Source organism: Nicotiana tomentosiformis, chromosome 10, assembly GCF_000390325.3.
Source record: "Nicotiana tomentosiformis chromosome 10, ASM39032v3, whole genome shotgun sequence".
Taxonomy (NCBI): domain Eukaryota; kingdom Viridiplantae; phylum Streptophyta; class Magnoliopsida; order Solanales; family Solanaceae; genus Nicotiana; species Nicotiana tomentosiformis.
In genome coordinates this window covers 75,165,547-75,237,233 of record NC_090821.1, presented here as the reverse complement: position 1 = coordinate 75,237,233, position 71,687 = coordinate 75,165,547, and the positions used below count along the sequence as shown (strand labels likewise).

At 38.2% G+C, this 71,687-nt stretch overlaps 4 protein-coding genes across 8 annotated transcripts; 2 read left to right on the top strand and 2 right to left on the bottom strand.

The window, feature by feature from the left end:
• Nucleotides 1–11,181: 11,181 nt before the first annotated feature.
• LOC104096138 (LEAF RUST 10 DISEASE-RESISTANCE LOCUS RECEPTOR-LIKE PROTEIN KINASE-like 1.1) lies at nucleotides 11,182–15,289 on the top strand. 3 transcript variants are annotated; one of them, XM_009602462.4, is made up of 5 exons: nucleotides 11,182–12,140; nucleotides 12,513–12,548; nucleotides 12,689–12,940; nucleotides 13,212–13,994; nucleotides 14,934–15,289. In XM_009602462.4, exons 1-5 carry the CDS (start codon nucleotides 11,426–11,428, stop codon nucleotides 14,939–14,941), a joined length of 1,794 nt encoding a protein of 597 aa, XP_009600757.1. In that variant the 5' UTR covers nucleotides 11,182–11,425; the 3' UTR covers nucleotides 14,942–15,289. The 3 variants fall into 3 exon arrangements, with proteins under 3 accessions (XP_009600757.1, XP_009600756.1, XP_009600755.1); XM_009602461.4 differs by lacking the exon at nucleotides 14,934–15,289 and having other exon boundaries at nucleotides 12,516–12,548; nucleotides 13,212–14,287; XM_009602460.4 differs by lacking the exon at nucleotides 14,934–15,289 and having other exon boundaries at nucleotides 11,183–12,140; nucleotides 13,212–14,287.
• A 3,394-nt stretch (nucleotides 15,290–18,683) lies between these two features.
• LOC104096144 (LEAF RUST 10 DISEASE-RESISTANCE LOCUS RECEPTOR-LIKE PROTEIN KINASE-like 1.1) lies at nucleotides 18,684–22,443 on the top strand. 2 transcript variants are annotated; one of them, XM_070187343.1, is made up of 5 exons: nucleotides 18,684–18,893; nucleotides 19,655–20,305; nucleotides 20,401–20,430; nucleotides 20,757–21,014; nucleotides 21,312–22,443. In XM_070187343.1, exons 1-5 carry the CDS (start codon nucleotides 18,743–18,745, stop codon nucleotides 22,277–22,279), a joined length of 2,058 nt encoding a protein of 685 aa, XP_070043444.1. In that variant the 5' UTR covers nucleotides 18,684–18,742; the 3' UTR covers nucleotides 22,280–22,443. The 2 variants fall into 2 exon arrangements, with proteins under 2 accessions (XP_070043444.1, XP_018626309.2); XM_018770793.3 differs by lacking the exon at nucleotides 18,684–18,893 and having other exon boundaries at nucleotides 19,304–20,305.
• Nucleotides 22,444–24,043: 1,600 nt separating this feature from the next.
• On the bottom strand, nucleotides 24,044–30,302 carry LOC104096137 (nicotinamide adenine dinucleotide transporter 2, mitochondrial). 2 transcript variants are annotated; one of them, XM_009602458.3, is made up of 9 exons: nucleotides 29,982–30,302; nucleotides 28,849–28,944; nucleotides 27,033–27,139; nucleotides 26,190–26,238; nucleotides 25,903–26,021; nucleotides 25,130–25,224; nucleotides 24,842–24,930; nucleotides 24,655–24,749; nucleotides 24,044–24,569 (listed from the first exon to the last, which is right to left on the bottom strand). In XM_009602458.3, exons 1-9 carry the CDS (start codon nucleotides 30,049–30,051, stop codon nucleotides 24,189–24,191), a joined length of 1,101 nt encoding a protein of 366 aa, XP_009600753.1. In that variant the 5' UTR covers nucleotides 30,052–30,302; the 3' UTR covers nucleotides 24,044–24,188. The 2 variants fall into 2 exon arrangements, with proteins under 2 accessions (XP_009600753.1, XP_009600754.1); XM_009602459.4 differs by having other exon boundaries at nucleotides 25,903–26,015.
• Nucleotides 30,303–51,504: 21,202 nt separating this feature from the next.
• LOC104096136 (rust resistance kinase Lr10-like) lies at nucleotides 51,505–54,383 on the bottom strand. Its single transcript, XM_070187487.1, has 3 exons — nucleotides 53,612–54,383; nucleotides 53,486–53,521; nucleotides 51,505–52,693 (listed from the first exon to the last, which is right to left on the bottom strand). Exons 1-3 carry the CDS (start codon nucleotides 54,372–54,374, stop codon nucleotides 51,576–51,578), a joined length of 1,917 nt encoding a protein of 638 aa, XP_070043588.1. The 5' UTR covers nucleotides 54,375–54,383; the 3' UTR covers nucleotides 51,505–51,575.
• Nucleotides 54,384–71,687: the final 17,304 nt, after the last annotated feature.

Below are 71,687 nucleotides of genomic sequence, written 5' to 3'. Positions count from 1 at the left end.
TCGACCGGGAGCCAATCGAAAGTCCACTCAATTCGATTTGCGTTTAAAGAACCCAAATACGCGAACCATGCCTCAGTACCTTCTGGCAACTCATGACCGTTTACCCGGTTTTCATATTCTTCAATGCAATTGAGTCCGATCAGACCGTAGTTCATGTAACCTGGGCGATGACAAAGATGTTCTACTAACCACATTTATAAAAGCAAGTTGCAACCCTCAAAAAACTTTGTCCCGGTTCGACAAGCGGTTAAAGCTCGATAAATTTCTGCGAGAATCATCGGTATGATAGTGCCATTAGCCTTTTTGACCATAAAGTCGGCCACTCCTGCGAGCCCCAATTCTATATGTTTGTCACTCCTTGGGCATATCAGAGTGCCTAAAAATGCCACCACAAAGGCCAAACCCTTGCGTGCTTCCCATTTGTCTTTATTTTCCTGATGATTCAAACCAGTGTCCGGAGCCTCAAATCCGTGGGGGTCCCCATACCGGCTGTATAAGAAACGGAATGTGCAGAGTCCTCCGGCTAAGTTTTCATCCTTAACCTGCCGGCTGATACTCAAGAGGTCCAAAAACTTATGAGGGGTTACAGTTCTTGGTGCTACTGGATATTGATGCCTTAGCTTCCCTTCGAAACCAGCATAACCAGCTATCTCCTCTAGTGTAGGGGTCAACTCGAAATGAGAGAAGTGGAAAACATTGTGTGTCGGGTCCCAAAATGGTATCAAAGCTTTGATTATATCAACCCTTGGTTTAATTTCCAGAAGACCAGTGAGCCCACCTAAAGCCTTTGTCACAGAACGCTTGTCGACCTCCCCCAGGTCGTTCCACCACATGTGGAGTCCTAGTGGAATCTCGTCTACGACTCGAAAAGATATATTTTCAACAGTGCTCATCCTGCACATTTTTATTTAAGGCGACTAGTTAAAAACAAGTGATTTTTGACCCCAAAAGAAAGATTATTTTTGCAAAATAAAACTTAAACAACTCAAGGCCACCTTTGCAAATACAGCCCTTCAGAAATGAAGATTTTAAAACTGTGCTTGCTAAGTGGTCAAAATTAGGAAAAGAGCCATAGGTGGCTATTCTTGCAAAACAAGCCTTTCGGCGTCCCGTCGGGACGTTTCTGGCCATTTGGACAGAAAATGGCATCCCCTAAATTTATTTATGACAAAATGAAGCATTTTTTGGTTATTTTTGCAAAAAGGGGCCGGACCGGATGAGGGTTGCCTACGTATCTCACATCCGGTGAGAATCAAACCCACGTAGTTCAGTCAATTTTGATGCACAGACAAATATGATTTGTTTTGAAATGCTTTTCTCTCTTTATTCTTGAAATTTTGACAGAGTAACGGGTTTTTTTTTTAATATCGGGATTGTCAAAACCAGGCATTTTTCTATTCTACCTCACTCTTTGGTTTTTCTCTTCTTTTTTTTTTTCAATTTTTTTTTCTAACTCAAGAAGCCGGTCAACATACAAGCAAGCAAATTAATGCACAAGTAGCACGTGAAGAATGCATCAGGATGGTCCTTTAATTTTGGGTACACCTATCCTAGACGGACCCAACCCCTGTGTTGAGTCCTCTAAGTCAAATGCACGTGATGCAAGCAAACATACCCACTAGGGATCCGGTATAAGGTTGTGTTATTCTAAGTTTAAATCCTGGGTGTATTGTTCTAGACCTGGCTTACCCGAGCGGACAACTCGAGCCGGGGGGGGGGAGGGCAGCGAGGGGGGAGCGAACCGGGAATACAGAAGCTTCACCGGCTTTGCAACTTGTCCGAACCTCGTTCTAAAATTAGGATATGACTCTAACAGAAAAGAAGTCACGCGAAGCGCACACTCCCCAGAAGATTTAAAAGACTCAGAGAAAAGGAGAGTTTTGTAGCAGTTTATATACAATTCGCATAATAGCAAAGCGGTAAAAAGCGACATTTAGCACATTAGGTTCAAACACGTAAAAATCATATAATAGACAAAAATCAAGTATAACAGTTATTCTAAGCTCAAATTCTAAACCCTGAACCAGAGATTCTGGGTTATTTTCCCCAGCAGAGTCGCCAGAGCTGTCACACCTCCTTTTTCCTGCAGGGGATAGAGGAGTTTTTCCAAATTAAAGTGACATTAATCTAAATGGAATTATTTATTTATTTATTCAGAGTCACCACTTGGAATAATTTATGGTATCCCAAGTCACCGATTTATTTTTAAATCCCAAATCGAGGAAATTGACTCTTATTTTTACGGTCCGCGAATACAAAAGACCGGGTAAGGAATTCTGTTAACCCGAGAGAAGGTGTGAGGCACTCCCGAGTTCCGTGGTTTTAGCACGGTCGCTTAACAATTACTACTTGGCCTAATTATCCGATTTATTACATGTTTGAAACCTATTGTGCATTTTCACGTTTTAACCGCTTTTAATTATTTATGGAATTATTTCTGGAACTTAATTATTTATGGAATTATTTCTGGAACAAGTCACGATGTCGTACACTTGTCGTTTGGAAATACATTGCAAATCACACCACATGAAATGCACCCGCGATTTACGACATGTTTATTTTTATTATTATTTGAAGTTGTGGTCGAGTTGCATGAAATGCACACTCGAATTGGAATTTACGTCTCGTGACCATGCCACGGGAACCGTAACCATGGCCACGATAATTTATTTATCGCACCTAAAACGAACTACGATATTCAAAATTATTTATTGTCCTAAGATTTGAGGTTACATAAGGGGGTCTAGAATTATGAAATTACACCTACGGGAGTCAGCTAACTCTTTTAATCGAATTAGGGGAAGTAGCTGAATGAAGCAAATGAAATATAGACATAGAACGAAATAATCCAGATTGCAATCTACACCTGACTAAACTTGTACACATCGATGCCCACTGCTCAAGTGGTATTTTGATGACGAACTTGATTTCAAATTGCTACATGTGTATTTAGGAATAAGAGCATAACTTTTGGAAGATGTCACAAACTTAAACCAACAGTTGGAGTGTCAAATTAGTACACAATTCGCTTGATCAAATTGCCTTCAACAATCAGACATCAAATACATGTCACGCATTTACTTAGAGGGAAACAAATGGGGACTTTCAGAAGCTGTGGGCAATGGAAAGGCGACCAAATGCAACATCATACACTCGGTTCTTTCACAAACACTCGCAATGAACACAGAATGGTATGAAAAATCAGACACTAAATAAATCCAAACTAGAACAGGGAGGTTAATTAGACAGGTTCCATATTCATATGTAAAATTCCAAGCAACCCAATACCAATGTTCGAACTTGATTAGGTAGACAAAATCAATTTCATGAAATCGAAAACTATGAATCTGCCATCTCGAACCTCAACATACATAAAACACAACTTATTAAATGTTTTTCACAAAAGTGTGGATCGATCTGTACATCAACAAACATACAATCAATAGGGACTCAAGAGCACTTTTCATATCAAGCAAACAGAAAAAATCTCCAGATATTCCAAGAAAATCACAAATAATGACATGGATATTTCGTATCTAAAATGACTACAAAGATCAACCGAACTGATTTAAGCACAACGAGACATGCTTTAAAATATTGGAATGACTAAACTGATTCAACAAGCTCCCAAAGAACATCCGGTGAGAGTCTAACAACTTAAAGCTAACAACAACATACCGAAACACTTATGAAAATTGCAAGCAAGTCGTCACTGATTTCATGATCCTTCCAATAACTATATGACCATGCCGAACTCGAATCGATTATATCAAACAAAAGCGTTTAGATCTGAAGTGATATATTAAAACACATAAACAAAGTTATGAATGGCATAGAAAAGCAATCGGATCCAACCTTAGTTAATCCCTACACTCAAGATTCAAACACTCCCCAACCCAAAATCTGTTAGACCTATGGCCCTGACCATATTGAGATTAACGCCACAATCAAGATAAGGAAAAAAGTCAAAAAATGAACCTGAAATCGAGCTTTCAGTTAAACTTCGGTCGTGAATATACAATGAGAAACCCGGCAACAAAACTGAAATCGAACTGAAAAGGCAACAGCGGACGAAAATTGACACCTCGAGCAACGACGAACTCAACGACTTCTCAATAGAACTCTATTTTTCAACCAAAATCCAGATTGAAAAGAAGAGAAGGAATATATATATTTTAGAATTTTTAGACAGTAATCGAAATAAAATAGAACGAAAGAACACTGAACATATTTCTCTTTTTTTGTATTTTTCTTGTTCTGAAACTAAACCAAAAAATCAAAATGAAAATCAACAATTGAGAAGAAGAAGAACGTTTTTTTAGAACCCTAGCTTTCCTTTCCGATTTTTCTCTCTAAAATTTTTGTTCTCCCAAAAGAAATCTATCCGAAATTCTCCAGAAAATCCCCCTCTGAAACAAAAACGACCTCCAATATATAGAAGCTCTGCCCTCCTTCCAAATCCGAAAATCCTCGACTCTTTGTGTGGAAGATTTTTGGGACAAATAGAGTGCATAGATTGATTGTCAATCAATCTATGACTCCCATTAATCTAAAAATCGCCTCAAAGAGAATCTAGACGCGCAAAATTCGGAAGGAATAATTCCGTTGTCAGAGTTAGTTACGCTATGTGGTAAGAGGATAGAAGAGGGAGCACGTGAGGTGAGTGAGTTGATTTTTCCGGTGGGTTTGGAGGTCGTTTGGCAGAAGGTGGAGGAGGGGAGGGGGCGTCGTTTAGTTAGGATAGAGATAGGGTTAGGTTTTCTAATATTAGGTTTATATATTTAGGTTGGGTGAATAATAACTATTGGATGAGATGGGGGTGAAGGGTTGAGATTGAATGGGGAGATAGGGGCGGGTCGGTCCGATTTGGGGTAATGTTTTTGGGCCATTGAAATTGTGTTTTGGCCCAGACCCTAAAAATAAACTTAATTCCTTTTTTTTTTAATTTCTTTTTTCCTGTTTTAAATATCATACTCACATTAATCAAAAACCTAAGTTAAGTTCTAAAACCATCTAATTTGTAGAATTGAATTAATTATCTATTTCTAACATTAAAATAATTAATTAACCTAAAATTAATGAAAGGAAAATACTAATTTTAAAACTAAAAGCTAAATATGGAAAAATGACCATTTTTTTGTGATTTTTGTTTAATAATACAATTAACTCATGTAATTATATCCTAATATGTAATTAAATCTAAGATGCTATGCAATGAATATTTTATATATTTTGGTATTTTTCATAATTTTAAATATTAAATATGCAACTAAATGCAAACAAAATTAACCAGAAAATCCTAAAATTTTATAAAACGAAAATAATTTAGAAAGATCTATTTTTGAACTTTGTAGGAGCAATTTTAGTCGGGCAAAAATCACATGCTCACAGTTAGTTTGTATTACTATTATTTATATTTGTGTTTATATCATTGATTAGTCATAAATATCTAAAGACTATTTTTTTTGAAGCCATCTTCCTCGCCTGTCACGGACAGACCTGAGACTGATGATTATATTCAGGAGGCCGCTGAGACCATGATAAGACATTTTAATTTTTTTTTAGCTAACACGTACATTACTAATATATATTTCATATACTAAAATATCTCATTATTTTGTAGGTTACTGCTAGATCGACGACCCCTTCTACCGAGCCTGCCAGCTTTATTGACGATCATAATGCAGCGCATCCTCCGATAAAGAGGCGACGTGATGAGGATGATCCTGATAGTGTAGCCGGGTGGGATGGGATGCGCCTCAGGCTAGTGGCTGCTTTAAAGCATAAAGGTTGTAGGACACATTGATTTTTTTTTAATTTTATTTACATATGACAATTGGTAAATAATAGCAACTTTATCTATGGTTTAGCAATATATGTGCCTTATGTTATTATTTCTCGGTTTCTTTGTTATTTTAATACTAAAACTGGGCAAAACAAATATAGCAACTAAACATAATTTAAATTCAATACAACTAATAAAAATACATGATATGGAAAACATAAAGATAAAATACCACACTCAACACATACATGTGTTTGTTTAGTCACTGCCGCCTATTACCCTCTGCTCCAACCACTTAAATTTTTCTTCCATTTTTTTTTCTTCTTCCGCCTCTTTTAGTTTCTCCTGTAGTGCCGTAATTTTTTGTTGCATTTCAGATATCTGGCGTTGGTAATCAGCGTTCATATTCCATACATACTGCAAAATTGATTTGTAGTATTCCTGGTTAATGGGTTCATCATACCATTCCTCAAACATACAATGATTTCTGTCATTGCCTCCAAACCTGTATAGACACATCCAGTATCTGCGCCCAACATTACCATCGGACCAACATGCCTTCATAATCGCACGTTTGCTACAATAGCACCTTGGTTGGTCATTGCATCCAGACATTTGTTAATGCAAGAAAAATAAAAAATTTATGGAAAGTTTTGCTATTTGTTTTGGTTAAGCGCAGATAATAACTAAAATGTGCTAGTCATTTATAGGCAAGAAAAAATACATAACGTGGTATGTAACCGCGCTATGCTTCGCGTACTAATGATTCTTTACGGTACAATAATGCTTTTCCAGAAGACAGCTTTTCCAGAACGACAACTTTATCAGGTTGACAAGACAATACACATAACGTGGTATGTAACCGTGCTATGCTTCGCATGCTAATGATTCTTTACGGTACAATAAGAAAGCTTCTTAAATTGAACCAAGTCATATGTATTTGAAAGACCTTTTGAATAAACATTAAAACATCCATTAAAAAAATGCCACTACGTGTATTAATGTTAAATATAAAAAAGATTGTTTTGAAGGTTTTTTTTTTAAAATGGGTTTATGTTAGATTGTTGTATTGAAGTATTAATGTTAAATATCAAAAATATTTAACAACAATGGAAACATAATTTTATTTCATACATTCTGTAATATAAACAAGTACATACACTTATTACAACCACATAACGAAATAAAAACACTACGTGTATCCTTGATTATTGGCTACATTAGATGAACTTCCACCAGGAGCAGGATTACCACCGACACCCAAACCAGCTGAAAGACATTTACGACGGTCGTGTCCTGTTTGCGAGCATATGCCACATTTACGCGAATAAACGGTATCACCAACATCCATTTGGTTCCGTATACACGTTCTTTTTTGCACTTGTAGCTTACGCAAATACTCCTTGTTACACACCATTTTAAATGATTCTGGCGGCCAATAATGCTCAGCACCCACTGGCTGCAACTGCCCACTATAGGTATTTAGGTATGCAGTAACACTATATTGCTTATCAACGTACCGGGTTACCGCGAAACCTGTATGTTGAAAGCACTTCATGGCATGTGAGCACGACATGTGGTAGATGGACCATTTCCCACAAGAACACAACCTGCTGGCTTCATTTATGGTGTGTGTATTATTCTCCCGATTTTGATGGATAGCGGTGCGAACTTCAAAAATATTTCGCTCGTTGGAATACTATAAAAATGAATGCCATTGTGCTCGCCTCCTGTATTCTCAAATCTTTTCATTGGTATTGGCATAAATTTAACACCCCTCTCCATCAATTTTGATGCACCTCTATGCCTTTCAACAAACCTCTCCGCTATCTGTTTGAATGGCATCCGCACCATGCCAGTGACAGGCAATCTACGTGTAGACTTCAATAACCCATTGAAAGACTCTGAAACATTTGTAGTCAGGGTTCTCCATCATCTGCCACCATCTGCATGCAATGTCCACTTGTCAAGCTCATGTCGCATCAACCAATGATAAGCTCTTTCGTCTTCCTGCCTGATAGATTCCATGCGCCTCCTGAATTTGCACTCCTAGTGATCAGTTGCAGCCATTCACATTAAATCATGCAAGTCCTTGTTGGGATGTGCCTTCTGGAAATTGGCCTTCATGTGCCTCTCACAGTAATGGTGGTATGCATACGGTTCCTGCCATTCAGGCAAATACTGTACAGAACTTAAAATACCGCCATGCCGATCAGATATTAGACAAATACCTGAACGTTGTTTGACAACATGCTCCTTCAAGTGGTTCAAAAATAGCGTCCATGTCTCTTCGCTTTCATTAGCACAAATAGCAAAAGCTAGGGGAAATATTTGTCCATTAGCATTTACTGCAACGGCGATCAACAACTTAATATCATACTTTCCATAGACATGAGTGCCGTCTATGGATATTACCGGCTGGCAATGTACAAAACCATCAATTGCTAGTTTGAAGGCCCAGAACACGTATCTGAATATATATTCTCGTATTCCCGGAATCTGCTCAAACTTCCATTCAACAATAGTCCCGAGGTTAAAGTGTTGCAATGTGGCCATGTACCTGGATAGAGATGCAAATGACTTATTCCAGTCACCGTAAACAATTTCAAACGCACGTTTGTGCTCGAGAAATGCCTTTTTTTGGTAATGGTACACCCATATTCCTGGTGGACAGATGTAATACACTTTTTGATCTTGTACCTTATGGAGGCTTCAATGTGTGGAATCAAGATAAGAGAAATCAAGTCAACATCCAAGTTAAAGTGATTTCCGTTGAATGTGTCCATTTCACAATTGTGGGTGCCAATGTATTTACCCACAACCCACATATTTGTTTTCTTCTTCCTCGCACGCAACATCTAATTACAACCCATAAACCATCTATGGCAAACAGCCTTGTATACATTCGGAGATTAATCCCATGCCATCATCTCACGGCACTCTTTTACGCTGTACATTTTTACCGCCCTGATTAGGCGCGCCTTATCAGGAAATAAATATGCCCTTTGACAGCACCGTTGGTCTAGATTCATCCCACATTGCTGACCGAATTTCGTCAATATCCCTTGTGAGGGCATCCACATCTGGCATATTTGGCAAATGATCAAGGTAGGGAATATGTCTCGAATGAAACGGCACGTGGGACTCGTATACTTTTGGTCTAACGGGAGGTGGAGCATGCTCCCTCGTCAAATCAGGTTCGGCATTCTCTTCCTCCTCAACATCACCCTCGCCAGGGAAGGGTATGTCATCTCCAGACTCATCGGCATTGTTGTCATAATCACTAGTCTCTTCCTGACTCTGCGCATCTACCAGATCCCGATTAAATACACCGTCTTTGGGCAATTGATTAAGGACAGGACCATCAAGTTGCTCGTTTTCACTGCACAACCAAAGAAATAATGAGTTACTCAAATTGGTCCAAACAATACATATAACTTTATATATTCACTTACAAATCATAATGTGTTGATATCCCATGATGCACATTATTTTGTTAATGCTGACTCCCGGATGGACCACTATGAACCAACACACCAAAACTCGGTATATTCCAACTGACCGTTGGTTCATAACTTATAAAATTCATATATGGTCGGTACCCCCTGTGGAATATATGAGTGTTAATACAAATATAATATATAAAAATATACATCGTAATACAGTAGAAAAATTAAAGTTTACCACTCTGTTTGTGGATTATGTATACTAGGGGAGAAATAATTTTCTCGCTCCTCATTTGCCCGTGGAGATAAGTTTAGATCCGGCCAAACTCTTTCAGCCAGAATCTGTTCGGCTAAAACTGTTCCAAAATAACCACCCGATGATTGAGGGATTTCCCAACTTTGCGCAACCACATTATTGCGAACGTCTTCAGCCTTGACGTACATTTCCAACATTTTTATCACAATAAATTCTCGGTATTCATCCGGAATCCTCAAAAAATCTCTCAGAGTTTCATCGTCTTCGATGTTAAACTCGGCATAACAAGCAACCCCTTGCGGAGTCACAGAATACGGATATCTTCCGGTTATTTTAAGATTCACCGAACGTTTGCTCACACTCATTTTTTTACATAACAACGATACCAATGTATCGTACTCCATTATAAGTGGCAACTTAACATAGGACTGTGGAGATAAACTATAGCAAACTGAGTTATTCACCACCACAACCTAACCCCCCAATATAATGAAACCCTAATTCTTCGCTCTTCAGACATTATGACAAAATGCAAAATAACTAAACAAACAAAAATTTCACAACACTTAGAGTAATTCTGAATGGATTTTTACAAAATCCTTAACGTCCTTATATAAGGCAAAAACTATTCTGGGGGTGAATTATTTGAGGTATAGCATCTTAGCTTAAGACACTATACCCAGTTGAATTATTGTTATGTCAGTAAAGCCCAGAAGAATTATTTGTGGGCCCACAATAATACATATAGCGTCTTTTAAAAAAACGCTATATATATAGCGTCTTTCTAAAGGACGCTATACTTAACTAGCCAAATGGCCGTTAAAGTATAGCGTCTTTTAAAACGACGCTATATATATTTTGGTCACTAAGTATTTTTTTCACATATTTTTGTTCTTTGAGTCCAAAAATGCATCATTTTGGTTTCGGACTCGAAGAAGAAGTAGGGCAGGGGTAAAATAGGATAGGTGCGATGAAGTGGCATACCACGTGGCATCCACATCAGCGATATGACACACCACGCCACATTGGATAATGGTGCCATGGTGGAGGGTCCTAACAGCATAGGAGTATGCTTGCACCAATTCTATGACGTCGGGGCTATAATAGACCAATAGAATAACGAAAGATATAAATGAATATTTGTGAATAGTAATGGAGTATTTTTAAACCTTTTTCGTTTAAATTATCGTGAAATTGGAGTTTCGTTAAGGTCAAGGGCCAAAAAGACTTTTTTCTAACTGCAGGGTAATATTAGACCAAAAGTTTAACAGAGGACAAAATTGTTGGATCACAGTGCAAGGGCAAATTTGACCATTAACCTTAATTCTATTTCACATTGTGGCTCTAGCCAATGGTTGACCTGCCAAAAGCAAGACCACAAAAAAAAAAAAAAAAGGAATATTCCACCTCTATAATCAAGTTTCATTGAACAAAGATTTTATATGTTTACTCCCTTTTATTTAATGGCTTATTCTGATGAGATCACATTCAAACAATTTTAGTCTCAAAGTAAATACAGCTTTATATTCGTAAGGAAATTGCAATATAATATATTTAGCTGTCACCACTTGTTCTCAGAAAAATACAATGGAGTAGAAACCCAGGCATAGACTCATTCAAAAGTACATTCTGGAATTTGATATAAATGATTATTTTGGAGAGTCAAATGATTGTAAGTCTTTATATTCGGCTAGCTACAGTTGATTTCTTATTTAAATTTGCAGCCTTAAATGTCCCCACTGGTTTTGGCTTTTATTTTATTGCTAAATTTATATTTTTTTTAATGCCTGTTTCTTGAATTATTGGTACAAGATAAGAAAGTCCAAAGTCAAGTATAAGAGGGATTCAGAGTGAACATAAGAACATTTTTGATACTCATATTTTGTCTATAGTTTTTCTATATCTGTATGTAACTTGTTGAAGTTTAGAGTTAAACTAATGGCTGCAATATTATTTTGTGCTATGGTTTTGGTGTTTCATTTGCTTATCATCAACTTGGTTAGAGGTGAGAGTAAATCTTGTCCAAAAGAGTTCAATTGTGGAAAACTTGGCAATATGAGTTATCCATTTTCAGAATTCAAGAAACCTCATTGTGGATTATGCAAGATTGATTGTAATAACACTCTTCAAAATCCTAAAGTTGAGATTGAGGGAGAGTTATACAATGCTTATAAGAAGTGGTTTTTGGTTAACAGTATCGATCTCTCGGATCCAATTCTTGAAGTTTATTTAGCTAACAGAAGTTGCAAATCCTTTGAAAGGAATCTATCTTTTCCTAACTCTCCTTCTGTCTCATTTGGAGTATTCAACAATATCACTTTGTTCAAATGTATGAATAGAAGTATGGAGATAGATGGTTATTTTCGGAGTTATCAGAACTACTCTAATTGTAATGGCTTTAGCTTATACTATCATAATCCAAGAACAAATCAAAGCCATAGTATTCCAACTGGTGTTCTTCCTGCAAATTGTGCAGTTATTCGATTGCCTTTGACGTTTCTTTCACCTTCAGAACCAATTCCTACTGATTTGTTTGGTCTATTAACTTCTAAGTTCAAGTTAGATTGGGAAGTATCAAGAGATTGTTCGGATTGTATCTATAGAGAAGGGCAATGCCAAAGTGACAGCAAAAACCTCTTCTTTTGCTCCAAAGGTATTATTGCATAGATAATGCTTGTCAGTTGTAGAAGGGGAGCCTTGGCGTAACTGGTAAAGTTGCCACCAAGTGATTAGGAGGTCACGGCTTCGAGTCGTGAAAACAGCCTCTTGCAGAAATGCAGGGTAAGGCTGCGTACAATAGACTTTTGTGGTCCGGCCCTTCCCTAGACCCTGCGCATAGCGAGAGCTTAGTGCACCGGGCTGCCCTTTTAATGCTTGTCAGTTGCTTGTTTGGATCTTATTTCAATTTTGGAAAGGATTTTAAATGTCTGTTATTTGGCACCTTCCAATATGTTTAATATGTCAATGTGTGCATTGCTTTAAGTCTTATTGTGACTAATTAATCTATCATTTATGTTTTCTGCAGTAGCAAAAAGAAATTTGGGACTGGTTGTAGGCACAGGTACATGTCTATAATCAATAAATGTCCTATTGTTCTGCTCAAACTTAGAATTCTTTTATATGTTGAAGGGCAACTATGTATCCATTTTCAATACCACAATTGTGAAATGTAACTTGTGTAATATCCCATGTGCTCTGCAGTGCTTTGTGGTTTCTTGATCATAGCAATCAGCATTGTGATACTTATAATCTGCTGTTGCAAGAAGGGCAACAGAAGTTTTGCGAATATTCTTCCGAGAAACACTCCTTCTGAGCCTTCAACACGAAGCTACGAGTTAGACAGCGGGTTCTTTGGCGTTCCTGTCTTCTCTTATGCTGAACTTCAACAAGCTACCATGAATTTTGATTCCTCTAGAGAACTTGGAGATGGAGGATATGGAACAGTATATTATGGTAAGACTTTTTAGAAGCAACCCTCAATTCAATAATGCAGGTATCTAGCTATCAGTAGCGGAGCCAGTATTTTCAATAAGAGATGTCAAAATTTAAAGAAATACACGAATAAGATAAGGGATTCAATACACAAAATATATGCATACAAGATATTTTTTACCAATCTAAACAGTGTAATTTCCAGGGGTGTCAACTAGCTATATTGCTCCGCCACTGCTAGCCATCATTTTTTTCATTTTCTTGATGCTAATTGTTGTATGCTACAAACTAGGGAAACTTCAGGATGGAAGAGAAGTTGCAGTAAAACGCCTGTACGACCACAATGCTAGGAGAAAGGAGCAGTTTATAACTGAGATTGAAATTCTAACAAGGCTAAGGCACAAAAATCTTGTTTCTCTTTATGGTTGCACATCCAGACTCAGCGATCAACTCTTACTTGTTTACGAGTATGTCCCTAATGGAACGATTGCTGATCACTTGCACGGTCATAAGGCAAAGTATGGCTCGCTCACATGGCCTATCCGCATGAAAATTGCTATTGAAGCTGCTAGTGCTCTGGCTTATCTGCATGCTTCTGATATAATCCACCGCGATGTGAAGAGTAACAACATACTACTTGATCAGAACTTCAGTGTCAAAGTCGGAGATTTTGGGCTTTCAAGACTTCATCCGAATGACATTTCTCATATATCAACTGCACCTCAGGGTACCCCTGGTTACGTCGATCCAAAGTACCACGAATGTTACCAGCTGACCGATAAAAGTGATGTCTATAGCTTCGGAGTAGTCCTCGTTGAGCTGATATCATCAATGCCTGCAGTAGATTTCAGTAGACGTAACGAAGAGATTAACTTGTCTAACTATGCAATAAACAGGATTTTAAGGTGTGCATTCGACGACTTGATAGACCAATCTCTTGGTTTTCATTCAGATGCAGAAGTTAAGAGGATGACTACCTTAGTGGCCGAGCTATCTTTTCGATGCTTGCAACTCGACAAGGACATGAGACCTAGTATGGTTGAAGTACTAGAAATATTGCAAGAGATTCAACAAGGTGAGTTCAAACATGACAAGAAAATGGAGGGTAATGTTAACACTAAAGAGAGTGTAGAAGTCCCTCTTTCACCTGAATCAGAAGACCATGTATTATTGAAGAAAAACAAGTTTTTAACTTCACCAAATTCTGTAAATAAAGTGTGGACTAGTGACTCTAGTACAAGTACTACCACTAGTAGATGAGATTCATATGGTTTTTTCTTTTGTTTTTTTTTTGTTTCCTAGTTCATGTTGATAAGCAGAAATACACAGAAAATTGAGCCAAGTCATAACACTAACTGAATTTTAGTAGCTACTTGTTTCATGCTCATTGAAGGGGAGCCTTGGTGTAACCGGTAAAATTACTGCCATGTGACCAGGAGGTCACAAGTTTGAGCAGTGAAAACAGCCTTTTGCAGAAATGCAGGGTAAGACTTCATACACTAGACCTTTGAGGTCCGGCCCTTCCTCGGACCCCCGTGCATAGCGGGAGCTTAATGCACCGGGCTGCTTTTTTCTTTTTTACTTGTTTCATGCTCATTGTTATATTGCCTGTCAAAATGTTTCCTATTCTGAATTAACTCATTCAAAATTGGAACTGAAGCATATCTGAAATGATATTTAAGCATATATAATTACATCAATCCTCTTCTCTTTTCCTAGCCACTCAAAAATAATTTTAACAATTTGCATTTTCATCATAGTCATCATTATATTTCACAATCATCAAATAGGACTATTGCTGCTAATTTCTGTCTTTGGATGTTGACTTCAAGGTACATGAAACATATCAAAACTTACCCCCAAAAAAAAAGAAAATATCAAAAAAAAAAATTATAAATAAATTTTGGATCATAGGGTTATTTCAGTTGTCACAGCGAGAAAAGAAGAACCGGGAAATTTTTAATATGATGGAATCATGACACTTGCCTTATAAGCCCATTATTTCTGAATGCAGGTTGTTGATGGTTCGACTGGGGAACCCAGTCATCAGCCATATATATAGAGAGCAGAACCGGGTGGCAGACCTCCTAGCTAAAGAGGGAGCAAAGAACAAGTTTTTGACAAACCAAAGATATTTTGGTAGTTCCTGCGGTGTTTGCTATATTTTTGGATACAATGCTGGCCACCTGGACAACTCTATAAACATGATTATAATGTAATTATTAGTTACTTATGATTATCTAGTTCACCAAAAAAATATGAGAAAAGAAGAAAGCGAAATAAAAAAATTAATTTAAAACCTCTTCTATACGCCACCCCATTGGTGGATCCACCCTTGTAATTGACACTCCTTCGCCGAAAAATTACAGATAGGTAATTTTTATTTACTAGTTTTCGAACACCACGTGTATTCCATGTTAATTAGTATAAATTAACAAAAAACTAATAAGTTTTGGAATCTTCAATCATGTTTGTGCAATATTAACAATTATTATGTATATTGGATCTCTCAACCTTTTGAGGGGGAAAGGAACTCCATCCAGAGAATAGAAATGAACTGCTTAGTATTTTTTTCTTGTAAATAATAGTGACTCCATACTTGACATCATAGAATCCATGTAAGTTTTTGTTATCATAGAATCTCTGTAAGTTTTTGTTTTAGGGGAATTCTTATCTTTTATTTTTTCTTGGAGTATGTATGTTCTCACTTCTAACTGCACAATCTGTGTGATGTTCTATTTATAAAATTGTAAGCATCATAAAAAAAGAAGTAGATATTACTATAAACATTTACCATTAATGTATCACGTTATATAATTTTTTATACAGTCTAACAATTCAATTTTTATTTTTACACTAATCTTCTTCTGTTTGCAAAGTGTCCCACTTATTATTTACTATTACAAATCACCACCCCTCAAAGTAGCAGTATAACACAAAAGGTAACCAATTATTTTACAACAAATATATAATAACAAAATCAAATAAAGATGCCAAAGATTGCAGCAATCTAACTTCCAGCATTTGGACCACTACAAAATATACCAAAATGGAACATGAATCAGACACAATAAATAATGAGAAGAAAATCAAGAAGAATTCAAAAATTAAACATGTGATATGTTGCAGAATGAAGTCCGGCAAAACCAATGGATTTTTTGAGGAAAAGAAAAAATTTGACAGAACCAAAAGAAACGAATATAATGATTAGACAATTTGATGTGCATTTTCATAGAGTGAAATAAAGAATTTATGCAAAAATATTACACTACTATTACCCTAGAAGATGAAAGAAACAAAACTGAAATATAAAAAACTATATGACTTCCCATCAATAATAATCACAATAAATAAATAGAGTAGTTAATATATCATTTAAGATGGCAAGAACCAATGTTCCCACGTAATTATATATTTATTGTATTTTCATGTTCTTATGCATTGTATATGAAAATATGTTTAGTAGATTAATAAATTTATTAAATATGCATTTACATTTTTGTACAAAAGTGTTAAAGAAATAATGTTTGTCTGAAGGGTATAATGAGCATTCATCTTTTGATGGGTATTTTTATAATTCAAGTTTTTACTTTGGGGTTTCCTATTTATAATATAATATGATTTATGTAAATACATATTATATGTTGAATCCCCTTAACTTTATATACTTACTTCTTTATATCTTGATTCCCTTTAGTGAATATTCTGGCTCCGCCATTGACCGACTCCAATAAAAAAAAGAAAATTTATACTGCAAGTGTAGGCTGTTGGATATATCAAGAGTAGCAAATGTATGACAAGTCACATGATCATAAAAATGATGTTGATTCCTCTAGAAGAGATTGAATTAGTTCAAGAAAAGACAGATGAGGTTATTGACCAATCATAACTTGGACTATGTGGATATTTGTGTGGATTTCCACATGAAAATGCAGCTCAAAAATGGTTGATGAAATTAGCAAAATAACTTGGACATCTTGTATCATGTTACGGTGTAGAAAATATAACTTAAAAATTTATGTTGCTCAGACTTTTCAAAAATAGTGTCATATTCATGTTGGATTATTCAAAAATACACTACTTTTGGTGTATCTGACATGCACCCGGTGATACTTTTAAATAGTCCGAGCGACATAGCTTAAATTTAAAGTTTTCTTCCTCATAGATCTATCTATGTAATTAAAGATGATGTTTGGTTACTCTACATTTGACTTAGTGAGGTTAAGTTGAATGAATTGTCTTACACTTTCTCTTATGTTTCTTGTTTAATAAGAACTAGACACATTACTGTCTTTAATTTGAAAATAATAATAAAGGGATTATGTACATAACTATATTATGGTGTTCAAGAATTCCACTAATCTACTTTTGAATGGTCTAAGTTGGTCTTAAGAATTCTACCGTATTACAACAACAATAACAACAACAACCCAGTAAAATCTCACTAATGGGGTCTGCGGAGGGTAGTGTGTACGCAGACCTTACCCCTACTCCGAAGGAGTAGAGAGGCTGTTTCCGAAAGACCCTCGGCTAAAAAAAAAATAAAAAGACAAAAGGACAAAAAGGAGACAATATTAGTATCACAACAACAATCATAGGAAAAATAGGAACATCATGAAATCCAGAAGAAAGATGCAAAGCAAAGGGAGACAATATTAGTATTACCACAACAATCATAAGAAAAATAGGAACACCATGAAATCTAGAAGAAAGATGCAAAGCAAAAGCGATAGCTAGTAAATAGGACCTGCACTGAAAAGCAAAATAGTAAGACACAACATTGCCACTAGCTATCTTAGACAAAAACCCTACATGGCTAGTCCCACAATGGTACGAAGTAAGGCACGACTCAACTACCTCCTAACCTACAACTCTAATACTCGACCTCCACATCTTCCTATCAAGTGTCATGTCCTCGGAAATCTGGAGTCTCGCCATATCCTGCCTGATCACCTCTCCCCCAATACTTCTTAGGCCGTCCTCTACCTCTTCTCGTGCCCTCCACAACCAGCCGCTCACACCTCCGTACCGGAGCATCTGGGCTTCTCCTCTGAATATGTCCGAACCATCTAAGCCTCGCTTCCCGCATCTTGTCATCAATGGGAGCCACGTGCACCTTCTCCCGAATATCATCATTCCTAATCTTATCTATCCTAGTGTGCCCGCACATCCACCGCAACATCCTCATTTCTGCTACTTTCATCTTCTGGATATGTGAGTTCTTAACGGGCCAACACTCAGCCCCATACATCATGGCAGGTCTAACCACCGCTTTGTAGAACTTACCTTTGACTATCGGTGGCACTCTCTTGTCACACAGGACTCCAGATGCTAACCTCCACTTCATCCATCCTACCCCAATACGGTGTGTGACATTCTCGTCGATGTCCCCTCCCCCCTGGATAACCGAACCAAAGTACTTGAAGCCGCCTCTACTCGGGATGACCTGCGAATCAAGCCTCACATCCACGCCCACTTCCCCTGGCTCAGCGCTGAACTTACACTCCGGGTATTTCGTCTTCGTCCTGCTCAGCTTGAAACCCTTAGACTCAAGAGTCTGTCTCCAAACCTCCAGATTTCGGCAGAGTTACAGAGTAATTTGAATGTATTAATTGAGTTTGGTTTAAACAACGTTAAAAGAAAATTGTTGACGTAAAATGCAAGTTTTTAATATAAAACAGTGTAAAACAATTAAAACTGGAAATACAATAAATAGTCTGATTTGAAGCTCCCCAACTTTTGAACCAAAAATGGCAACTTTTGGATAGTGGTAATTTTAGGGGATCTTGAGTAGATTATTTGATTTCTTAAATCTTGTCCAATATGGCATGCTTCATTCAAAAAGAATCAAAAGAACAAAAACAGAAATTTTATTCTTGGCCAATTTTCCCCAAAAAAATATTATATATATACCAAGAAGAGCCAAAGGTGAAAAAGATTTATAGAAAGTGTCTTTTTCAACTTTTAATTGAAGGTACTCATTTTTCCTAACTACTTTCTGGGGTCATCTTATTTGTGGAAGGAATGATTTGAAATGTCTCCTTTTTAATAAGTCATGTTTCAAAGCTCACCCTCAAATGATGTGGTGAGATAGTTGATAACCTTTTATTTTTAATTTTCGGGGCCTGAGATAAAATAACCTCTTGACAGCAACGCTTTGCTTTCCTTGCATATTTACATGGTATGAATCTGAATTAGTCGCGTGTGGATTTCAAATACAAGAAACCTTTTTGTCTTTGAACCCTAATAAATGGAAGGAAGATGAAGGGCAACCCGATGCACTCATACACAAAGCATCTTGCGTTCATGCAGGGTCAGTCAGAGAAAAGCCGTACCCTAAGGAGTGTGAGCTGGACGCCTACCCTAAACTGTTTCAATAAATAGAAAGAAGATGAATAGAAAATTCACTATTGTGTAAAAGTCACAAGGTCCCACACCCCATTTGGCCAATCTTCCATTAGACTGTCTTTCTTCAAAGTCTTGCTTCCACATGTTAAAGTCAACTTAACGTGTCCAAAAGACAACAAACATTAATGCAAAATCCTACAGCCAAGCAAAAACAAACAATAAAAGAAATTCTAAAAACTTCAGATTTTGTTACAACATTCTTGGATATTCTTGTTAATGTTGTTGTTGTTGATATTCTTTTCTTTTTTATCCAAAAAGGGTATATCATGGATTTATTTTCTTGGTTTTTTATTTCCATTTTCATTCATTTTTGGTGCTTTAATTCAGCTCAAGGACAGAACACATCCTCCTCAAGTTGCACTAAAGAATTCCAGTGTGGAAGTCTAGGAAATTTGAGCTTTCCTTTCTACAAATCCACTCAACTTGATTGTGGTTTGTGCAAAGTGGATTGTGAAGTTACTCCAAATCCCATAATTGAATTAGAAGGGGTGAAATATCAAGCTCTTGAGAAACATGATGTTTTTATCAAACTTAAGGATTTTACTCTTGAACACTTCTTGAAGAACAAGAGTTGCCAATCTTTTGATAGAAATCTGTCTTTACCAATTTCTCCTTCAATAACATATAGAGTCAACCCCTTTCTCACTTTGTTCAAATGCAATAATAGCCAGAAGATACATGAAGATGTTTTCAATTCCACAAGTTATCAAAGTTACAATAGCTGTGAAAGTTTCATATTATACTATAGCCAAACAATCAATTATTTTCAAGGTTTTCATCTTCCTACTGGCTGTTCATTCGTTCAGTTGCCCAAGTCGTCGAGTTCAGAAGCTGAATCAAATGACTTATTTGATCTGTTAACTGATGAAGTTACACTAGGATGGACTGTGTCTGATGAATGTAATCAGTGTTATTATAGAGGAGGGAAGTGTCAAACTGATAATACTACTAAAACATTTCTTTGTTATAATACCAAAGGTAAAGAACTTTTTTCATGGTTTACATTAAAGATTTTGGTTCTGTTTTATAAACCTTTGTTCAACTTACATTTGCATTGTTTACTATGGTTGCAGGAAATACAAAAGTGAAAGTGATTGTTGCAGGTACTTACCTATTCCATTATCTACAATTTTTTTGTTTTCCATCACAAGATTTAGCCTTTATACTAATTATTTAACTTTAGTCCATACTTGATTATGAAGGGGAGCCTTGTGGAGTAACTGGTAAAGCTACTACCATGTGACCAGGGGTCACGGGTTCGAGCCGTGGAAACATCCTCTTGCAGAAATGCAAGGTAAGGCTGCGTACAATAGACCCTTGTGGTCCGGTCCTTTCCCGGACCCCGCGCATAGCGGGAGCTTAGTGCACCGGGCTGCCCTTTTAGTCCATACTTGATTATGTCAGTTAATCGGTATATTCTGTGCTTCAGTTTCAGCATTTATTGGTTTACTTTTTGGACTCTGCACAATTGCCTCTGTTATATGGTTTTGCAAGAGGAGGAAAAATGATTCTTCACCATTTCTTTCAAGAAATACATCTGGTGCTTCAATGCTTCATCAAGATCTCGAGGAACATAGCCAATATCTAGGAATCCCAGTATTCACCTACAGAGAACTTGAAGAAGCCACCAACAAATTCAACTCTGCTAAACAACTTGGTGATGGAGGTTATGGAACTGTGTACTATGGTAAGAAATATTTTTAACACATTTTTCCGGTTGACCAAAAATAATTACAGTCGCTAGCCAAATATACAAAAAACATATACTGATCATCTATAAAAAAAAATTGTATATTATATACATAAATATACAAAAAAATATATATTTTCTGGCTATTATTTTGAGGGGCGGCTATGCTGTGTAAATTAATAATATTCTAAAGACGATCCACAAAAGTCTGTTTTCTTAGTTTTGCTTTCTGAGGGGGCAATGTACCTAGTAAGCATCTTGATCTAACAGCTATTACTGTATGTTTAAAACCAGGGAAACTTAGAGATGGAAAAGAAGTTGCAGTTAAGCGCCTTTATGAGCACAATCACAAGCAAATGCAGCAATTCATCAATGAAATTGAAATTCTTACTCGCCTTAGGCATCGGAATCTTGTTATCCTTTATGGATGTACATCAAGACGTAGCCGTGAACTCTTCCTTGTTTATGAGTACATTCCCAATGGAACAATTGCTGATCACCTGCACGGACATAGAGCAAAGGATAAGTTACTTACATGGCCTATACGGCTCAAAATCGCCATAGAAATTGCTAGTGCATTGGCTTACCTTCATGCTTCTGACATCATACACCGCGATGTCAAGACTAATAACATTCTCCTGGACAATGACTTTTGTGTCAAAGTAGCAGATTTCGGGCTGTCAAAACTCTTCCCTAATGATGTTACTCATATCTCAACTGCACCACAGGGGACCCCGGGATATGTTGATCCTCAATATCATGAATGTTACCAGCTTACCGATAAGAGTGATGTTTATAGCTTCGGGGTTGTCCTTGTCGAGCTCATATCATCAATGCCTGCTGTGGATATGAATAGACATATGCACGAGATTAACTTGGCTAGCTTCGCGATGAACAGGATATTGAAGTGCGCGTTTAATGAGGTGATCGATCCAGCTCTTGGATTCGAGACAAATGCTGAAGTTAGGAGGATGACAACATCAGTTGCAGAACTAGCTTTTCAGTGCTTGCAAGCTGTGAAGGACATGAGGCCTAAAATGGAAGAAGTACTCGAGACGTTGAAGACTATTAAAGAAGGTGAATGGAAAAATTATCACAGAAAGGAGATCAGTGGTAAATGTACTGAGCTTAGAAGGGTAAAAGCGCATCATCCTTCTGAAACGGAGGATGCTGTGTTATTGAAGAAAAATATTCCAGCTTCACCTGATACTGTGATTGATACATGGGCTAGTAGCTCCACCACTACTAGTACTGGAGGTTGATATTAGTAAACTTTTTTTTCCCCTTCATGTTAGATAAATATCAAGATTAGTATAATGTCATTTATAGAGAAAAGAATTAGCTTGTTTCAGCCTGTTTAATTGGTTGATGCTTAAGGCATATGTCATGAACATAGTAAATGAAGGTTTTTGAAGTGTTAGTTATAGTTAAATGCATATGGCTCCTTAGCCATCAACCAAGTCCTATGTTATTCGGATCCTCCAACTCACTGTCCCTATGACGGATCCTCCAAAAATGCATGACTTTTGGAGGATCGGACACACACCAGACAATATTTTTCGAGGATCCGAGCAACATAGACCAAGTCAATTATGCCCCTTTAGCTTAGTTCTCTGCTACCAACAGTAGTATCCCTTTTCTTGTGTTGTATTAGCAAACTCGAGGGAGTTATAGGTTGGTTTCTTAGAACTAGAAGCTTGAATTTATGCAAAAGTTTGAAGATTTTGGAAGAACTTTTTTTTTTTGGGGGGGGGGGGGCAGCAACAAAGTTTACTACATAAAGATTTATATGAAAACCTGTTCTTTCTGTTGGTGAAATGACATCAAGTAATGTTGCTCCTTTTATGCAATCTCTCTTTGGAGTCTACTCCATCTACGTAAATCTCTAACTTCTGCAGCTGCATTGTCTCCATTTCTAATGAATTTACTAAAACAATATATATAAATATATAATACATGTAGGCGGAAGCACTCAAGGTGCGGTTAATGGTCAATAAAGTGAATGAAAACCATGAACGACCAACATTTAAGTCCCTTCGGAGACAAAAAGAACGTTAGATGATTTCTTTCAATCCGCCTAAGCCTTGGTAACATAGAGCTACCCGATACCTATGCTGGTTGCAGGTAGCAAGTATCCAAGCACGAATTTGACGTTTAACGAAAGCAGTACGATATTTGTTGTCCAGCTAAAATTCTACTTGGAATATAATGGTTTTTGCTAATATTTCTATTTCTGCATAGAAACAAGTGAACACTGCCCTGTTCAAGCTTTCAACATTTTTTATTTGGAAAATGTGGAAGTTACTAACGGAAGTACAAGGGTATTACCCTTTTGAAGGGGCTTTTCATGTTCTTTTTTCCTTTGGTGATTTTGACTGTAATGGCTGTCAAGAAAGTTGATGAGATGAGATTTCAAACTATGACTGATTTTTTTCCCCTAAAAATTAGACCTGCTATAAAATTTTGCTCAAAATTTTAAGTTTCATTCTCTGCAGACAATTCCTTCATTATAAATTGCATCCAAGATTGAGTCAATAATCAAGATTCAGCTAAGTATATTAGAAGGAAAAAAAAAGGACCTCAATTAAGTAGCCTTCACCAGTCACAATTCACTACTACTCTTGTTTTACAAAGAAAACAAGAGATTTTGTAAAAAATCTGAGGCTTTAAGACATGATTTCTCTACATCTCAAAAGAACTCAAAGGCCTTTCAACAAGTTTTCATTGAAAGATTGTCTAGAGGAAGAGAATTTTTTTTTTTTTTTTTTTTTGTGTGTGTGTGTGTGAGAGAGAGAGAGAGAGAGTTGGAAAAAATATTTGCAAGAAGTCTTCATAGGACAAGAAGATCAGTAAAAACTCTAAACATAGAAAAAGGCAGCCCGGTGCTCAAAGCATACAATGTTCACTCCGGGGAAGAGCAGTAAAAACTTTACATATGCTACTTAATTTCTAACAATACTTTTCAATGGCAGAATTTACAGAAGTAGCAGTACAAGGAATAATCAAAGATGTTGAAGAATTCAGACTTATCAGAAAACTATAGCACCTTTCTTTATTAGATTGAAATGTAACACTTCCTTGAGCCAAAATACAAGTTACAAAAGAAAAATTTATGCAACAGCAAATACTAGTTGCAAATTGCCTCAGTAACAAAAAGAAAAACATCTCTAATCAATGTCTCGCGGTTAGATTATCAGAGTTACTCAATGGAATTAAAGGAGTTCTCTTATTCAATGTGCTTTCTGATTGTTGTAAATTTTCGTCATTGTCTCCATGTTCTTCGGCTACCTTATGAGGGGATTCACGTCTCGGATTTGCTTTTGAATGCTCCTCTGGAAGTATAACTCGCTGAAATAACCTAAGAATCATTTCGTAACTGGTAAATGTAATAACAGCAGAGGGAGTCGTCCGTAGAAGATTGGTTCCACAACCTCGGTAGAATCCGGTCAGACGTTCCTGTCTGAAGATCTTCTTTACACAATCAACAACCCCATTATATGCTTTCTCCGAGTTTCTTATTTGCCCTTGTTCTTGTAATTTAGAACGCACGACCTGGTCAAAAACTACGGATTAATAGGTTGGTCATAGTGATTCCATAATAGGAACCAAAAATAATCTTGGTCCATTTTCCTCTTACCTCGTGTGGATAAGTCATTACAGAGGCAACTACTTTGGCCATCGAAGAGGCGATCGCTACTTCACCAGGGCTCAGTTCATTGGTTTGCTTATTGGCTGGCAGTTTGAGAAAGACATCATATGATCAATCAGATAGGAACAAATGGGTAACAAACTTCCAGAAACGACTACAGAAAACAGTTTCTCACCCCTTTTTGCTAAGTATGATTTCAGCTTTTCATATGCTGGAAATTGGATAGCAACATGACTTATCCCAGCCAAAGACGGCAAGAGGCCACTGCAACCCAAAGGAAACAGAACTATTAAACCCCAAAAAAAACTAGTATAGAGGTTAATTGCTTTTCTTTTCCCTCCTTTTGATAAGGGTAAGTGCTTATTCTTCTATGAGGATGTTTCCAGCTTCACGAGCCTCTCTATAAAGGATGAAACACATAAATATAAAGTTTGTATATGACTATGTTCACTATATAACTAACCTGTACCATCCTCGGATCCCTTCTTCATGTGCTATTCGTATTAAAGCAGACAATATACCTTTATACGGAACTACACCCTCCCTTATTCCCTGTGTCTAAGAAAAAAGAGGGGAAAAAATATCAGGAACAAGATACAGAAGCAAATGCAAGTTGTTATTCCGATATTAATTAAGGTAAACCTAAGAATAGACTCTATGGTATTGGAAACTTGTGCTTCAGTATTAGCCTATGTTACGCCCATGTTACATGAACTCTTAACAGGCACCATGCTGCCAAAACAAAATTTCTAAATTGACACTTTTTTTATAGGCCGGGAAGCCAAATTAATCAGATTGGAAATCTATTATACTTCTTTGCATTTATGCACTTTCTTCAAGGTACAATAAGTGTGCAGATGGAATTTTTTTGATAACAAAGGAAATCCCTCAGCGCCAGTTGCGCATAGTTCGAAACTTGGAGGGTAATGGGCCCACCCCTCTACCCTTCTCCGCTTAAATACCATACTTTTGTCTGCGGCAGGGTTTGAACCTGTGACGTGTGCCTAACCCACACATCACAAGCTGCGTTCTTACCACTGGACCAAGGCCCGGGGGGGCTAAGTGTGCACATGGAATATTAACGTGCACATACTGTACTAGATTCCGTTCTTCACTTATGGATTCTCTCCACAAGTAATATTTGGAAACAAGAAGCAAAATTCGAACTTGTGATTAATGGATATGTTATAGTTGAAGAATACATCAATGTTAACTATATGAGAACACCGAACCTACTTGGAGACGGGTCTTAACAACCCACAATGGATTTGTCGTAATGGCTGTTGCGGCCCCCGCTCCTGCAGCAGCAATCATGTTTGCACCAATTGTAAGCTGCCCACAGCTATCCACTGCATCTACCACACAGGAAAATTCTTTTGGTAAAGATAAGTGTTAAGTTTCCTATTGTCTTCAAGCAACTTCCAAAGACTAAAGGATTAAATAATGTGATGCCATTCAAGCAAACATATAAAAAAGAAGCAATAAAAGCCAACAGCCAAATAACCAATAGAGCAAAAGTTTACCATGTGAATGCAATGAATCCTTGAGATGTCCATAAACTGTAAAGTACACCTGCAGAAGATGAACGTTATCTCTCAAAATGGTTTCTTATGTCATTTCAGCAAAAAAGGGCAAGTGGATTCAGCATGTATAGAAAATATATGCCAACATGGAGTCTGTTGTGAAAAAAGCCAATAAGATTGCCAAGAACATGGTAAATCAACTTGTTGTTTCCATAAAAAACGCTATCCAGGGGTCCAATACAGCATCACCCACCCCCAACCCCAGCCACTACCCCCCAAAAGACCTAATTCATTTTGAAAGGTTAGTGCAAGGATGCCTACCAAAGTGAAAGGTAAGTTCTATACAATAGGTAGTGAATGTTGGGCTGCTAAAATCCAACATATCCACAAGATGAGTGTTGCAGAGATGCAGATGCTAAGACGAATGTGCACTCATACAAAATTAGATAAGATTTAAAATAGACTACATTCGTCAGAAGGTGCAAGCAGCGTGCATTGAGGATAAAATGAGAGGTGGTCACTTGAGATGGTTTGGTCATGTCTTCCGCTGGCAGTCGCCCTACAGAGGCACCGGTGAGGAGGTGTGAAATGATGGTGTGTGAAGGTGTGGAAGGAAGGCTTAATCATTTTCACTCTTCATCAGCAATAACGTCAGGTACTTGGTGGTGCGTGGAAGGAAGGCTTAATCGTTGCATTATCATAAGAACAAAAGGAATTCAGTTCCACAAGAGACCAAAGAGAAAATCTGGATATTATCTCATTCAATTTTAATGACTCATTTCATGAAGGAACTCCAACTAATTGCAATCCACAGAAATAGAAATTAAACAAGACAATACTTACCGCCCAGTTTGGAAGAAGAGCTGCTAATGTTGGTGAAAGGCCTCGATAAAGTCCCTTGAAACCTTCAGTTCTTATTATATTCTGTAAACTTGTGACAATGACGCTACCTGCTTGTTGCCCAAAGAATTTAAGGAGAAATAAGCGTGCCAGTAATATGGATTTGGATTTTTCTTTATTCTTTACTTCCTTTATAAGGAATCATTGATCTTAATAGGTTATCACAATCAAGAAGACCAAACAACAAATTATATATTCCAAGAAGGAAAAAGATGAAAGACCAATTATCAGCTCTTCAAATAAACACTTGTTTAAATTAAGAAGACAACAGAACTCTTGCACAGAACTTAGCACTAGAAACCTTCATGAAAAAGTTGATAGAACCTCTCTAAAACTCACCAAATTATACTCACCGTCAAAGGCGATTTCTCATAGAGACATGATGAGCATAGTGTGCACAACGTTCAGAATTTTGAAAGTCCATTTAGGAAATGACTACATCAAATGTGGAAAGCAGAAAGCAAAGAATAAGGATGGAGAGTAGCACATTGGACATCCTATGTTAGAGAAAAAAGGGAAACGGGAGGAAGCAGCGAAAGCTGAATGAACAAGAAGACAGAAAAATCACGACAAATAGCTCTTCATCTACTAAGGTGGGTCTTGTGAACAAAAGAAACCATTAAGCATCCAAGAGAAGAAAATTTAAATCCACATTGAGAAGTACTAACTTAAATTGTTTTTGCTATTTAGGAGCTCACAACAGATCCTACCTGTACATTTTGGTTGAATATATGTTTTTGTGGTGACATCTTTATTTAGGATGAGCCGATGAGGTAACTGTATAATCCTACTGTACACGACTCCCCTACTTTTCTGCTAACAAATACCCTAAAGAATTTAAAAGAATACATAGATAAATAAATGAGAAGGACAGGGTGTGAGATAAGGATAAATTGTGGCTCTATAAAGCAGTCAATCAGAATATACTTAATCTTCAATTGTGCCTGAGAAGATTGGTAAGAATTTAAACGAACAGCCAAAATTCTTTCATCTACAATATACTAACTGGAAGAACTTTGAATCGATGTACTGTGTACAATCAGGGTAAAAGTTGCCTTTAGATTTTCTGATATGCTGCTTGTGAGTCTTTCGCCAGACAGAAGGCAAACAGGAATTCTTAGATGCATAATTCTAAATGGTTGTTAAGCTGTGAATAAGAAGCGTGCTCTTACCTGCTATATATAGGATATGATTGATGTGTAATACAGGGAACTACCGATCATACTACAACAACTATTATGCCTCAGTCCTAAACAAGTCGGGGTTGGCTATATGAATCCTCACTGACCATATTACTCCATTTAAAACTCATCTTATACCAATATCATGCAAATACAAATAAAAAGTACTATTAAAGTTCTCTATATTATCCACATATAAATCTCTGAAAGGCTAAACCACTCCTAGAGAGCATAGAACCCACAGCACAAGTGCTATCACGTCTAAAGTATTTCTCAACTAATAGGTATCTCAATATACTCGATCTTTTTTATTTTCTTTCTATTGTGTCCTATCTTTAGCTAAGTCTACATGATCCCCGGAGATTGTAGGTCCTTCGAGACAGTTACTGATCATTAGTAAAACTATGAAATAAATCAATTAGAAAATCATGTAAATCCTAATAATATCAATCTTCGTTTGTTCAAACGGAAGCACTTTGGCGCAGGATAGCAGTTCTCATCAACATAGACAATGTGAAAAAGAAAAGTAAGAAACAGTGCACCATTTTCCAATAAAAGAGACGACCATGAGCACAAACCTTGACGACCAGACTGAGATATCTGAGGCAGACCATGAACTTGTAGTCTTGTCTTAATAACATCCAATGGACACATAAATGTAGCAGCAATAGCACCTAAAATACCACCCAAAGATGCAAAAACAAAAATCTTTACACCCCCAATTAACTCGAAATCACATTCAAATAGCTCAAAAACTCAAAGATCAAAAAGTAACAAAAAAAGAATAAATCTTTATCATTTGTAACAGTAAAACCCCATATAAATGTAGCAGCAATAGCACCTAAAATACCACCCAAAGATGCAAAAACAAAAATCTTTACACCCCCAATTAACTCGAAATCACATTCAAATAGCTCAAAAACTCAAAGATCAAAAAGTAACAAAAAAAGAATAAATCTTTATCATTTGTAACAGTAAAACCCCATATAAATGTAGCAGCAATAACAACCTAAAAAAGCACCCAAAGATACAAAAGCGAAAATCTTTACACCCCAAATTAACTCAAAATCACATTCAAATAGCTCAGAAACTGAAAGATTAAAAAGTAACAAAAAAGAATAAATCTTTATCTTCTTTAGCAGTAAAACCCCAGATAAATATAGCAGCAATAGCACCTAAAAAAACACCCAAAAATACAAAAGCAAGGATTTTAACACCCCCAATTAACTCAAAATCACATCCAAATAGCATAAAACCAAAAGATTAAAAATTAAACAAAGAATAAATCTTTATCTTCTTTAACAGTAAAACCCCAGATAGCAGCAATAACACCTAAAAAACCACCCAAAGATATATTTTTAAAAAAAGGAAAGATTTTTACACCCCAGATATCAAAATCACATTCAAACAGCTCAAATATCAAAAAGTAACAAAAACGAATAAATCTTTATCTTCTTTAGCACTAAAGCCCCCAGCTAACAACAATTTAATAATAAGAAGAAAATAAAAACCAAAAATAAACATAAATGTAGCTGCAATAGCACCTAAATATACAAAAGCAAAGATTTTTACACCCCCAATTAACTCAAACTCACGTTCAAATAGCTCAAAAAGTTTTAAAAAGTAACACCAATAATAAATCTTTATCTTCTTTAGCAGTAAAACCCCAGATAACAAAATGGACAAAAATAAAAGAGGTCAAGTTATAAACCTGCAGAGGCACCAGCACCAGCATCACAAATAATATCTCTAACACTTCTATGGTTTGCAGCAGTAGCCATTCTTTAAAGATTTTTGGAGAAAAGTTTCTACCCCAAGAATACAAATAACAATGAAATTAAAAGGGTAATTGTTTTTTTTTTTCAAGAAGTGAATGAAGATAAAAGAAAAAGAAAACTTTTGTAAGAATTAGCAAAAACCCAGGTATGTTACATCATATACAAATACCCTTTTGGGTTTTCAGATCGGTGGACTTAGAGATGGACCAGTCCACTGACGTGGTTAGGGGTTGTGATTTTAGGCGAGATATTAACTCGGTATTGGGTATGAATGTTGATTCTTTATTACGTGTAGATTGTGGCTTTTTGAATTGAAAAACAAAATATAAAATTATTTTTTTGCTTTTAGCCCGCGTCATAAATTATTTATATTTGATAATCAAAAAGTGTATAAAATTTGTATAATTTTTGTATATAATATACAAAATATATTTATATATATAAAAAAATATTTATTTTTCGGCTATTATTCTGAGACCGGTTATACAATGTCATTTTCTTTAAAAAATAAGCTTTTGAAATGGAGAAAAATATTTTCTAGGCAATCATATTTTGATGGTTGGTCACTTTCAATTATTATGGATAGAATGTAACTAATATTCACCTTTTGTTACACTATTAAGTTACTTTATTTGTTAGAGAAAAGAATTTATGTTATTTTCAGTTACAAATTTTACTGTTGTTATGAAGGTTCGTTATTTACGGCATCAGTATAAGTTAGGTAAATATTTATTTGCGTTAAGTATTTACATCAACTCAATAAATATATGCACATATCTTTACAAGTATGATTATTAAATAAATTATAATTAATTTCTCACCTTAATTGGTTATTTAACTATGATAAATTAGTATAGTTTGAAGCAATACTTATTACGTGTAAATTATTACGCATACGTTAAATTCTTGCCAATAATATATTCTATTGTTATAGAAAGTTACTTGTAGATACTTTTTGAGTTATCGCAAAAATTTCTCAATATAATAAATTAAACTCTAATGAATAATATTATATTTAAATATCTTATACTATTAATTAAGAAGATGACTTCTGTCAGTGATATCATTTTATTTTACTAGTATTTCAACTCGGTATTTCATACTTTATTACTTATTTCAGTTAATGCTTAAACATTATTGTTAAAATTGGATTCAAAAGAATTACTAGAACACCATTGACTAACGATATAAGAAATGATTTTACATTAATATGTGTTCTTTCTTTTGGTAGAACATGTCAAAAATATACTTTAGGAAAATAACAAAGTCAATCTATTAATGATTATATAATAAGCAACAATTAAAACCATTATACTAATATATATGACCTCAAATGCCAACTGAAAATGTTAGGAGTATTCAGCAAAATATAAGTTACTCAGTATGTTTGATACCTTTTTATTTATTATTTTCCTTATTTCATTCAATTATCTTTAAGTATATCCAATTTCATCTATCAACATCAGAGCTAAAAAGACAATTATTTTGAACTATAATTGAAAGGAATCAGTTCTTTTTTGTCTTCTCGTTTATCAGTAAGGGCAAATTCTCTCATGGCCACTTATGTTGACGCTAGGGGAATCATAACTACGTAATTTTGTTGCCTTGGCCAAATTTTCTAGGGTTTTTCTTTGTATCCCATGTGATAAAATTTTTTATTTGATGATTTTTTATATAGTCACACTTGACACTTGCATGTTTATATCAAATTAATAAACATAACTTGTGCCTTTTTTATGTGCCTTTCTTATAAACCATGATTAATTAATATACACTACTAGAAATTCGGTCAAAATCGACCACGACCGACCGATCGATTTCGGTTGATTTTTTAAAATATTTTATTTTTAATTTTTTTTTTTACAAAATCGACCAAATTCGGTCGATTTGTTTAGCGCAAAAATACAAGAAACTATTTTTGCATCACGCAAAATTTATTTTTCAAGAAACCGACCAACTTTGGTCGGTTTTTCACTAAAATAAATTAAAATTAATGTTCAAAAAATCGACCAAAATCGGTCGATTATCCAACCAATTTCGGGCAATAATTTTATTTTCTTAATAAAACCGACCGACACCGGTCAGTTATTTTCGCACGAAAATACAATTAAAGAGTATAAATAAAATAAGAAATTCCTAAATCAAAATGCACTAATGGTCTAGTTGTAGAATAGTATCCTGCCACAGTATAAATTCCGATTTGATTCTTAGATGGTGCATTTTTGAATTACATAATTAAAATACACTGATCGACTTTGATCGATTTTTTCGGCAATGTTTTTCCTTTTTGGTCGTTTGTAGAACTTAATTGGTCGATCGAAATCAGTCGAAAAATACCGATCAAAGTCGATCGGTTGTCTCTACCGACCACACGATTACCTACCACCACGAATTAATCGGTTTCTAGTCGGTTTTTACCAATTACCTACCAACATCGGTCGGTTTTAGTAGTTGATTTTCGCCCTTTTTTTAGTAGTGATATATTATCACTCATAGACTATCACTAAAGTAGTGATAGACTATCACTAGTAAATATCAAATATGAATAAGATTTTTTTCCCATGGAATACCTTATGAGGACGATTTTCATTTTGTTTGTCTTTATTTTGCGGTGGAAATGGTTAATTAACTATAACTTTTCTTATTCAATTCTCGGCTACTATATATTCCTCTATTCACTTTTACTTGCTCACTATTGACTTTGTACACCACTTAATAAATAATAAATAAAGTGCATAATTTATCATGATACTCATATTAATTGATACATATTTTTAATGCATTTGAGAAAATAATTTAAAATGAGTAATTAATATTGTGGGTATAACAAGAAAAAAGAAATTATTTTCTCTTGATATGCGAAAAGTAATAAGTAAAAATAAAAATTTATTTTTAAAATACTGGACAGGTAAAAGTGAACGGAGGGAGATGAGGGAGTACAACAATTGCCTCTTCTTTTTATAGTATCTTATTCCATGCTTTTCTTTTTTAAATAAATCTCAAAGATACTACCTATGTTTGGTTGAAATGTAAAGAGAAGGAATGAAAAGGACTTGCAATAACTTTTATTGGGAGGCCACGAGGGTCATTTGTAAATAGGAAATAAAAAAACGGTTCTTTAAATTTTATCACTATTTTAACTTAACTATATTTTTGTTTGGAGTGATACAATTAACTCGAAATCATTCATTTTTAGAATTCAACACAATTTTCTAGTGAAATTAACCCTAAGCATTTTGGACATTTGTTGTTTCACCTCCTCTTTGTATACGGTCGAAATCGATCTCGCATACGACATGGTAGGTTAGGTTCGGAATATGGCAATAAAGGATTGAAAATCGATTCCAAGTCCCACCGGGGTTGGAATGCCCGCCTTCGAAAATATCGAGGTCGTGATCCCTGAATCGATCCTAGTCCCGAACGAGCTCAAAGAAACATTATTGGCATAACAGAAGACCGAAATATTCGTGACCGGTTGGATATTGCGACGAGAATCTCGGCACGTATCAATGAAGAACTGGCAATCGGCAAATCAAGAGATTTTTTATCTTTTATAGAATTATACCTAAAGTAGGACTCCTCTACTATATAAAAGGGTTTGATGATTCATTTAACACATTGTAACACACATTCCAAAGTAATACATTATTATTTTTTTTTTTAAGCTCTTGTTCTTTTGTATCGTGATATTGATCAAAGTGCATCTGGCTCGAGGGTGGCTAACCTTCCGAGATTGAAACTGTCCATTTTTTGTGGTTTGAATTTACTTTATCATCGTATTTTTAAATTACAACTTAATTTATCACTTTGTATCAAGTTAATCCGCGTATCCTTAAAACCACTTACAAATTCAATTATTATCCGATTTTGAGGGTAAACAGTTTGGCGCCCACCGTGGGGCTAAGGATAATAGTGGTTATTTGATACAAATTTTCATAACACACTACTTTACACCTATTCTTTGAAGTATCTCTAATTTCAGGTTAAAACTCAAAATGTCTAACTCTCAATCAGCACCCCTACATGTTGACAATGAGTACGACCATCACGGTGAAAATAACGATATAGTGCCCAGTAACGAGGTACCGTCCGTTGATCCAATCGGAATTCCGGTCACAGACCCGATTGACGCTAATTCACATATGGCTATTAACGCAAACCTGCCTACTGATCCCGAGAATAGCATCTGTGTTGGAGCCCGATCGGCAGCTCAAAATACACAAAATATTGGAGGAGACGGGATCAATTTACGGATGATCTTCGAAATGTTACATGCTCAACAGGGGCAATAGCTCAGCTACAGAACCAAAAACGAGCACCGAGCAGAATTGATCCCGATCCGTCCCGGGAAGTCACCCGTAGGGATGAACCGGTCACAGAGAGGTCGAATGAAAACGAATCGGGGACTAACCCTGAGATCATAAAGATGCTCGAGAAACTGACAAAACGGTTAGAATCAGGGGAGAAGAAAATCGGAGCTAATGACAAAAAGGTAGAAACCTACAATTCAAGGGTCGACCAAATCCCAGGCGCACCATCAATATTGAAAGGTCTGGATTGTTCGTGCAAAAACCTTTTCCTCCGAGCGGCTCCAAATCGTATCCCTAAGAAGTTCCGTATGCTCGAGATTCCTTAGTACAACGGAACGACCAACCCAAACGAGTATGTTACCTCCTACACATGTGGCATCAAAGGGAACGACTTGGAGGATGATGAGATCGAGTCTGTCTTGTTGAAAAAGTTCTGAAAGACCCTGTCAAAAGGAGCTATGATATGGTATCACAACTTATCTCCTAATTCCATTGATTTATTTGCTATGCTTGCAGATTCTTTCGTAAAAGCACACGTTGGGGCTATCAAGGTCGAGACCAGGAAGTCGGACATTTTTAAAGTAAACAGAAGGATAATGAGATGCTCAGAGAGTTCATGTCACGGTTTCAAATAGAACAGATGGATTTGCCACCGATCGCTGATGATTGGGCCGTTCAGGATTTTACCCAAGGACTCAACATTCGAAGCTTGTTGGCTTCACAACAGTTGAAACAAAACTTGGTGGAATATCCGGTTGTCACTTGGGCCGATGTCCATAACGGGTATCAATCGAAAATTAGGGTTGATTATTATCATCTTGGGGCCCCTTTCGGGTCCGTGTATCCCGTCAGAATTATCGATAAAGTCAAGAGAGACATCGATCGTGAACCAATATCAAACATGGATCGGTATCAACCGTACAATGGGGACCGAAGAAGTAGTGGGTATGGGCAGAACTCTATGAGAAATGAAAGGATAAGTGATCAAGTTCAGAGCAACCAGAGACTCATGAGCAAAAACAGCTTCGATAGGCTCGTCGGGCCTAAAGAAGCGCCAAGATTATCGGAGTATAACTTTAACGTCGATGTCGCCGCTATCGTATCTGCCATTGATCGCTTCAAAGATACCAAGTGGCCTAGACCTTTATAGTTCGATCCAGTCCAAAGGGATCCCAGCCTAATGTGAAAATATCACAGAATTCATGGCCACAGAACAGAAGACTGCGGATAATTAAGGGAAGAGGTGGCATGATTGTTCAACAACGGGCATCTCCGAGAATTCCTGAGTGATCGGGCTAAGAACCACTTCAGGAACATGGATTCTAATAAGAAGACCGAGCAGGAATAGCCTCAGCACGCCATTAACATGATCATCGATGGAGTCAACATTCCCCAGGGTCCGATGCTGAAGCGCACCAAAGTATCCATCACAAAGGAAAAACGGACTCGAGATTACGTACCGGAAGAAACCTTCTCTTTCAACGACGAAGACGCTGAGGGGATCGTGTAGTCCCATAATGATGCACTGGTAATATCGGTACTCATAAATAAATCTCGAATTAAGCGTGTGTTAATTGATCCAGGTAGCTCAGCCAACATCATCAGATCAAGGATCGTGGAACAACTCGGCCTACAAGATAAGATCGTACCTGCAGTTCGAGTCTTGAACGGGTTCAACATGGCATGCGAGACCACTAAAGGGGAAATAACATTACCGGTGAATGTCACCGAAACCGTACAGGAAGCCAAGTTCTATGTAATCGAAGGGGATATGAGATACAACGCCCTGTTCGGGAGACTATGGATTCACAACATGAGGGCAATACCCTCGATACTGCACCGGGTGCTGAAATTCCTAACACCCGGAGGAGTCAAAATGGTTTATGGGGAACAACCGGCCACCAAGGAGATATTCGCGGTCAATGAGGTGATTCTGACATCCATACTCTCAACATCGGAGGATTCGAATCGGATGGTCAAAGACGGGGCCAAATTGTAGTCAGTGACACCAGCCTCGACTGGATCGGAGGAACGAGGGGTAGACAAGGACGATGACTATAGAGTCCCCATATCTTTCATAGTTCTTGACAATTCTGACGCCACAAAATCAACGGTCGAGGAACTGGAACAAGTCGTACTAACCGAACACTTGCCCGATCGAAAGGTATACCTCTGTACAGGTTTAAGCCCCGAGCTAAAAAAAACTAATTCAATTTCTTATAGCTAACGAAGATTGTTTCGCTTGGTCCCACCTTGATATGACAGGGATCCCGCCATATATAACCACTCACAAGCTAAGCCTGGACCCAAAGTTCCACTCGGTCAAACAGAAGATGAGACCCCAGTCCGAGGTCAAACATGCTTTCATCAAGGACGAGGTATCTAAACTCCTAAAAATAGGGTCAATTCCGGAGGTTAAATACCCGGATTGGTTAGCAAACATAGTGGTAGTCCCTAAAAAAGGGAATAAATTAAGAATGTGTGTAGACTATAAGGATTTGAATAAGGCTTGTCCCAAGGACTCTTTCCCTTTGCCCAACATCGATCGCATGATTGATGCCACGGTCGACCACGAGATCCTTAGTTTTCTCAATGCCTGCTCCGGGTACAACCAAATACGGATGAACTTGAGCGATTAGGAAAAAACCTCCTTCATCACTAAGTACGATATGTACTGTTATAACGTGATGTCGTTCGGATTAAAAAACATCGGTGCCATTTACCAACGCCTAGTAAATCGTATGTTTGAGGAACAAATAGGAAAATCAATGGAGGTTTACATTGACGATATATTGGTTAAGTCACCACGAGCAGAGGACTATTTAAAACATTTGCAGGAAACCTTCAGCATTCTGAAGAAATACAATATGAAGCTGAACCCGGAGAAGTATGTGTTCGGAGTTTGATCAGGTAAATTCCTCGGATTCATGGTATTCAACCGGGGAATCGAGATCAACCCCGACAAGATCAAAGCCATCAAAGATATCACGGTTGTGGACAATGTGAATGCCGTGCAAAGATTAACCGGATGCATAGCCGCCTTAGGGTGATTCTTCTCGAGGTCCTCCGATAAGAGCCACCAATTATTTTCACTATTGAAGAAGAATAACTTCTCATGGACCCCGGAGTGCCAACGGGCCTTGGGGGAACTCAAACGGTGTCTATCGAGCCCGCCATTGCTTCACACGCTGAAGACTGGCGAACAACTATACTTGTACATGGTTGTGTCGGAGATAGCGGTAAGTGGAGTCCTGGTCCGGAAAGAGCAAGTTACGCGATTTCCTATTTACTATGTTAGCGGGACTCTAGGTGCGGCCGAAACAAGGTACCCTCACCTAGAAAAATTGACGCTCGCTTTGCTAAGCGCCTCTAGGATGCTGAAACCATATTTTTAATGTCATCATATATGTGTCATGATTACTTACCCATTGCGAAATATAATGCATAAACCCGAGCTCTCGAGACTATTGGCCAAATGGGTCGTGGAAATCAGCGAGTACGATATTGAATATCGACCCCGGACCGCTATTAAATCTCAAATTTTGGCAGACTTCTTGGCCGACTTTACGCCGGCCCTAATACCCGAGGTCGAAAGAGAGTTGATGGTGAACTTGGGGACTTCTTCGGGGATCTGGACCCCCTTTACGGATGGTGCCTCGAATGCAAAAGGGTCCGAACTTGGCATTGTATTAAAGAAACCAACAGGCAATGTAGTTAGACAATCTATTAGGACTGTAAAATTGACTAACAACGAGGTCGAGTATGAGGCTATGATTGCAGGTCTCGAACTAGCCAAAAGCTTAGGGGCAGAGGTAATTGAAGCTAAGTGCGACTCCCTCCTTGTGGTGAACCAAGTTAATGGGACGTTCGAGGTCAGACAAAAACGAATGCAAAGGTACCTAGATAAGTTGCAGGTAACATTACATCGATTCAAGGAGTGGACTCTGCAACACGTACCTCAAGATCAAAACAGTGAGGCCGATGCCCTTGCTAATCTGGGGTCGGCGGTCGAGGACTATGAGTTCAGCTCGGGGGTAGTCGTACAACTCATGAGATCGGTAGTGGAAGAAGGAGACGCCGAGATAAACTCAACGAGCCTAACTTGGGACTGGAGAAACAAATATATAGAATATTTGAAGACCGAAAAACTGCCATTGGATCCAAAAGAATCGAGGGCCCTACGTACGAAGGAAGCCCGGTTTAGCTTGTCCGAAGACGGGACCCTGTTCATAAGAACATTCGATGTCCTACTCGTGATATGTCTAGGACCAGGAGATACCGAGTACGTTCTGAGGGAAATTCACGAAGGGACCTGCAGAAATCATTCAGGCGTCGATTCATTGCTCGAAAGGTAATCAGAGTCGGCTATCGATCGACACAGAAACGGATGAGAAGGAGTTCGTACGAAAATTTGATAAATGTCAAAGACATGATTTGATGATTCATCGACCCGGGGAGTCACCATGGCCGTTCAAGAAGTAGGGAATGGACATCGTTGGCCCCCTTCCATGGGCACCCGGTAAGGATCAATTTATATTATTTATGACTGACTATTTTTCTAAGTGGGTGGAAGTCCAGGCATACAAGAAGGTCAGGGAAAAAGAAGTCATCGATTTTATCTAGGACCACATCATATGCCGGTTTGGAATGTCGGCCGAGATCGTGTGCGATAACGGGAAACAATTCATCTGCAATAAAGTGAGAAAGTTTCTCGAAGACCATAAGATCAAAAGGATCCTATCAACACCCTACCACCCTAATGGTAATGGACAAGTAGAGTCGACCAACAAAATCATACTTCAAAACCTCAAAAAGAGGTTAGTAGACGCCAAAGAAAAATGGAAGGAAATCTTGCTCGAAGTCCTATGGGCATACCATACGCCGCGAAGTCCAGTACCGGGGCCACCCCGTTCTCGTTGGTTTACGACACCAAAGCTCTAATACCGGTCAAAGTCGGAAAACCAAGTCTCAGGTTCCGATATGCAACAAAGGAATCAAACGACGAGGCCATGAACACGAACCTGGAGCTATTAGATGAAAGGCGAGAAGCCGCCCTTGTCCGATTAGCCGCCCAAAAATAGCGGATCGAGAGGTATTATGATTGAAGGGACAACCTTCGAAACTTCAATGTCGGGGACTTAGTGTTAAGGAAAGTCACACTAAGCACCCTGGAACCTGAACAAAGGGAAGCTGGGGCCTAATTGGGAAGAGTCATATCAAATTATCGAGATCACCAGAAAGGGATCATACGAACTCGGAGCAATGAACGGTGAACGACTACTGAACAACTGGAACATAACTTACTTGAAGCGATACTACTGCTAAGGTACGACCCCATTCATTCATTTTACTTATTTGCACTTCGAACTAACATTTGCAGGCAACCATCAAAGAATGATACAATTTTTAGACTTGAAAGCACGCGTTGCACTCTGTATCAAAGAACGCTACAATTTGTGGTAACGTAGAATTGAAGGCCGGTTACAAACCGGTATCGGAGATCACGATAATAGTATTCAAGGCCTCTCTACGATCGGCCCCGAACACTGGGGGCATCACCCTCGGATAACGACTTTAGCAAGAAAAAGAAACTTTTTGATTGAATGGTCTCGGATCGATCGATAGGACTTACTGTAAGGTCCAAACTGTCAAATGAAATATGCCCACATAGACTGCTCGGGCCCTGACACAAAGCTTGTACACATATGTAAATACCACGTACACGAATAAAAAGAAGTCTCTACCTTGCGGATAAATATCTTGCCCCTTAAAAAAAAATTCCTTTTGCTCTTAAGGAATTTTCAACATCCGACCCCCTAAAGGCATCGAGCCCAATGGCCTCCTTTATTTGGGTTCAAACGATCACTCCCACTCGAGGACTGACGTCCAAAGACAAACTCAGACTGCCCGGGCTATCAGAGCTCGGGGGCATAAGACCTATTACGCAGCGCCCGAACCTGAAGGCTACGACCATCCCCATTCAGTGACTGTTATCTTAGGCCAGTACGGATAACTCGAGGTGACAAGCCCACTGGGTAAAACCTAAACTAAAAGTCTACGTCCATATTAAAACGGCTCAGAGACATCCGAGAATTGTAACAAAAAACAAGGCCTTGAAAAATTTCTTAACCGGTTTTAAAGGCTACCCTCGACAAACTATAATCTAAAAAATTATAAGTACTTTAGGGATAAGTTCTGGTCATATCGAACCCCCACGATGCCTTAAACAAAGTAATGTCGAAGGCAAGGCCTGTTCGAACTTCCGAACATGACCTAACTATTTCATGTTAAGGCATTTCGATTTTTGCAAACATAAAGAATAAAGCAAAGGAAAACAAAACTCAGAAATTGTCGAAGGGAAAAGGAAGCCTTGTATTATATATACATATAGTCTTTACAAAAGCCAAACGACCTTGACAAAACAAAAGTACAAAAGTACAAAAATACAAAAAACAAAGAAAAATGTACAAGGCACTTAAACGGCCTAGTCTTCACTATAGCCCGCCTCGTCGCCAAGATATTCGGAGTTTCCTTCACCTTCAGATCCGTTCGAACCCTCAGAGCCTTCTTCATCCTCGGGATAATACAACTTCTTGGCCTCGGCTTCGATCCTCTTAGCACTCTCGATTTCGATCGACAAGTCGAAACCCCGAGCATGAATCTACTTGGGGGCCTCCCTTCGGGATTGCTGCTTTGCATGCTCGACAATATCCTCTATTCAATCCTGGGTCACCTCGGCATCGGCCTTATATTAGGACACCATCTCGTTGGCATCGGCTTTAACCACCAAGACCACCGACTTGGTCGTTTCGAGCTTCTTGGCAAGTTATTCTCGATCAGAGACGGCCATACTTAGCTAAGACTGGAGCTCCTCAACCTTTTTAGCTTTCCCCTCGGCCTTTTCCTTTGCCATTCGAAGCTGGGTCTCAGCCGAAGTCAGCTGGGCCCGAGCAGTCTCTTTTTTCAAGGCTAGACGGTCCATCCTGCCCCTCCATTCGTCGGTCTCGGCCTTGACAGCATCCATCTCAGCTTGAAGTTGGTCGATCCGGGTGATTTTCTGTTAGACCTGCGTGTTCCGACCAATAGTTACCGAGTCTAGCTCATCGTCACTAACATCAAATATTTTTACCTTCTCGATCAAGTCGGCATGCTCCTTCCGAGTCACCTCCAGCTCCGCTTGGAGGCTCTTAGCATCCCCTTCACGCTGTTTGCTGAGAAGTTTGTAAGTATTTCTCTTCTCAATGAGCCCTCGGACCTCGGCCTCAAGTTGGTTCATCTCATCCCGATATCGGAGAAAAGTCTCATGATAAAGCATCGAGGCCTACATACACAAAGAAAAATGTTAGAACCACCTAAATATTAGTCTAAGTACAAAACAAAGTCGTCAAGAGATATTTGAAGTTAGCGGTTTAGCACTTGTTGTGCTTCATTGAACAGGCAGGGAGAGTATACCTCGTTCATCTTATCTTGGTCTTCCTCGGTCACCAGACACCGAAGGTAGCTGGCCATCCCTACGGGGGCAAAGAGGACCCGGGCATCCTCCAGAACGGAGATGACAATCGATCGCTTCCGGTCAGGGTCCATACTCAGAGCTGGGAACTAGTTGATCAGTTTCGGTCTTGAGGAAGGCCCGCTTATTCCCAAATATTGACTTTTCTTCGGCACCTCCAAGTCATCCAACCCGGTGATGTCCTTCGTGGTGATAGAATCCACGCCATCAAAAAAGCCGCGAAAGGGGTCTTCCGCTCCGTAGACCCCCTCGATGGGACGTTCCTTCATCGTATGAGCCTCGTTATACATGGACTCGGTGAATGAGGGCAACTCAGTGATGTCTATCACACCATGAGATTCCTTTGGGGCACTTCCCACATCTTGGGAAGCTTCGGCTACAGCCTCCCTGTTGGCCTCCCTAAATTGAGGCAAATCGGTCTCGCCTCTCTCCGGTTCGGAGGCCTCTTTCCCCTCGGGTTTCTACGACACGCGGGCCATCATATCGACGTCTTCTCCTTCTTCTTCAGATTCGTCCCTCAACTGATAGAGTGAATCTGAAGATGGTGCTCGAGCGCTTGTGCTTTCTTTGGATTTGCGCGCCAACCATCTCTTTGGTTTCTTCTTCTCCGAGCTCGGAGAACTCGGAGCCCTTTTTATTTTCTTCTCATCACCCTGTCTCAGAGTAGGGGACTCGGCGGGGAAGTTCTCTCCACCGGATGAAGGCCTCAGTGTGACGTCCTTGGATAAATGTCACGACCCAAAATCTAACCGTCGTGATGGAGCCTATCGTGGAACTAGGCAAGCCATAACTCAACATCTCAACACCGAAAAATCTTTGAACATAAAGACGGAAGCAATTTAATAATTTAGGAAAGCCTTTTTGAAAACAGAAATATCCAAAATACGATACAATCCATCCCAAAGTCGGGGTGTCACAGAGTACATGAGTGTCTAAATCAGAATATAGTCCACTACAGTGTCTAGAGAAACAAACTGAAAATATAACTAGTGATAAAAAAAGAGTCAAGGCCTGCGAACACCGTGCAGCTACTTTGGTAGTCTCCGAATTTTGAAGCCGCAATCAGCAACAGTCGTCGTGACCAAAAATGCCTGGATCTGCACACGAGGTGCAGGGAGTAACGTGAGTACATCCAACTCAGTAAGTAACAAGTCCAAACTTTGGACTGAAAGGTAGTGACGAACTCAACCGGTACACATAAAATAGAAATAACTGAACAGAAACGTAGGCATGCTTTCAAATTAAATAGGCAACTCAAAACAGTAAGGTGAAGCAGATCCGAACAATGCAAAGAATATAACTCTGCTATCTCTACATGCCAATGCACATGCTGTATGTGATGCACCATGCTATCAGCCTCATGTGCTCACACTCTCGAATGCTCAATCATTCGGTACTGTATATGGCCCATACGGCCCAGGGAAGATCTATCCTGTAATATATACATCACTGAGTATAAGTCACCCAGTACCGAGGAAGGACAATCCAGCCCCATGGAGAAGATCTATCTCCAGGTATCAAGTACTTCGGACAAGATCCATGTCCAGGGAAGATCCATCCTTTAATAATATCAACCGCGCTCACTGGGGGTGTGTTACAGACTCCGGAGGAGCTCCTACCGCCCAAGTGCTAACATAAAATTAGTATAACCGCTGCGGCGTGCAGCCCGATCCCATAACTGTCACTCATAATCAGGCTCTCAGCCTCACTCAGTCATCAATCTCTCCAGTCTCACTCACGGGCTCACAATATTATAAAAACTTGCCCGAAATAATGATATGATGTATCAATAAATAACAACTGAGACGGAGATATGATATGATATGCATAAACATGACTGAGTACATAATATCAATGAAATCAGTGGGATGACACCAAGAAACGACCACTAGGGATCCCAACAATACCGGCATAAAGTCTAAACATGATATCAACAAAATAGAGTCACTATACTGTGCCATGGAATCAACCAAGCCACAATTCACATGGTGCACGTTTGCACGCCCGTTACTTGGCTTGTGCGTCACCTCAATACCGATCGTATAGCACATAGTTCCGGGTTTCGAACCCTCGGAACCAAGTTTGAAAGCATTACTTACCTCAAACCAAGCAAAGTCCTACTTCGGAATGCCCTTGCCTCTCAATTCGGCCTCCAAACGTCCCTAATCTAGCCACAAGTAATACAATACAATCAATATAAGCTAAAGGAATCAATTCCACAAGAAAAATACTAAATTATAGCCAAAATCCGAAATCAGCTCAAACCTGGCCCCCGACCCCCGGCCCCTGGCCCCACATCTCGGAATCCAACAAAAATCACAAAACCCGAAAGCCTATTTACTCATGAGTCTAACCATACCAAATTTATTAAAATCCGACCTCATTTGGTCATTCAAATCCCCAAAATCCACTCTCCAATTCTCAAGCCCTAAACTCCCAAATTTCTTGCTTCAATCCCTAATTAGGTGATGAATAAAGCCATGGATTCACGAAATTTATACCATCATGGGTTAGAATCACTTACTCCAACGTTGCTCCTTGAAAACCTTCGAAACATCGCCTCTCTCCCGAGTTTCTCAAGTCCAAAATTGAAAATGAAAGACAAAACCTCGAGCTTGTGCTTTTCTACCCAGCAATACCGCACCCGCGGTCCATTGATCGTTTTTGCAATGCCGCACCTGAGGAAATTCCATCGCAGGTGCGGATTTCACTTAAAATCCTGACTTCGCTCCTGCGGCCTCAAGACCACATCTACGCCTTATGCAGGTGCGGAAACTCTCTCGCTTCTGCGGTCAAAACTCGCACATGCGCCTGCCTGCCCGAATCTGTGACTCACGCAGGTGCGGGAATACCTTCGCACCTACGGTTCCTGTCCAGGCCCTCTATGGCCGCATCTGCGGCTCCTTAGTCGCTCCTTCGGGCTCACACCTGCGGCTTCCACTCCGCAGGTGCGGAAGACACCAGAACCAGCAGCTTCAGTTGCATTTCATCAACTCCAATTCTTCCGTTAACTACCCGGAATCACCCCGAGGCCCTCGGGACCTCAACCAAACATAACAACAAGTCATATGACCCCCTATGAACTTAGTAGAACCTTCGAATCACCCAAAATAACACAAAAACACCAAATTACCCTCAGATTCAAGCCTAGGAACATCTAAACTTCCAAATTCCGCAAACGATGCCGAAACCTACCAAACCACGTCCGATTGACCTCAAATTTTGCACACAAGTCATATTCAATATTACGGACCTATTCCAACTTTCAGAATCGGAATCCGACCCCGATATCAAAAATTCAACCCCCGGTCAAACTTCTCAAACATTCGACTTTCACCATTTCAAGCCTAAATTAGCTACATACCTCAAATTCACAATCCGGACATGCTCCTAAGTCCAAATTTACCCAACAGAGCTAACAGAACTGACATAACTCCATTCCGGAGTCTTCTTCATACACTTCCGACTACGGTCAAAATTCCGAGATTTAAGCTTCCGTTTTAGGGACTAATTGTCCCGAAACACTTCGAAACCAAAACAAGATCTCTCGGCAAGTCACATAAGCAGAAATAGATATGGGGAATGCAGTAAATAAGGGATCGGGGCTAAAACGCTCAAAACGATCACCCGGGTCGTTACAATAAACCTGTAAAAGGAGATAAAACAATTGAGAACTTAATGACACGAGAGGAACCCAAATATTACTTACTCGGGAAAGGAATCTTACCATTAGAACGGGCCTCCCACCGTCCCTTCTAAAGTTCATGCCATGATCGCTAGGAATATGGCCTTTGTAACACAATGCCCTCGACCCACTCCTTGAGTCGAGGGACTGCATTCGGGACCCGAGTGGCAGTTGCACCACCACAAAGCACCGATAAAAAGGAAGGAAAAAGGTGTAAAATAAGATTTTGAAAATGAAATTTTACTTACATGATATATTACACTTCTTGGGGAATGACATGCTTTTGGCTGGGATCAAGTACGAGGTCCTCACTCGGACAAAACGGCCTAGCCAGCCTTGATCCTGATCTTCATCAATACTCGAGAACGGGGCTTTACTGGCCCGGCGTGCGAGCTTGATCACCCCCTCCCTCCCGAACGATTCGGGGACTGTATAAGCGCATGAGGTAGTCGACGGTGAACGAGCATCCATCGATCTTGCTCATGAAAAATCGAAGAAGGATCATTTAACGAGCACAAAACACATACTTAAATTGTGCTCACTAGTCAAAGATAGTATAGTATAATATCGTGTCCACATGGATTGGATTTAAATAGTTTTCTTGTAGTTTCTATCTTGATTGCTATCCGGGAGGATCAACAGTTGAGATTTATATGATTAATTGTAAAATTTAACTAAGAAAATCTACAGCTATTGACTCGTGACTATCGAAACAAGGAATAAGCAATTAAGGTTATCAGTGGAAGAGGATAGGGTTTTGACAGAATAAGTGCAAGATAATTATTCGGGATCTAACTCTAGATAATTCACTTTCAATGTTCAAGTGAGTCTCTCGAATTCACTCTATTATTAGTTCAAACGTTCAGCAAAAACTCCTCTCTCGATTAAGTCTTAACCTCATGAGATGAACCAATTTAAGCACTATGAAAATGTGCAAGAATGTGTAGTGGATCGGTATTTAGGAAAACCTCTTTCGATTATTCTCCTAACTAGATTTAATCAATGATTCAACTTGACTCTTTCGATTATTTAAAAGAATCTATGAACTCAAGAAATAATATAATGCAAAGATTTTACAAGTTATGCCTCTTTCGATTACAAGAACAAGTGAATATGGATCCAATAATTAAATCTTCCAAAAACGATTCAAATACATAAAAATAGAGTTATAATACACAAACAATCATCAATACACCAAATCCATCAAAACCCAAAAGGATATACTCCATAGACATGGAGAAGTTCTTCACAAATGTAACTAAAGTATAGGAAAACATAAATTCAATCCAAACCTGGATCTTGAGTGAGGAAGGAATGATGAAATCCTTGTGCTTGTGTTCTTCCAACTCCTCCTTAGCCTCCTTAGGTCGAAATTGTATCAAAAGTATCCATCTAAAATGGTATTTTGGTGTATTTAAGCCGCGCCCAAAAAAATACTGGACGAAACTACCCTTTTTAGCGGAAATGGGAAGTCACTCAAACATTTTTGTGCTATCGTGTCGCGCCCCGCTCCGTGCCATGCGGCGCACCTGTAGAGAATTCCAAAACACTTTGAAAAATCAATTCTAGCCACATTTTGCACTGTCGCGCCGTGTCGCGCCCCATGCGGCGCGGCTGTGGACAAAAGTAGAGGGCTATTCGTTTTGGCCTAAAGAAAAGTGTGACATCACGTTGTTGTGCCCTTTTTTTATTTGTTTGAATTGCTCAAAAGTTTGGCGTGTTGGCAGACACAAAGTATCTTGCCAACTTTTAATTTGCAAGTCATTATTACCTCCACTCATGTTTTCTATTCTTATTTCTTTTACTTTTTAAATATATACTCAATCCTCGGACCTGGACTCGATCCCGGCTTAATTGTTTGGGCTTTTACTCAAACTTTAAAGCGCCAAATAACTCGAATTAGCTCCACAACATCTACATAACTCGGAATCACTCCTACAAAGCATAAAACACACAGTAAGTACAAAAACACTACTAATTAAAGCTCAACATAAGTAAAGTGTAGTTAATTAGAGTACAATAAATGACTAAAATACGGGATTATAACCTACCATCAATCAAGTTCGAGGTCCTCACTTGGACGAAACGGCCTAGCCAGCCTCGATCATGATTTTCATCAATACTCGAGAACGGGGCTTTACTGGCCTGACGTGCGAGCTTGATCAACCCCACCCCCGAAAGATTCGGGGACTATATAGGCGCATGAGGTAGTCGACGGTGAACGAGAATCCATCGATCTTTCTCACGAAGAATCGAAGAAGGATCACGATCCTCCAGAATGAGGGGTGAATTTGACTGAGGCATACCCCATATCTTTTGCAGAAGTCGATGATGACCGGATCCAATGGGCCTAGTGTAAAGGGATAAGTGTAAGCACTAAAGTATCCCTCAACATGGGCGGTGATATCTTCATTGGGTCCGGGAACTACCACGTGCTTGTCAACTCAATTGCAATCCTTTTTGACTATATGGAGGACTTCTTCAGTGATCGAGCATATGTATCTCGAGACCTCCTCACACCGGCCTTGTATGGGGGAAGGTTTTTAACCTTGAAATCGGCGATTACTGATCATCCTCAAGGGACGAACATTTTCAATGGGGGTTCCGGTACTGGTTTCTCGATAGCGGTACGCGAAACGGTCTCCTCGGTAACCGGCCGCGAGGTAGAGGGGATTTCTTTTTGGGGAACAATTTTTGAAGTCTTCGCTATTTCTTTGAAAATGGAGGGAAAATGAAGAAAAAAAGGAAGTTAAATGAGTAAACTTGATGGCTTAAGATGGAAATGAACAAGTATTGAAATTTTGAAAATACGAGGGTAGAAGATTTGAATGTAAAGTTGGAATGAATAAAAGAAGAGGTATTTCTAGTATTTCAGTGGCTGTTCACATCCAGTAATGGCCGACCGGCGGCTGACATGTATTTAATGCCATTGAGACTTGACTCACGAGACGTTTCATTTGTTTTGTCATTTCTATCGCGGGGTATCGAAGTAAGAATCGGAAGCTCATGTCATTTATCGTCGTCTACTCTCCGAAAAATGAGGGGACTATCTGTATACGGTCGAAATCGTGCTCGCTTATGACATGGTAAGTCAGGTTCGGAACATGGCAAAAAAGAACTTAAGATCGACCCCAGGTCCCACCGGGCTAGAACCCGGAATTGGAATGCCCGCCTTCGAGAATATCGAGGTCGTGATCCCTGAATCGATCCTAGCCCCGAACGAGCTCGAAGAAACATTGTTGGCATAACAGAAGACCGAAATATCCGTGACCGGTCGGATATTGCGGTGAGAATCTCGGCACGTATCAATGAAGAATTGGCAATCGGCAAATCAAGAGATTTCTTACCTTTTATAGAATTGTACCAAAAGTAGGACTTCTCTACTATATAAAGGGGGTTTGATGATTCATTTAACACATTGTAATACGCATTCCAAAACAATATATTATTATTTTTCTTTTTAAACTCTTGTTCTTCTGTATCGTGATACTGATCAAAGTGCATCTGGCTCGAGGGTGGCTAACCTTCCGAGATTAAAACTATCAAATTCTTGTGGTTTGAATTTACGTTATCATTGTTTATTTAAATTACAACTTAATTTATCACTTTGTATCAAATTAATCCGCGTATCCTTAAAGCCACTTAAAATTCAATTGTTATCCGATTTTGAGGGTAAACACTCTCGTTCAGAGAAAAATAAGAGGTGAAATTTAAGAACTCTTAAAATATGAGTTTAACTAATATCCATTTGGACATTCTCATGGACCTTGCCAATTTGATTTATCAATTTCCTGTAAACACCGTCATGTAACCAAAATAATATTTTTAATGTGCCATAAAAAATGATCTCCTAAAACAAAGACATTAATAAGAATCCCCCCAAAAAACGAAAAAAAAAACACCCATTGCACACCTAGATTGCACGTTCCCAACACTTAAGTCGCATTATTAAACAAATGTAAGTATGTAACCACATAAAATAATATAACACAGATCAGTAAATTGATGACATATCTGTTACAATTACAAATGATCACCAACATAAAAGAATATATATATATATATATATATATATATATATATATATATATATATATATATATAGAGAGAGAGAGAGAGAGAGAGAGTGTGTGTGACTATACATGTCACACCATAATTATAAAAAAGAATCTTTGTTGGTTAATTAATATGGCATGGAATTAAAAAAATTACTTGCCTCCATAAAAGTGTGGCCCTAAATAGTAATGCCGCGATATAAAGTGAAAGAATAGATCGAGGGAGTAATTGTTTCTATACACGTTGATTAAACCTTGTTCGCGCAAGGTGGAGGACTAAAGTTTGGGAATACAAATTTACCATTGTTATGGCACATATCGTAGCATTCTTTTTCTGCATATAATGGACTACCTTCACCAGCAAAAATACCTTGATAACATTTTTGATAACATAATTCATGTCCTGGTTCTATCTTCAACCTTTGTCCTGCATATTCATATACTGGTCCTTCAGAACCCTGGGGTTGTGGGTGGGGTTGGGGTTGGACGTGGGGGTGAGGTTGGGGGTGGGGTTGGGGTTGAACATGGGGATGAATTTCCTCATGTGCCCATGCAAATTTGCTTGAAGCAAAGATAGTAAAAATTATGGCAATGAAAAGTATAGTTGTCATCTTGATATTAGCCATTATTTCTTTTAATTTCCCTTTGTTCTTTCTTGTTGGTTTTGTTTTTATGAGAAAGTTAAAAGGGAAATAAAAGAGAATATGAGAATGAAAGGGAAGAGGGTGGATTTTATAGATGGGAAAATGATAATTTTAGTGGATGTCCATGAAAACTAAGGTAGGAGAAGGGATGTCCATCAAAAGTCTAATGTGGTCAAGAGAGAAATAAGGGAGGAAACAATTGAAATTAGAATTTTTTTTATGAGTTTTAGTTTTATATATTGATCGTATAAAAAAATACTTATAGAATCAGGTCATTTAATAATGTAATTACAGCTAAATCTTAAAAATAAATATTTATAGGCAACCTGATTAAAATGGTAATTTGACCAAATCATAGCTTAAAATACGTTCTCAGCAAAAAATTCATACGATCAGTATGTATACTTAATCCATTTTTTGACCTGTTAGGGTTAAAATTGTTCATGTCTTTTTCTAATTTATTGTTTCAAATAATGGATAACAACTTTTTGCAGAGCTGATAGTCAATTTGCTTTAAGATATTCCCTTAGTCTAAAAAGGATTGCTACATTTTGACTTTTTTGAGTCACACCGTCGTCTAAAGTTTTTAGAAGTAGTTCTTTTTTATTGAATGTGACATAAATAACAACTTATAAGTAACATCTTTTCTAGATCTATTTAGTATTAAATCCTTTTGATTCAATGTCAACCATGTTTCAACCTCAGATCGTTGATGAGAAACATTATGAAACCGCCCAAAGAGTTAAAGCAAACTTTACAACGTTACAGGGGAAGAGTAAGTTGAATGGGTTTCAAGGAGAGCACACAGTTGCAGGGCACGAGCTGAGCTTTTGGGATGGCTGTAATTTATTGCTAAGTTTATTTAGGAGGATAAATATACAATGTCACTAGATCCTATCCAGCAGTTCTGAAGTTAAAAATTAGAGCAGCCCCGTGCAATAAGCTCCCTCTATACACGGAATTCGGGGAAGAGCCGAACTACAAGGATCTATTATACGCAATCTTACCTTACATTTCTGCAAGACGCTATTTTCACGGCTCGAACTCATGACCTCCTGGTCACATGGCAGCAACTTTACCACCCGTTCTGAAATTGCTTTAGGCAAATCACAAATATATTTATAGCGTCAAATCACTTTTTTTTTTAAAACATGAAGCTACAACTTCTGCACTCAAGAATATCTAAATATCTTGTTTAATAACAAACCTGCCACCGTCTTCCAAGGAGAAAAACAGACACAACAGTACCAGCTTTTGCTGAAATTCCATAACAGAACAAGACTACACAAATAATAGTTACGTTGATATATCAACAAACAAAGATTATCTCAGTTCTGCTACTGATGATGAGTCTACCTCTGATCTTGAGGAAAAGTATAGGTAAGGCTTGGGAGGTATTTGCAAAGAGTAGTCTTGGTTCCCTTCTAACATTTCCACAACTTTGCTCATCGATGGTCGATTCGAGGGATCAGTTTGTATGCACCATAAACTCATTATCACCATCTTTTTTGCACATTCTTTCTCCTCTTCGTTTGTTATCCCGATTAGTTGAAGCTCTTCGTCTAGTTCAATTCGTCGATAGAGCCAGTGTGGAAAGTAGATTTCACTTGTGCGATCAACTCCAACATCAACATTTTTTCTTCCTCCAACCATCTCTAGGACCATCATTCCGTAGCTATAGACATCAGACTTGTGAGAGACACCTCCCAAGTTTCTGCAAACTATTTCTGGAGCTATATAACCGATAGTCCCTCGTGCACCTAGCATTGACACAACACTCTCCTTTTTCACACAGAGTTTGGCAAGTCCAAAGTCAGAGATCTTAGGACAAAAATCGTCATCAAGTAGGATATTATGAGGCTTTATATCAAAATGTAAAATCCGAGTGTTACAACCACGATGCAAGTACTCCAATCCTCGAGCAATGCCTAGTGCAATTTTGTACAGTATTGGCCAACCCAATTTGCAAACATTGTCAGATCTTTCATCATAGATAAACTTTTCAAGAGATCCATTTGGCATGAATTCATAAATGAGAGCTCTTTTGCGACCCTCAAAACAAAATCCCACAAGGCTCACGACGTTAACATGTGATGTCCTGCTAATACTTGACACCTCGTTAATGAATTCTTCACCACTTCCTTTTAGTTCATTCAGGACCTTCACTGCCACATGACTTCCATTGGGAAGAGTTCCTTTGTATACAGAACCAAACCCTCCTTGACCTAGTTTCGTTTTGAAGAGGCTGGTGATTCTTTTGACCTCTGAATAGTTGTATCTCTTTGGAGCGTATGACCCATAGTTCTTCAGAAATGCTTCAATATTTCGGTGATCCTCAGCTTTGGATACCCAAAACCTGATGTATTTGTGCCAGAAAATCTTTTTTCTGAAGCAGAAGAGCAAAAACAAGATTCCACTACAGGAAATCAAGAAAACTGTAACTGTGGAAAAAAAAATAAAGTCACATACCAGGAAGAGTCTGTTATTGGGGCAATTCATCTAGTACAGTTGTTATTTACAAAAGAAAGATTTTGAAAGAGTAAGCTTTTTCTATCTTCCTTGAGATAGATGTGTGGACATAATAAGAGAGATAATATTAGGAATGATGATATTCGGGTCAAGGTGGGAGTGATCCCCGTGGAGGATAAGATACGGGAAACTAGGCTGAGATAGTACGGGCATGTGAAGAGGAGGAGCATAGATGCCCGATGAGGATATGCGAGAGGTTAGCCATAGGAGGTTGAGAAGAGGTAGAAGTAGGCCTAAGAAGTCTTGGGAAGATGTGATTAGGCAGGACATGACGCAACTTAAGCTTACTGAGGACATGACCCTTGATAGAAGGGCCTGAAGATTGGGGATTAGGGTTGAAGATCAGTCTATAGGCGAGCGTGTTTCCTTTTCATGCTGGTTGCATTAGTATTAGTCTGGTATGTCCATATCTGCTTGTCTACTTTATTTCTTTTACTAGTTGTTGGTTCGTTTGCTTCGATTACTCTATCTGCGTATCACTTTATCACCTATCTCGTTGTTGTTCCAATTGTTATTTTTGCGTCTTTTTTTTTAGCCGGGGGTCTATTTGACGCAGCCTCTCTACCCTTCCCAGACTTTACTACATAGGATTACACTGAGTTTGTTGTTATTGTTATCTTTGCTATTGAAGAAATAAAACTATATAGGCTAAAATCATGTGATGGACAACAAAAAAATTGTAGATAAATGGTATAGATAAGTACCTGCAACAATCACTTTCATTTTTATATTTCCTGCAACTGTAGTAAACAATGCAAATGTAAGCTGAACCGAGGTTTATAAAACAGAACCAAAATCTTTAATGTGAACCATGACAAAAGTTCTTTTGCCTTTGGTATTATAACAAAGAAATTTGTTGGTAGTTTTATCAGTTTGACACTGGCCTCCTCTGTAATAACATTGACTACACTCATCAGACACAGTCCATTCTAGTGTAGCTTCATCAGTTAACAGATCAAATAAGTCATTTGATTCAGCTTCTGAACTCGACGACTTGGGCAACTGAATGAATGAACAGCCAGTAGGAAGAGGAAAACCTGAATAGTAATTCATTGAGAGGTTATAGTATAATATGAAACTTTCACAGCTATTGTAGCTGTGATATCTTGTGGAAGTGAAAACTTCTTGATGTATCTTCTGGCTACTGTGACATTTGAACAAAGTGAGAAAGGGGCTGATTCTATATGTGATAGGAGGAGAATTTGGGAGAGAGAAATTTCTATCAAAAGACTTGCAACTTTTGCTCTTTAAGAATTGTTCAAGAATAGGGTCCTTAAGTTTGATAAAAGCATCATGTTTCTCAAGTGCTTGATATTTCACTCCGTCCAATTCAATTATGGGATTTGGAGTAGCTTCACAATCCACTTTACACAAACCACAATCAAGTTGTGTGGATTTGTAGAAAGGAAAGCTCAAATTTCCTAAGTTTCCACATTGGAATTTTTTAGTGCAACTTGAGGAGGATGTGTTCTGTCCTTGAGCTGAATCAAAGCACCAAAAATGAAAGAAAATGGAAATAAAAAACCAAGAAACTAATTCCATGATATACCCTTTTGGATAAAAAAAGAAAAAAAACATCAACAGCAACAACATTAACAAGAGTACTAACCAAGAATGTTTAAAAAAAACTGAAGTTTCTAGAGTTTCTTTTATTGTTTTATTTTGCTTGGCTATAGGATTTGCATTAATATTTGTTGTCTTTTGGACACGTTAAGTTGACTTAAACATGTGGAAGCAAAACTTTGACGAAAGACAGTCTGATGGAAGATTAGCCAAAATGGAGTGTGGGACCTTGTGACTTTTACACAATGGAGAATTTTCTATTAATCTTCCTTTTATTTAAAGAAGTCGACCCAAATGCTTATAGAGTAGACTGTCTACCTCATTACTATATAAGGTGCAAACTCTTTTTCTTTTTCGGACCCTGCGTGAATACAATATGTTTTATATACTGGGCTGTTCTTTATCTGCCTTCCATTTATTAAGGTTCAAAGATAATTTTTTTCCTGTATCCAAAATTCACTGAGGCGATTATTTCAGACATCAAGTTAAGTATGCAAGAAAACATGACTTATTAAAAAGAAGACATTTCAAATCTTTCCTTCCACATATAAGTTGATCTCAGAAAGTAATGAGGAAAAAAGTGTACCTTCATTTAAAAGATGAAAAAGACAACTTATATAAGTCTTTTTCACTTTTGGCTCTTCTTGGTATAATATTTTTAGTATGTCACTAGTTAGCCACTCTAAAAGGTTGCTATTTAGAATTAGCCAATGCGCTATATTTCAGTTTTGCAATTTAATTTTTTTTGGACAAAAATATCCTGAAGATAAGTTTTTTATTTAAAATTTCAAGACAAAATAAGTATTGACTAATTTCTAAATTGCATCTCTGAGAATGACTATTTGTGCACTTGCCTCATGTTTTTATCGGGGAAATGGGCCAAAAATTAAATTCTTAGTCTTTTCCATTCTTTTTGGATGAAGCATGCCATATTGGACAAGATTTGAGAAATCAAATAATCTACTCAAAGATCCCCTAAAATGAGCACAAATTCTTGCACGATTGTAGCTTTGTTTCCACCGGCTTCAAAGGAGAATAATAGACAACAGTACCTGCTCTCTACCAAAATTTCATAAAAAACGAGATTATAAAAATAACAGCTTACATATCAACAAATAAGACTATACAAAGACTGAATTTTTCAGTTGAAAAGTATGATCTTGATATCAAATCTCTTCAACTATATACTCATTTTCAGTAATCTGTACAACAGGAAAGCCTCATTCACTATAATTCAGCCCAAATCCAGGGTATCCACAATAAGATTCCTGCTCATCTTGATTCTTGAATATAAATGAAAAACTTATGTTTGGACCATGAAGGGGAGCCTTGGCGATTAAAGTTGTTGTCACGTGATCAGGAGGTCACGGGTTCAAGCTGTGAATACAACCTCTTGTAGAAATATAGGGTAAGACTGCGTACATAGACCCTTGTGGTCCGGTCCTTTTCTGAACCTCACGCTATCGCACATAGCGAAAACTTAATGCACCGAACTGCACTTTTTATGCTTGGACCATATCTGCGATTTATAGGCTGGGTCAACAACAAAACTTGTGGCTAGTTGCAGGATAAATGAGAACGTAAAAAGGTGTCATGATGTTGTGTGTCATGATGTTGCGTAAGATATACTCCCTATGTTCCAATTTACGTGAACATGTTTGATTGGATACGGAGTTTAAAAAAAAAATGAAGACTTTTGAAATTTGTGGTCTTAAACAAGTCACTATATTTGTATGGCTATAATTCTTTTGAAACTTGTGGTTGTAAACATGTTGTGTGGTTATAAAAACTTCTCATTAAGTATACAATTGAAGTTTAGGCTAAATTAATTTCAAATTTAAAAAGAGATTATTCATTTTAGAACGGACAAAAAAAAATAAGTTTACGAGTACAATAAGGTAGGTCCCGGAATGTAGAGGCGACATACTATTGAATAAATATTTTTGCATTTAAAAAATATTTTTAAAATTTGCTTGGATGTGTTCCGGCAAACCGACCTTCACAAGTTTAGCCAAATTGATATTCTGTGATATTTTGTAAATATTGAATAATTTTTATTACTTTAATTAAAATTGACTGAAAAATTTAGGGTAGGAGCTTGACGACAGGTGATAAGATGAGGAAAAAGTGAAGTCAAGCCTGATTTAAGATAAAAAAACTAATTCTCAACCACAACAAAAATGAGGTTTATCTATTATTGCTACCTATGTTACGTCTTTCTCACCGAAACTTATGAGATGCTACTTTTCGATGGACCGTTAAAATTTTCTAATGATTTAAGATTTTTAAAGTGCACTAATGATATTTAAAAATAAAGTATTCGAGTATTAAAGGAGACCTATGAGATGAAACTATATTATTTTGACTTGGAAATACACATGGAGAGTGTTTTGGAATGTATTAAGGAGGTTTGTAAGTGGGAAGAAGTTGTTTGGAACGAGTTGAAAAATGTTAAGCGGACTAGATGTCCAAATTTGCACAACACTTGACTTTGAATGGGTATAACTCTAATTATAAATATATTTCCAATGGATTTTGCCTCTAGAGTGTAGCCTTTCGAGTCTAGTTTCTAACGCATCAAGTCGTTCGTCATTTGGACATTCCTACTAAAAGTTAGATCACCTAGTTATTTTGGCGGACAACGAAGTGAGGGTCACTTCGCCAGACCGGGTGCAGATCCTGTCTTCCCTTGTATGTTGTGGGCAGCGAAGTGAGGCTCACTTTGCGAGTTTGGGCGCGCCCAGATTCAGGTCCTTTTAAGTCATTTCGTGAGCTCATTCCCCCCATTTCATTTGGACGAATTTTGGAGCTCTTCTCCATTCTCTCAAGACCACCAACGCCTCCCATCTTCAAGGTAAGCAATCCCCGTTATCTTGATGTGAAATTCCATTATTTTTACACTAGTATTGATGAGATCTATACATAAAATACTTATAGTAAGGTGATTGGAAACCTTAAGTTCCCAATTTAAATACATAATCATTGTAGATATTAAAAGGTGATTATTTGATGAAATTTTGTTGGTTGGGTGTGGATGGATGGTCATGTATGCGATGTTGAAAGTCATGAATTGTTTAAGAATGATTGTGGGATAAATTATTGGTAAATGGTAGTAGTTGGATGAACTAATTCTATGGTTAAGAGGTGTAGAGATTCATGCCTACAAGGTGTTTGATAAAATGCCTAAATGGCCTAAATTATGGAATTTATTACTAATATTGGTCTCATTGGATGTTGTCATTGTAGATTGAAGTGGCTTAGTGTAATGGATCGTTGTAGTATCATTAAGGGATGAATTTGAGGTATGTTGTCTAAACTTCTCTACTAGAATTAAATCACATGATGTTCTTGTAAGTTCGGAGTTATTTGTGAGCACCTAATTTTTTATCGTGTTTGAATATTTCCCGCTCCCATCTTCCCACGCGTGTCCCCACTCCTTGTCCCCTACGCGTGTCCCAACTTTACCTTGTCCCCCGCGCGTGTCCCCACTCTACCTTGTCCCCCATGCTTGTCCGCTCCCCACCATACCTTATCCCCCCATGCTTTGTCTCCCCCATATTTTATGCTTTGTCCCCCCAATGCTTGTTTTGTCCCCCCATGCTTTGTCCCCATACTTTGTCCCTCACTTACAAAATCAGCCTCTATTTTCTGCTTAAAGGAGGAAGAAAAGACAGCCCAAAAACGGACCAAGAAATCAGCCAAAACACAACCAAAAATTGCTCCCTAAAACCAGCTCAAATCCCACCCAAACGGGCAGTAAAATGGGATGCAAACAGATACAAATCTCGACCTCCTCAACCCAAAAACGGAACTGAAAATAGCCATGAAAAAGCCACCCACCTCCAGCTTTTTACCGTGTTTGAATATTTCCCGCTCCTATCTTCCCACGCGTGTCTCCACTCCTTGTCCTCCACGCGTGTCCCCACTTTACCTTGTCCCCCGCGCGTGTCCCCACTCTACCTTGTCCCCTATGCTTGTCCCCTCCCCACCATACATTTTCCCCACATGCTTTGTCTCCCCCATATTTTATGTTTTGTCCTCCCAATACTTGCTTTGTCCCCCATACTTTGTCCCTCATTTACAAAATCAGCCCCTATTTTCTGCTCAAAGGAGGAAGAAAAGACAGCCCAAAAACGGACCAAGAAATCAGCCAAAACACAACCAAAAATTGCTCCCTAAAACCAGCTCAAATCCCATCCAAACGGGCAGTAAAAGGGGATGCAAACAGCTACAAATTTCGACCTCCTCAACCCAAAAACGGAACTGAAAATAGCCATGAAAAAGCCACCCACCTCCAGCTCGTTTTCAGCCATGAAAAGCTGAAATTTCAGATCGAAAATCGCAGCCAAAAATGCTGCTAAAAACAGCTAAAAAAAAAAACTTGAAAACTGTCCATAAATCAGCCCTTAAACCATCTCAAAAACGGCTGCAAAAAGTCCAAATATAGTCCGAAAATCAGCCCCAAAACATCCCTGAAATTACCCCTGAAGAGCCATGAAAATTGTCCCCAAACCACTAACCAAAATCAGCTGAAGGTCACTCCAAAAACCAGCTAAAATAACTCGAGAAATCAGCGCAAAACACCGTTAACCACCTCCCGTTTCTATCGCTTCAGTCCATCGGCGGTTGGTCATGTCCGGTTCGAGGCTTCCGATTGGAGTCCGATTGACAGTAACTAGTTTCTGTTTCTAAGAAGGTTCACTGTGAGATTTACTTCTTTCATTTTATTTTGTTCTTTTATTATGTTTATGAATACATGTTTTTTGTGAAATCTGTGTGAACGAAGTGTGTTTTCTTACTGTTTGTTTTGTTCTGATTTAGTTGTTAAGTTTCATTATTAGTTTGGTTAGCAAATTTCTTATCCATGTGATTAAGTCCTTTAACTCAAGGTAGTATGTCAAAATATTACGTGATTCGTCTAAATAATAATTCTATATTTTAATAATTAAAAGCGGATAGATAAAAATATGAAAAAAATAAAAAATAAAATAAAGCACAGTTTATTCAAAAAAAATTAATTCAAGCCAAATTGTAGTCAATAAATCGACCGTGCTAGAACCACAGGACTCGGGGAATGCCTTATACCTTCTCCCCGGTCAACAGAATTCCTTACCCGAACTTTGTTTTCGCAGACCAATAATAATAGAGTCAAATCTTCCTTTGACTAGGGATTCAAATAAAATGTGACTTGGAACACCCCAAAACTCAATTCCAAGTGGCGACTCTGTAAGTAAAATAATCCCTACTCAAGTTTGTCACTTTAATTAGAAAAACTCTTTAACCCAATCCATATAACATATATCTTTTGGGGGCTTAAAAGGGGTGTGACAGCTATGGCGACTCTGCTGGGGAAAAGAGAATTCGAGCTTGTACATTGACTTTATTTGGCTTTATTAATTTTTGTATATATTGTGATTTATTTGAGTCTAATGTGTTACTTGTCGAGTTTTTACCATTTTGATATTGTTGAACTGTACATATAAATTGTATTTTCTCTCGCATCCCTCTGAGTCTTCTGATAATTAGTTATGTTGTATTTGCCTACCAGCATCACAAAATTTCTGTCTTGAGATAAAGCCAGTTAGCCTACCAGCTTCTGGTGAAGGATTTAGTCACACATGTTTAGGCGGGAGAGCCGTTAGCTAGCAGTGCTGTTCTACTACTGGTAATGCTTGACGCTCCTCGGCTCGGGTTGTCTGCCCGGGTAAGACAGGTCTAGATACCATCTCCTTTAAGATTTACAAACGTAGAAGAACAAGCCACAAGTAATGAATACCCCTAGTAGGTTGCGCTTCATTTGCATCATGTACATTTGACTTAACAGCAGTCGACTCATGAGCCGAGTTCAGTTTTAGGACAGGTACCTGGTTGAGACCATTATGTCATGTTATGTGCTACTTGTTGCATTATTTGGGAGGCTTGCATGTCGACCGACTTTAGCAAAAATCAGTTGAACGAACAGAGAAAAAATGATGTGGTCTAGCGCATATGGTTTTTGAAGATTAATTTTCATTAAAATAAAAAAAAAGAGAAAAAAAAAGAACATAGTTGATTTTCACCGAACTACGCGGGTCTGATTCTCACCGGATGTGAGATACGTAGGCAACCTCATCGGTTTCGGCCCCCAATTTAAAAATAAAATAAAATCCAAGAAGATATTTTCCTTTAATTACTTCTTTAGAAGCTTCTTTTTTTAGACCAAAAGTCTAAAAATATTTTTCTTCCTTTATTTTTTAAGTCTTTCTCCCAAAATTCAAAAAAAAAAAAAATCTTTCTTTTGAAATTTAAAGAAAAAAAAACAAAAAAAAAATCAAAATTCAAAAATAGTTTTTTTTACTTTAGAAGTTTTTCTTTCACCAATTAAAAAAAACAATCGAAAAAAAAAATTAAAAATATTCTCTTTGTTAGGAAATTTTGTCGGATTAATTGTACATGAAAAAGAGTTAGTTTATCTATTTTATTTCTGATCCACCGAACTACACGGGTCTAATTCTCACCGAAAAAAAAAAAAACCAAAAATATTTTCTTTCTTTTTAGAAGTCTTTCATTTGAAAAAAAAAATCAAAATCCAAAAATATGTTTTTTCCTTCTTTAGAAGTCTTTCTCACAAAAAATCCAAAAACAAAAATAATTAAAATCCAAAAAAAAAAAAATATTCTTTCACCTTTAAGAATTTTTCTTTTCAAACATTCCAAAAGAAAAATGAGAGCTAGTTTATGTACTTTGTTCCCGATATTCCTGAACTACGTAATGATCTAATTCATGCGGCGTCATGATACGTAGGCAATCCCCATCGGATTCGATCATAGCCATAAACAAATTGAAAAAAATAAATATGAAAAAAACATTGAGTGAAAAAAAAAAGAGAAAGAGTGACAAAAAATAACAGAGAAAAACAAAGAGCGAAAAACAACAAAAGGAGAAAAAAATCAAGATAAAAATCAAAAAAAAAGGAAAAAGAAGAAGAAGAAGAAGAAGAGAGAGAGCCTCCCGAGATGGATTACCCTTGTTGGTGAATCATACTCGATCTTGTTCCAAAAGCTAGTCAGGCTAGGTCTACTGTGACCAGTAGCCCCGAACCAGCCAAATCCCGAGTCCCATTTGCACCAGGCTAATGCTAGATGTGAATACCACTCTGGAGTAGTCAGACATGATACGGAAGACTGTTGGACTCTTGATAGAGCAGTGGAAGACCTCATCGAGGTCAAGGCAATAATGCTTAGGGATGAAGAAGCCCCTAATATGATGAACAATCCTCTGCCTACTCACACCAATGGGCCAGTAGTCGGAATGATCTGTGAAGATGATGAATTTGATCTGACACTGAAGGCCATTGCTACCATTGCCGAGATAGAAGAAAAGCCAAAAAAAGGTCGCCAAGCCTGAAAGTCCCCCATCAGACGGGAGTCTCGGTAGCCAATCTTGCTATCCTTTCTGTGTTCGGATTTATCTCAGGGTGTGATCCGGATATTTTACTTTATTGTCTTACTTTCTGATGTAAACCCTTCTATCTTTAATTTATTTATTTTAAAAAAAAATTCAAATCAAATGAAATTAATATTTCGTTGAATGTTTCTTTTCTTAATCTTGTCAACTTTCTTATTCTCTTTTCAGTTCTGTCAATGCAGATTTTAATGACATGACATGCTTGCGGACTTCATGCTTAGATCCTAAAATGCTGTCAGACATCGAAATAATGAATCAAGAAGCAGAATGTGTTGAAGATAAGGCTTGGGAGAAAATAAACAAAGAATTGGAATAGTAGGCCTAGGCCAAGTCCGAATGAAATCAGAAGAAGTTGAAATTCCCTCTCTTCTGATCATTCTTGAAGCCGAGATTGAGGATAAAGATTGGGTCAAGAATCGATTGGAACAATTGACACTGATTGATGAAAAATGATTGGCCGCAGTTTGCCACGGGCAGTTGTGCCAACAAAGAATGGTCCGTGCCTACAACAAGAAAATACGGCCTAGAAAATTTGAAGTGCGGCAACTCGTTGTGAGATGTATCCTCCCGCATCATAAAGAAGCTAAAGGAAATTGATGCAGTCAAAAAGGTACTATGTTTGACCCTTCACACACCTTTAATGCTCTTTGATTGGGATGACGAAGGCTTTCATTCTCCCTACCCAAACACCATTAATCTTTTTTGCCAACCCATTGAGCCGGTTACCTTTCTTTGATTACCCTCTTTGGAACCTGAAGATGTTATTTTTAAAAATAAATAAATAAATAAATAAAAAGAAATAAAAAAAGAAGAAAAAAAGAAAAAAAAATCAAACAAGTTCATGTTAATCGAACTACGTTCGACTTGATTCCGAAAGGATACGTAGGCAGCATCTGTCTCTAGGGTTCAGTCACACCAAAATAAAAATCTACATTCCCCCAAAAGTTGAAACTGGGGCAGGTGTTATAATGGTTCGGCGATGGTTTCGCCTGAGAGGTTCCAAAGTTGTAATTGAGTCCAAATCCTTTTTACCCAAATCCTTTTCAAGTCCTTCCGATCAATCAACGAGAATGTTCAAGAATTGGAGGATACAATCACTTGGATCTGATGCCACCAAAACGAGAGAAATAAAATAAGAGAGTCTTATTGGTGAAAACCCTCACGGGCACCATAGGGCGATATCGAGCAAAGAAAATGAAAATGAGAGAATCTTGTTAGTGAAAACCCGCAAAGGGCACTATAAGGCGATGGTGAGAAGAGAATTGAGAGAGTTTAGCTGGTGAAAACCCGCAAAGGGCACTACTGATCGAAAAGAGGATCTTCACAGCCATTGGTATTGATAATCCTGGGCAAGGTTTCTAGGTTTCGAGGCAAAAGTTGCGATGAATTTCTAAGAGTCGGACGGTTTACACAAATCAAACATCAAGTCCAAAAGACATGTCATGTTCATTGAAGTCCGCATATACTCCAGATAAGTCATTATTTCCTTCCCCGAAAGGGATACCTCTTGTCTAAATTCATTGTCCATTCCATTGTTTGTTTTTCTTCGAATCCATTTTGGTCTAACTCTGTTCCAAAACTAAGGTAAAGAAGGGATAGCAAGACTGATTTACAGGGCTTTCGTTTGATACAAGCTAATATGCAAAAAAGGCACCAAGACTCGGCAGCGACATCAAGTCGACCCCGACTGGCCATGGCGGCTGATGCTTAGAAATCAAAAACTCTTGTAAGGAGGAAATCAAATTAAAAGTGCCTACAAGGCAAAATGAAGTTGAAAAGGTTAAGTCCCAAATGGCTAACCGTTTTGGCAAAGTTTGAAAAGCCAAAGGTTCCCCAATTCTCAAAAATTGAAAGTTTCGGAGGAAAGAAGTCGAAAGTGAAATTCCACAAAGGCAAAACAAAGTTGAAAAGGTTAAGTCCCGCGCGACCAACCGTCATGTAAAAGTTTGAAAAGTCAAAGGCTCTCTAGGGCCAGACATGCTAGTGGAATTCAGGAAACATCTAGTTGCAGGTTGAAATCATCATCAAAAGAACATGGGCACAAAGCCAAGCTTCCAAAGACATCAGGGCCACAAACTGACCACTATTTTCAAAACTCACAATTTTTCTTTGTTTGCAGCATGAACAAAATAGTGAATAATGGTAATTTCTAAAGGACGAATGTCACCAAAGGTAAGTTTCCTCAAAATCTCCACTTTCCTTTACTTTTAGCATGCATAACTATTGTTTATACCTCTCATTTTCGTAGCTTAACCCAGGTAGAACCCTTTTCGCTTAGGGGGATTCAGCTCATAGTTTCGGGTAGAAGTACTCTTCGCCCAGGCTGTTTTTTTTGTTGCTTAATCCAGGTAGAATATTTTCGCCTAGGGGGATCCAGCTAACAACGGGTAGAAGTACTCTTCGCCCAGGTTGTTTTTCGTAGCTTAACCCAGGTAGAGCCTTTTCGCCTAGGGGGATCCAGCTCATAGTTCCGGGTAGAAGCACTTTTTGCCCAGGCTGTTTTAGGTAGCTTAACCCAGGTAGAACAGTTTCGCCTAGGGGGATCCAGCTCATATTTTCGGGTAGAAGTACTATTCGCCCAAGATTGGTTTTTGTAGCTTAACTTAGGTAGAACTTTTTCGCCTATGGGGATTCAGCTCATAGTTTCCGGGTAAAAATACTATTTGCCCAGGATTGGTTTTGTAGCTTAACCCAGGTAGAACCTTTTCGCCTAGGGGGGTCCAGCTCATAGTTCCGGGTAGAAGTACTTTTCGCCTAGGCTGTTTTAGGTAGCTTAACCCAGGTAGAACATTTTCGCATAGGGGGATCCAGCTCATATTTCCGGGTAGAAGTACTATTCGCCCAGGATTGGTTTTTGTAGCTTAACCTAGGTAGAACCTTTTCGCTTATGGGGATCCAGCTCATAGTTTCCGGGTAGAAATACTATTCGCCCAGGATTGGTTTTTGTAGCTTAACCCAGGTAGAACCTTTTCGACTAAGGGGATCCAGTTCATAGTTCCGGGTAGAAGTACTCTTCGCGCAGGATGTTTTACGTAGCTTAACTCAGGTAGAACCATTTCGCCTAGAGGGATCCAGCTCATAGTTCCGGGTAGAAGTACTCTTCGCTCAGGTTGTTTTACGTAGCTTATCTCAGGTAGAGCCTTTTCGCCAAGAGAGATCCAACTCATAGTTCCGGGTAGAAGTACTCTTCGCTTAGGATGTTTTTCGTAGCTTAACCCAGGTAGAACCTTTTTCGCCTAGGGGGATCCAGCCCATAGTTCCGGGTAGAAGTACTCTTCGCTCAGGTTATTTTATGTAGCTTAACCCAGGTAGAACCATTTCGCCTAGGGGTATCCAGCTCATAGTTCCGGGTAGAAGTACTCTTCGTTCAGGTTACATTTCGTAGCTTAACCCAGGTAGAACCTTTTTCGCCTAGGGGGATCCAGCTCATAGTTCCAGGTAGAAGTACTCTTCGCTCAGGTTGTTTTATGTAGCTTAACCCAGGTAGAACCATTTCTCCTAGGGGTATCCAGCTCATAGTTCCGGGTAGAAGTATTCTTCGCTCAGGTTACATTTTGTAGCTTAACCCAGGTAGAACCTTTTCGCTTAGGGAGATCCAACTCATAGTTTCCGGGTAGAAGTACTCTTCGCTCAGGTTACATTTTGTAGCTTAACCCAGGTAGAACCTTTTCGCCTAGGGAGATCCATCTCATAGTTCCGAGTAGAAGTACTCTTCGTTCAGGTTACATTTCGTAGCTTAACCCAGGTAGAACCTTTTTCGCCTAGGGGGATCCAGCTCATAGTTCCGGGTAAAAGTACTCTCCGCTCAGGTTGTTTTATGTAGCTTAACCCAGGTAGAACCATTTCGCCTAGGGGTATCCAGCTCATAGTTCCGGGTAGAAGTACTCTTCGTTCAGGTTACATTTCGTAGCTTAACCCAGGTAGAACCTTTTTCGCCTAGGGGGATCCAGCTCATAGTTCCGGGTAGAAGTACTCTTCGCTCAGGTTGTTTTATGTAGCTTAACCCAGGTATAACCATTTCTGCTAGGGGTATCCAGCTCATAGTTCCAGGTAGAAGTACTCTTCGCTCAGGTTACATTTTGTAGCTTAACCCAGGTAGAACCTTTTCGCCTAGGGGGATCCAGTTCATAGTTCCGGGTAGAAGTACTTTTCGCCCATGTTATTTTTTGTAGTTTAACCCAGGTAGAACCTTTTCACCTAGGGGGATCCAGTTCATAGTTCCGGGTAGAAGTACTCTTCGCCCATGTTTGCATAATTTGGTTTAATCCGTTTAGAAGTACTCTTTGTCCAGTCTTGTTTTTCATAGTTTAACCCAGGTAAAACTTTTTTTTCGGCAAGGGGATTCAACATTCTTTTTCCCAGTAATATAGGGCATTAACTCTTGGTTACATTTATTTTTCAGTAATATAGGGCGTCAACCCTTGGTTACATTTCCTTTTCAGTAATACAGGGCGCCAACCCCTGGTTATATTTTTCTTTTTAGTAATACAGGGCGCCACGACGCCAACCCCTGGTTACATTTGCTTTTCAGTAATACAGGGCGCCAACCCTTGGTTACATTTCCTTTTCAGTAATACAGGGCACCAATCCCTGGTTATATTTCCTTTTCAGTAATACAGGGCACCAACCCCTGGTTACATTTCCTTTTTAGTATAGGGTACACCAATCATCGATATCCTTACCAGTATAGGCTACATCAATCCCTAGCTGTGTTATCCAACATAGGATAGTTCATTCCCTAGTTGATTTGAATTTAAATGCATGGTACACCACTCCCTGATATCATTGCCAATATAGGGTATCCCATTACCTTGCCATATTTTCCCAACATAAGGTACACCAATACCTAGTTGAGACATTCTTTTGGGATCATGACCTTTTCAGGATACACCATTCCCGTTTTATTTTTATTTTTGTTCTTTTATTTCTTTCGATAAAGAAGTAGTTTAGAATTTTGTTACAATAACTCACGAAATTTTCCTAGTGAAAACTGGGGCAGAAAAATTTCATTTGTTTGTTTGTTGTGATGTCTGAGCAGGTTTTACCTCAAGGAACAATATTCGAGATGAACAAAAGAAAAAGTCTCAATCAGAAATAAAGAAAAGAAAAGGAAAAGAAAGGGAATCCACATGCAGAAGCAGATGGAAAGGATACGGACTATTCAAGACATGACTGAAGTTACGAGCTTCATATTTCCCGTTTTGCTCAGAAGAAGCCGTAGAAGAATGAACTAGCACTTACAGCTAGCAAGCATCAAGGTTCAGATCAGAGTTTGCATGAACAACCAGTCAAAATTCAAGATCAAGCTTCAAAAGACTTATAGATAGGAATCTTGTAACTCATAGTTGATAGGCTTGTTCAGTTTCTTTCAATTTTGATGTAATAGCAAGACCACAGACCGGAGCCTCGACGGAACCTCACTCGACTCTCCAACTCATCATTCCATCACTTTCCTTGAACTACACGCGACCTGATTCCCTTATAACCCGGGATATGTAGGCAGTCCAAAACCAGGACTCGGTTGCACCCTTTTCTTTTATTTTTCTTCCTCTTTTGAGTAACGATATAGTCAAAATTTAGTCACACGACTCACTTTATCTTTGCCTGAAAACTTTTAATGTTTCCAAGCAAAGAGGGGCATTCTGTGAGCACCTATTTTTTTACCGTGTTTGAATATTTCCCGCTCCCATCTTCCCACGCGTGTCCCCACTCCTTGTCCCCCACGCGTGTCCCCACTTTACCTTGTCCCCCGCGCGTGTCCCCACTCTACCTTGTCCTCCATGCTTGTCCCCTCCCCACCATACCTTGTCCCCCCATGCTTTGTCTCCCCCATATTTTATGCTTTGTCTCCCCCATATTTTATGTTTTGTCCTCCCAATACTTGCTTTGTCCCCCATACTTTGTCCCTCATTTACAAAATCAGCCCCTATTTTCTGCTCAAAGGAGGAAGAAAAGACAGCCCAAAAACGGACCAAGAAATCAGCCAAAACACAACCAAAAATTGCTCCCTAAAACCAGCTCAAATCCCACCCAAACGGGCAGTAAAATGGGATGCAAACAGATACAAATCTCGACCTCCTCAACCCAAAAACGGAACTGAAAATAGCCATGAAAAAGCCACCCACCTCCAGCTTTTTACCGTGTTTGAATATTTTCCGCTCTCATCTTCCCACGCGTGTCCCCACTCCTTATCCCCCACGCGTGTCCCCACTTTACCTTGTCCCCCGCGAGTGTCCCCACTCTACCTTGTCCCCCATGCTTGTCCCCTCCCAACCATACCTTGTCCCCCCAATGCTTGCTTTGTCCCCCCATGCTTTGTCCCCACACTTTGTCCCTCACTTACAAAATCTGCCCCTATTTTCTGCTCAAAGGAGGAAGAAAAGACAGCCCAAAAACGGACCAAGAAATCAGCCAAAACACAACCAAAAATTGCTCCATAAAACCAGCTCAAATCCCATCCAAACGGACAGTAAAAGGGGATGCAAACAGCTACAAATCTCGACCTCCTCAACCCAAAAACGGAACTGAAAATAGCCATGAAAAAGCCACCCACCTCCAGCTCGTTTTCAGCCATGAAAAGCTGAAATTTCAGCTCGAAAATCGCAGCCAAAAACGCTGCTAAAAACAGCCAAAAAAAAAAACTTGAAAACTGTCCATAAATCAGCCCTTAAACCATCTCAAAAACGGCTGCAAAAAGTCCAAATATAGTCCGAAAATCAGCCCCAAAACATCCCTGAAATTACCCCTGAAGAGCCATGAAAATTGTCCCCAAACCACTAACCAAAATCAGCTGAAGATCACTCCAAAAACCAGCTAAAATAACTCGAGAAATCAGCGCAAAACACCGTTAACCACCTCCCGTTTCTATCGCTTCAGTCCATCGGCGGTTGGTCATGTCCGGTTCGAGGCTTCCGATTGGAGTCCGATTGACAGTAACTAGTTTCTGTTTCTAAGAAGGTTCACTGTGAGATTTACTTCTTTCATTTTATTTTGTTCTTTTATTATGTTTATAAATACATGTTTTTTGTGAAATCTGTGTGAACGAAGTGTGTTTTCTTACTGTTTGTTTTGTTCTGATTTAGTTGTTAAGTTTCATTATTAGTTTAGTTCGCAAATTTCTTATCCATGTGATTAAGTCCTTTAACTCAAGGTAGTATGTCAAAATATTACGTGATTCGTCTAAATAATAATTCTATATTTTAATAATTAAAAGCGGATAGATAAAAATATGAAAAAAAATAAAAAATAAAATAAAGCACAGTTTATTCAAAACATATTAATTCAAGCCAAGTTGTAGTCAATAAAGCGACCGTGCTAGAACCACGGGACTCGGAAAATGCCTTACACCTTCTCCCCGGTCAACAAAATTCCTTATCCGAACTTTGTTTTCGCATACCAATAATAATAGAGTCAAATCTTCCTTTGACTAGGGATTCAAATAAAATGTGACTTGGAATACCCCAAAACTCAATTCCAAGTGGCGACTCTGTAAGTAAAATAATCCCTACTCAAGTTTGTCACTTTAATTGGAAAAACTCTTTAACCCAATCCATATAACACATATCTTTTGGGGGCTTAAAAGGGGTGTGACAGCTATTCGTTATAAATTAAATATTCCGAATAAGCTTTGTGTTGAAAGGTATATGTTCAAAATGTATTCCGGATGCTCTTATCATAAGATTTTATCCTTCGAGAATGTGTTCAAAGCATGAGTTGGGTATTAAAATGTTATGACTTCAAGTCGTGTTTCTAGTGAAGGCTATTATGCCAAATTATGTAAGAAATCTCAAGGTGCTTAAGACTCTTAATTGCTCATATGTGTACTAAATATCGGGATTAGAGATTCTTTGTTGTCGATAATATATAAAGATACTTGAAAGTGGAAGTAGTGAGTAGTGGAAATAAAGCGTGGACAACGTGCAAAGAATGAAAGTTATACTTGTGGCCAATAGCGCCAATGAAATGATGTGTGAAAGATTATGAAATGAGCCTTGGTTCAACTATTCCAAATTGACTCTGAAAATAGAATTGTACAAAAGCTTATATACTCAAGTCATGTCCAAATGTGGTTATTCTAATTAATGCTATGCTTGGTAGGTATTTCCAATATGTTGTGAGTTCTTACATATTCATGAGTTAAAATTGTGTATTGCCCTTTTTGGGGAGAGGTATTTCAAGAGTATTCGATAGGATGATGTCTATGATGACAATCCTTGAGAGGAAAGAAATAAAATTGTGGAATATGATAAGCGGCCACAGTGCCATGAATGAAGAATAATAAGTATGGCCAAGGGAGCAATGAAATAATGATGTGTAAGTAGTTGAAATACTAATGAAGTGATATATGGTTTGAAAAGGATATGAAATGAACGTATTCGTATTTGTGTTTCCAATATGCTATAAGCTCCTACGCTTTCATGAGGAGAGGCTAAGGTGTTCCTACATATTTTAAATGTTCTTGATGTCCTGTGATCATCCATGGCAAGTACAAGTAAGTGATAGTATGGACATGAAATGTGGGCGTTTGCCAAAATGAGAATTATGAGGTGTTGTATATCCCAATGGCTTCAATCATGGTATGTATGCTTCTAAAATAATAAATGTAAACGACTTCGATGTTAAGTCCCCAAGAATCATGAACTTAGCTAATGGCTTCAAGATGACAAGTTAGTGAATAACGAGATGAAAGGGAGATGCCCTATGCTAAATGATGACGACTCTTATGAAAACAAGTTTGGGCCATGTGCCATTAAAATTAACTTATTGATTTACCATACATGTGCTAATGTAATGAGCTATGTTTCTCCATGATGAGCATGAACATGTAGTGTTCCAATGATCCGGGAACTTAAGACATTAAATGTAATGTTTATCATGTCGCTTTGAGTTTATATATGGTCATGTGCATAAATGATGTGTTATGAACCCTATGGACGGTCTATGAAACGCATAGTTATATTGTGTATGAAACCCTATGGACGGTCTATGAAACGCATAGGTATATTGTGTATGGAATCCTATGGATGGTCTATGAAATACATATGTGTATTGTATATGTAATCCTATGGACGGTCTATGAAACGCATAGGTGTATTCTGCATGGAATCCTTTGGACGGTCTATGAAACGCATAGGTATATTATGTATGGAATCCTATGGACGGTCTATGAAACGCATAGGCATATTTTGTATGAATCCTATGGACGGTCTATGAAACGCATAGGTGTATTGTGTTATGAATCCTATGGACGGTCTATGAAATGCATATGTGTATTGTGTTATGAATCCTATGGACGGTCTATGAAACGCATAGGTGTATTGTGTTATGAATCATGTGAACAGTCTATGAAACACACATGTGTATTGTGTAAGTAAACACTGTGAACGGTTTATGAAATGCTCAGCTGTATTGTGTAAGTAAACACTATGAACGGTCTATGCAACGCACATATGTATTGTGTAAGTAAACACTGTGAACGGTCTATGAAACACACAGGCGTATTGTATAAGTAAACCCTGTGAACAGTCTATGAAACACACATGTGTATTGTGTAAGTAAACACTGTGAACGGTCTACGTATAATATGATATGTGAACATTAAGGACGGTCTATGATATGTATAGGTGTGAGATAAGAGAGGGATATGGACGGTCTAGTGCGACGCATCGTTAACGCATACATTATGTGCAATTTTCATTGGCCTTGTTTGTAAATGTTATTTTAATTACTTTATATTATGTATTCCACGCATAGTTTATATGGTTCAGTTAATCCTAAACGAAGTTTAAAAGGATGTAAGCATAACGAGACTTGAAATGTGAATCTATGGGATATTTCGTAGTTCTTAATATACTTCATATGACTCTTATTTGAATTACTATGATTTCATATGTTGTT

Excerpts from the sequence above, each read along its gene's own strand:
- LOC104096138 (XM_009602460.4), top strand. The coding sequence starts at position 11,426 with ATGGCTGCAATATTATTTTGTGCTATGGTTTTGGTGTTTCATTTGCTT. Across the intron at positions 12,141-12,512 it reads CCTCTTCTTTTGCTCCAAAG|TAGCAAAAAGAAATTTGGGA; the intron begins GTATTATTGCAT and ends TGTTTTCTGCAG. Across the intron at positions 12,941-13,211 it reads ATATGGAACAGTATATTATG|GGAAACTTCAGGATGGAAGA; the intron begins GTAAGACTTTTT and ends GCTACAAACTAG.
- LOC104096144 (XM_018770793.3), top strand. The coding sequence starts at position 19,453 with ATGCAAAATCCTACAGCCAAGCAAAAACAAACAATAAAAGAAATTCTA. Across the intron at positions 20,431-20,756 it reads AGTGAAAGTGATTGTTGCAG|TTTCAGCATTTATTGGTTTA; the intron begins GTACTTACCTAT and ends TCTGTGCTTCAG. Across the intron at positions 21,015-21,311 it reads TTATGGAACTGTGTACTATG|GGAAACTTAGAGATGGAAAA; the intron begins GTAAGAAATATT and ends GTTTAAAACCAG.
- LOC104096137 (XM_009602458.3), bottom strand. The coding sequence starts at position 30,051 with ATGGCTACTGCTGCAAACCATAGAAGTGTTAGAGATATTATTTGTGAT. Across the intron at positions 28,945-29,981 it reads TGGTGCTGGTGCCTCTGCAG|GTGCTATTGCTGCTACATTT; the intron begins GTTTATAACTTG and ends GTGGTATTTTAG. Across the intron at positions 24,931-25,129 it reads GGGATCCGAGGATGGTACAG|TGGCCTCTTGCCGTCTTTGG; the intron begins GTTAGTTATATA and ends TTTGGGTTGCAG.
- LOC104096136 (XM_070187487.1), bottom strand. The coding sequence starts at position 54,374 with ATGTTGTTGCTGTTGATGTTTTTTTTCTTTTTTTATCCAAAAGGGTAT. Across the intron at positions 53,522-53,611 it reads TCTTTGTTATAATACCAAAG|TTGCAGGAAATATAAAAATG; the intron begins GCAAAAGAACTT and ends TGTTTACTACAG. Across the intron at positions 52,694-53,485 it reads AATGAAAGTGATTGTTGCAG|TTACAGTTTTCTTGATTTCC; the intron begins GTACTTATCTAT and ends TTTTTTCCACAG.